Source organism: Ctenopharyngodon idella, chromosome 18, assembly GCF_019924925.1.
Source record: "Ctenopharyngodon idella isolate HZGC_01 chromosome 18, HZGC01, whole genome shotgun sequence".
Lineage (NCBI taxonomy): Eukaryota > Metazoa > Chordata > Actinopteri > Cypriniformes > Xenocyprididae > Ctenopharyngodon > Ctenopharyngodon idella.
This window is the reverse complement of record NC_067237.1, coordinates 19,720,070-19,783,394: the sequence shown is the minus strand read 5'-3', so window position 1 is coordinate 19,783,394 and position 63,325 is coordinate 19,720,070. Positions and strand designations below refer to the sequence as shown.

The 63,325-nt window shown below is 35.7% G+C and overlaps 2 protein-coding genes and 1 long non-coding RNA gene across 5 annotated transcripts; 2 read left to right on the top strand and 1 right to left on the bottom strand.

The window, feature by feature from the left end:
• The first annotated feature begins 2,889 nt into the window (after positions 1 to 2,889).
• On the top strand, positions 2,890 to 5,893 carry LOC127499339 (uncharacterized). The gene is made up of 3 exons (XR_007926099.1): positions 2,890 to 3,077; positions 3,163 to 3,253; positions 4,831 to 5,893. It is a non-coding gene; the product is annotated as an uncharacterized LOC127499339 (long non-coding RNA).
• A 6,737-nt stretch (positions 5,894 to 12,630) lies between these two features.
• si:dkeyp-59c12.1 (Ras-related and estrogen-regulated growth inhibitor-like protein) lies at positions 12,631 to 15,247 on the top strand. Of its 2 annotated transcripts, none has more exons than XM_051869528.1 (4): positions 12,631 to 12,776; positions 12,893 to 12,946; positions 13,028 to 13,104; positions 13,377 to 15,247. In XM_051869528.1, exons 1-4 carry the CDS (start codon positions 12,704 to 12,706, stop codon positions 13,800 to 13,802), a joined length of 630 nt encoding a protein of 209 aa, XP_051725488.1. In that variant the 5' UTR covers positions 12,631 to 12,703; the 3' UTR covers positions 13,803 to 15,247. The 2 variants fall into 2 exon arrangements, with proteins under 2 accessions (XP_051725488.1, XP_051725487.1); XM_051869527.1 differs by having other exon boundaries at positions 12,632 to 12,776; positions 13,374 to 15,247.
• plin1 (perilipin 1) lies at positions 14,678 to 35,971 on the bottom strand. Of its 2 annotated transcripts, none has more exons than XM_051869523.1 (8): positions 35,715 to 35,971; positions 35,221 to 35,416; positions 31,382 to 31,464; positions 30,696 to 30,960; positions 27,452 to 27,642; positions 25,942 to 26,052; positions 24,338 to 24,529; positions 14,678 to 16,291 (listed from the first exon to the last, which is right to left on the bottom strand). In XM_051869523.1, the coding sequence occupies exons 1-8, from the start codon at positions 35,757 to 35,759 to the stop codon at positions 15,926 to 15,928; spliced, it is 1,449 nt and encodes a 482-aa protein (XP_051725483.1). In that variant the 5' UTR covers positions 35,760 to 35,971; the 3' UTR covers positions 14,678 to 15,925. The 2 variants fall into 2 exon arrangements, with proteins under 2 accessions (XP_051725483.1, XP_051725482.1); XM_051869522.1 differs by having other exon boundaries at positions 25,912 to 26,052; positions 35,715 to 35,968.
• Positions 35,972 to 63,325: the final 27,354 nt, after the last annotated feature.

The window sequence follows — 63,325 nt, the reverse complement described above, 5'->3', positions numbered from 1 at the left end:
TATATATATAGGAGCACACTTGGCTCCTTTGCAGTCAAAAATGAATGAATGAGGAAATGAATGGGAAATACGAAAACTCTACAAAAAACTCAGCAATGAAGGGGTGACACTGTCAAGAGTGCAAAATAGACAAATCCACCCCACACATACATATATATATATATATATATATATGAACTAGCGCGACTACAACACTGAGCAAGTTTTTGAAAATGTGTGAAATAAAATGAATAATTTACCACAAAGCAGTAAAAAAAGGAACAGCAAGGAAGAGGTTACACAAGAGTACAAAACAGACACACCCTCACTTACACACACACAGACACACACACTCACAGAACACTATTATACACACAAATTAATTATAACTGTAACAAAATAGTAAAATTAAGTCGAAAGACACGACTTAAAGACTCGAAATAAGAGGTTGAAATCAGATCAGACCCAAATTTATTAAGCTGTGATAAAAACTTTCCTGTTCATTTTTATTACATTTTTATTGTATTTTGATGTTATGTGTAACAATATGTCCTCCTCTGTGTTCAGGTTTGACTGTAGTAAATAAAATGTAAAAACTGACACTTCAAATCAACATTTCAAACAACAACAACAACAACAACAAAATCTAAACCTTGACAAAAAGTAGTCTTTGAGAATGTCTAAGTATACACTTTATATAGAACTATATATGAATCTAGTGGTTACAACATGGCATTACACAAGTTTTTCTTTTTTTACTCCCACCAGATGGCACTAATCTACCTTCAAAAAACTGAATTTTAAATGCCTTGTCTCTATTTTAACATGGAATACTGCTTTAAAAAAATAATTTAAAAATATATTAGAAAAAAAGTGTTTTATTTTCAATGGGGAAAAATAGCTAATATATATATTTTAAATTGCCTAGTATGTGTGTGTTCTGTATTGTTGTATTTTCTAACTACACAGAAAAACATAGATTATAATAAATTTTATTATTCTTAAAGTTTCTTATATCTTTTTCAGTGTAGTTAAAAAATTCTGTAGTTTGTTTTTGAAAATTGCTAGTTTGTGTTTGGCATTTTGCACACACCCAATTGGCTCATATCCTGTGCAGCTCTAAAGAAGGAAAAGGCTCCTTGATTTCATTTGTCTTTTAAAACAATGCAAGCCAGGCATGTACTCGGCCTTTTGTCATGGCAACCGCCTCGGCTCTCATTCAACCAGTGACATTCTAGAGATATTTATAAATGTTAAATAGTTCTCTCTGTGGATACAGTCAGGGACGTTGCAATTTAAATAGGGTAAATGTGTCCTCTGAGAGAAATATAGAAAATACAAAAAGCATCAAGTCGTTCCACTCTACATGATAATGAATACCGCTAAATGCATTGGTGCATTCATCTGAGCTGAGAAAGATAAATCTGAAACTGTCTAGCCAATTCCTGTTTACACAGTCACAAGTTTTACTGGCAGGTCAAAAGGGGAAAAGTCTCTGAATGTCCAGTTAAAGATCTCGCTATTCCAACAGTCTGAACGAGATTTTCCTCCAGTATGAAAACTTTCTTAAAGCTTGTGTGTCTGTATTTATTTACAGTGTTTAATAATAAAATAACGGCATTATTGTAGTGAATCAATCAAGCATGCAAAGTACATACGAGCCAGTATAAAGTGAAGGAGCAGGGGAGTATTGTAGTAGCTTTGGTGAGCGTTTAGGGACCATTTGAAAGCACTTACCATATTTATGCCATGAATTATTCATTTGTTTTTTTTTCCCTCAAGCATGCACATATGCCAAATATCTATAGTCAAATTCAGCTCACATATAAAAGCAAAGCATGAAATCACACAAGCCACAGTTTATGTCTCCAGACAAACGATTGGCTGCATATTCATGCTATAATAGTTTTATCTGCAGCATTTTATTTATCTGATATCGTGACGTTGTGATGTTTTTGAAAACATTTATCTTAAGGTGTCTTTGTTACAGTTTAACTTTACATTTAAGTACTGAGTAATATTAATTAACAACATTTAGTTACTATATTGTTAGGGTTAGGATTATGCTTTGGTTTAGGGTTAGCTGCATGTACTGTAATTAAACATAATTTTCTTGTTACATATGTTACAGGTACTGTATTAAGTACATGTAACATATGTAACAAGGACACTGTAAAATTAAGTGTTTCCGAACCTTTTCTGCTCACCCAGGCTGCATTTATTACATAAAAAAAGAGTAAAAACAGTAATACTGTAAAAATATTATTACAATTTCAAATTTGATACATCTTTGCTGAATAAAAGTATTCATTTCTTTAAAAAAAAAAACTGACCCCAAACTTTTAAACTGTAATGTATATCAAGTTAACATTAAGTAATTATGAACGAACATGAATTTGCATATGAAAAATAGTTTAAATTAACACTAAGATATATTAATAAATACTATAAAATTTTAGTCCAGTTAGTTTTTTGATACCTAATATATTAACTTATGTTAACGGATTGTACCTTAAAGTGTTCCTGTTCCTTTTGTTATGATTCTGTCATGAGGGAAAAAGAAAGGTTCATCCCTTCCAAACAAGGGATGAAAAGTACAAATTACCCTTTCAGAAAATTCCTACTAACAGACATAAGCAGCAAGCAACAGGATGTCTCATTTAAATTCAGTGGCAGCTTCTCGTTGATATACACACAGCAATAAAGGGACGGGTAATGGAAAGTGAGACACACGCATTACCGCTAAACTGATAACATTTTCTGGCACATTGAGGGAGCAGCTTCCACCCCCTTCCCACCAAAACACATCTAGAGGCACTACAAGCAGCTGTTTGTGAAAGGCTGGGGAGTTTGAGTCTGCCTTCTCACTGCACAGCTTGTGGCTCTACAGCAAAGTAGCTCAAGCGTTTCCTTCCTGAGGGGGATATGAGAAAGCAATGGTCTCATCTTTCCCTTTTGTAACGGTTCCTCTGCAGATGTCTAATGAGGTCTAATGAAAGCTGCATCTCACAAAGGACAGTGGTAATACCAATTTGAAACAGATTGCTAAACGCACATTCAGGGTCCTGAGGTCAATGGGTTTTTTGACTTGAAATAAGGTCTGTGGTGGACAAAAGCTGAAAATATTTTATTCTACGATATAAAAAACATCTTTAAAACCCTCTTGTGATTTCTTTTTAAAAGCTTTTACTTGTCTTGTAAAAGGCGGTCGCTAATAAGTGGCTAAATGGACTACAGAAGCTGCCGGGGACATTAAACGTCATCAGCCGAACAGGTAAACAGGAAAACTTTGTTGCTTAGTTGTGTTTATAATCGTACTCTTGCAAATTATTATAACTCAAACTTTCTGGGAAAATGTTCTTAAAAAATGACAAAGAGCTGTCTGAAGCTTAGTGATGGCGACGCTGAAATCATGTGACCGTGTTCGTTAATAGCATACGTTTAGCATTTGACTTCTTCCAATTGTATCTATGCTTCAAAATTCGAATTGTTTTCATTGGTGAAGATTATTACGATGAACAAAACGTGTAAAAATCATAAGCTTTTGTTAGCCACAGACCTTATTTTCTGCAATAATCCAAAAGCCAATAGAAAAATCCCACTGGGTTTTTGTCGAGGGAACCAGGGTGAAGCTAACATTTGGCCTACAAATATACATCATACCTGCACCACTCTATAAATGAACAAAAAATGTTTACCTTTCCGGACAACTTTCTCCTGTATCTATCACTAAAAGGTGCATACAGGGGTAAACGTGGTACAAAGTTACTGCCTAATGTAAAACAAAAAAAATTGTTGCAATTAGCTATCACAACTTAAAATTTCATGTTAGAACAACTTCCCAGATTTAACTTGTTGAGATAACTCAAATATCAAAGTTTTTACTTAATACAACTCCACATTTTAAGTTTACTAAACTTAGATTTTTTTTTTTTTGCACTGCAGTGACAAGCTTTTGTACCCCTAAAGATTTGATTTTTGCACACATATTTTTCTGAGAGTGTAATTAATCAAACTTATAAAGTTATTGTACAAAATTCAGTATGCAAAAGCTATTATCATGGTTAAAAATATGTAAATTATTTTCAACTAGCCATATTCAACAAAAGTGGCTCAACCAATGGTGTGATTTTGGGGTGGGGCTATCCTACAGGTTTTAGCTACAAAAAAAAAAAAAATTAGAAGAAAATACTACTTCAGCCTTTCTACTTTAATATTTCATAGTTTGATTCAGTGATTTAAAATAATATTTTCGACTTAAATACTGCAAATCAATTTAGATTTAGCAAGTGTTTTTCAGTGTAACATTAAGCTTGACTAAGTGTTTATAAAGCACATTTGTTATGGCAAACATTTTTTGGGGAAGTCGTGGCCTGATGGTTAGAGAGTCAGACTATTAACCCAAAGGTTTCGGGTTCGATTCTCAATACCAGCAGGAAATGACTGTGTTGCCCTTGAGGAAGGCACCTAACCCCCAATCACTCCCTGGGCGCCATAGAAAATGGCTGCCCACTGCTCCATGTGTGTGTGTGTCCACGGTTTGCAGTGTGTGTATGTGTTCACTACTCCTAATGTGTGAGCACTAACTTGGATGGGTTAAATTCAGAGGACAAATTCCGAATATGGGTTACCATACTTGGCCTTCACTTGTCACTTTCACTATCAAAAGATATTAACTCATAATTTCCACATGATATGTCTGCATGACAACCATAAACCAACTGTAATAAAATAGCAGAATGGTTTGAAAAAAATAAGATTTAGTGGCTTTTGTGTAGAAAGAGCCAAGCGCATTCCTTTGAAGATTATCCTACTGGCTACTGAAATGGCAATAAATCTCATCACTCACAGTTCAAGGTGAGCAGCATTGGACGGTTCCTTAAGAAAATCCATCCAGCTGAATAATTGAAGTGTCTGAAAACCATCCATGAATATGCAAGAGGGGAATCAAAGTGTCTCAACCTCTCTCTTCCATTGGCCTCCTCTGGGATTCAACAGCACATCTGGGCTGCAGAGGAAGAAACACTCATTGTACAGCACTAAAGACCTCTGCCTCAGCATGATGGGTGTTACTGAAATTAAATTAAATAAAATTTAATCAAATCAAATGTGCTAATGGGCTGATAGCAAGATATGTGTGTGCCACTGCTTGTAATAAACATGTAATAGCCATGCAGGAGATTTAACCAGCATGTTGACCTATTTGGTTAATGTAATATGCAATCATATTTAAAAGCATGTGCATGAATTATAATCAATTATTTTATTTTTGTATAAATTTGTAAGCCACATTGTATAAATTCAAAATGTAAAATCATCAATTACTGATGGCTATTTTAGTATGTCTTGTGTGTTTCACTCACATTCAGATTTCTGTTTCACAGTTGCAAAACTGATTTTCTCCGATTGTGTAATTTTAAATAAATTGAACATAATAATGTTTAATGTATACAAGAAGCTGTAAGAAATTAAAGTCACTCTTTTGGACAGTTCATCTGTAGGAGGAATTGCAAATCCAATGTAAATTTCAGACAGGCCTTCCACAAGAATGGTCTAATCCCACACCTTTACTCACACAGTGTGCTATAAGCTTGAATCAGGAAAGAGTGGAATTATCAAACATGGAAGAGGGTTTAGATTAGTCCATAAGGAGGTTCATTTGCATAAGCATAAGCACACACACAGACTCGGCTGCTTTACTTTTCATGAATAAATGTCCGCAATAAGTGGAGGTTTAGGAGTATTGGGTTTGTTATATGAAAGTTTATGCAAAATCCACCAACTGTGAATCATTAGTCTGGTGTCTGTTATAAATGTAATGCCCGACATTTTCTCAAATGCACTCTTGCTTTTAATCAGCACTTATTATATCCAATGCTCTCAAATAAAATGACATGAATTATAAAATGAACAATATTCTTAGATAAAACTGATTAACAATTTAACCCTCTACTGCACACGTTGATGGCACATGAAAAAAAAATATTCCACATCATTTTTTGGTTCATTTGGGAACATTTTATTGCTAAAAAAAAATGTTTGGCCACCCACCCTCCCCCCACCCCAAAATATTTTTTTTATTTTGTGCAACAATGGTACAGAATCAGAGAGAAAATTATCATCAAAATCAAATTTTTTTTTAAAAAATGTCAAGAAATCATTAAGTGAAAAGGGAAAAAATACTTGAAAGACATTGATATATTGAATTTGACACAAACTTCATAAAACCTGGCAAAAGTCTTCTCTACACCTTCATACACACACATATATTTTTTATGTACAGTTCATTTCATTTTAATAAGATTACTAAAGCAAATAATCTTGCCTTCTTCTCACACCATGTGCTCCTGTGACCATGTGTCAAAACAGGATGTCCCACCTTTAAATGGTGCTTGATAGTGACTCCCACACCTTACTAGACTGTTCTTTGGTACTTTCTTGACCTTTCTAATTGGTTGTAATCATTTAAAGAAAATTTTTCTAAACATAGGGCTTAAGAAAACTTTCCGTTGCCTGAGGCAATGCTGTGCTGTAGGGGGTTAAGATTTAAAGTCCCCCTGGGGTGAAAATCAAGTTTTTAATGTTGTTTATATGTGTATGTGGTGTTTTTAATATGCTTTAAGACAAACCATGTGCAAATTCATAAGTCAACACCATTGCTGAGTATTTTGTCTTTAAAACTGCAGTGATCTAAAGACAGTTTCAAAAACACAGTTTTTGCTGGTGTTTCTTACGTCACAAACTACCTTGTAACCAATCACGTCAGTGTGCTGACAGGCTTTAGCATATCATTAAAGCGGGGGTATCACACACAGTTTCTGCCAATCTCATGTTAATCTTGAGTACATATAGAGTAACAATGCATCCTTCAAATCTCTGAAAAGTCTTTAGTTTTATCATATTTATAACCGGGTCTTTCCGAAAAAAGCCAAGCTCCTGGAGGCGTGCCTGCCGTCAGTGCTGTGGGCGGAGCTAAAGAGTCACGAGGGCGCGCAGCTTTTGTATAGCGATCGTCTGCAAGCTGCGACATCATTATAAATAAAAAGGGAACAAAAACGTTTGTGTTGTTTATATTATATGCATCAAATCCAGCGGCAAACTGGGACTTGTTTACAAAGTATTTGCCACCGAAATCCTGGGAACAAACAAACATAGGTGTGCAACTCCGTTGCTGCCCCAGAAAAACGAACTTCATCCACAGTTCCCTTGAAGCTGGGTTCTTTGGGAAGCTGAAAAAGGTAATCTTTCCCTCACAATCAAAAACACACTCCTTCGGTGACAGGAGCTGCGTCTCATTTCAGAGGCTGCGTCCTTCGGAGATCGCATTTGAAGGCTGAATACTTCATCGAGGATGTCATATGTAAGAAAAGTAACCGTAATAAAATTGACTGATATTCATTGTGAGGTGTAAAATACTGTAATTTCTTTCTTACGTTGCAATCTAATGGTTATTTTTCTTAAATGAGCCTTGATGATATATGCAGCCTTCAAAGGGTGCAGCCCCTGAATTGGGACACAGCCATTGTTGAAAAATCTCTCAGCTTCCGTATCCTGAATGAAGCGCGATGATGGGCGTGCTCTTGCTCTTGTTCTGGGTGATATGTGTTTGTGCACGCTTATCAGGGAGAAGTGCCTATACAAGGAATCCCGCTCTCTTTTGACGTCATACAGGCCATACTCTAAAAAAACTCTCTGAAACCGGAAGTAGTGTATTTGGCACAGAAATACTCCGTCATACGTCCAACTCGTGTTTTGAAACTTTGGCCTTGCTTAGCATGAGAATGCAACTCTTTAACAGTGTAAATAAATCTGAATGCATGAAATAGCATTACACCCCCCCCTTTAACTATGACTCTGAAGCAAGGGAGTCGTGTAACATTAGCAACACATTATTAGCTGTTTGATAACGTGTGTCCGATGTTGTAAAAAGCAATACCATTGTGCAGCGTTTACCTCAGTAAGTTGACCGAGTGGAGTGAGTCGAGGCGGAGCGAATTAGCATATTCATAGATCCGCATATACTAAATGAAGCAAGGGTGTAGAGTTACATTCAAGCTATTTTAAGGCTAAAGATTTTTTTTTTTTTTTTTTCGACAGGAAAAATATTTAAATATGTCATTTTGGTTATCAAAGATGAGTTTTAAGGAATAAAGTTATTGACTACAGGGGACTTTCAAATATTTAGACTATTTACAATATGACTACTTTCTAATCTTTATACCTGTCATTAGGTCTGACACTACAGAATTTATAAGTGTTTGAGTTTCAGCCAAGTATGCATGAGACTTTGTAAAAAAAAAAAAAAAAAAAAACCATAAAAATCACTGTGGAACGCAAAGACTGTAAAAAAAAAAAAAAAAAAAAAAAAGATGGACAGTGCCTCTCTGCTTCCTTCCACAGTAGAAAAATGAAGTGAAAATATCCCAGTAACGGTCGTTGTGATTATGTTGTTTGGAGCCCGAGTCTGCGCAGTAGTGCTATTTAAACCAATAGTTGGGTTTGTCTATATTTGACCCAAACATGGGTTGAAACAACCCAGCATTTTTTTTTTAGAGTGTAGGGACTCTTATTTTGATATTCTGTTTTGCTTCCTTTAGTTCCTGTTTCCCTGCTCTGTTTAGTTTCGAATTCCTTGGTTACGTATTAGTTTCACCTGTGCCTAATTTGGTTTCCTTTGTTCTAACCCTTTATTTATAGCCCTGTGTTTTAATTGATCTACGTCAGTTCTCATTTAAGCATGTTTGCGTTATTCTCCCAGTGATATCCTGCGTATTCTTTCTGAGTGCTTTTTAGATTATTAATAAAGATTTGTTACTCTGAATTTGTTTGTTACTCTGATGTCTCGTTCGTATATGGGGGCTGAATACAATATTTATAGTTAAATAATATATATTGTTAAAAAATGTCTTTACTTTTTTTTAAAATAAAATGCAGCTACATATCACATTAATATTAATAATGAAAAATATATAATAATAATAAAGCATTATATTATATTTAAGTGTTCAGCCTTCACCTAAAGTTGATGCATAGATACACACATATTGCATATTTAATAAAGCTAGTAAAGAAAAAAAAAAAGTAAAATGCTGAAGTAAATTACACCTGTGCAGGATATATGATGTCTCTAAGACACTCCCGCAGTATTTCACACATGTGTGTGGAAATGAGAGCAAATATAACCTCTGACAGCTCAGAAATTGAGGAACTGACCCTAGGGTACATACAATATTATCTACATTCCCTTTGGTGCCACCATGTACAATATCTATATTTCATTTCACAAGACATTAAAACATTTTCCTAAGAGAATCGTAACGACCTTCCACGCTGTGCACTTCTAACCCTGCAGCGAGAAGACAGAACAGAATACCACATTTCACTGTCTGTCAAGCATGTAATGAGCTTTATCACATTGTCTGTGTGTTCAAATGGCCCATTTTTTGTCATTGCTTTGACTTTTCCAGATTTTTTAAAAAATATAGATGACTAAAAATGGAAACATTCAACAATTCAGGTGAGACTAAGCTGTGCATGGATCGTTCATAAGTAGTTCATACATGTATGATTTCAGGAGAGCTGTTTGTAGGTCATTCATGTGATTTTTTTTTTCATTTCGCCAGCCTCGAATTAGGTTGATAGTGCTTTTTTGAGGTCAGTAGGAGATAATAACCATGGCTTTGGCAATAGGAATAGAGAAATTTGAGATAACATTCCTCTTTTATATTTAAAATTAAATAAATATTCTGCTCACCTGCAGTAGCCAAATCATTTATTGCAACTGCATTTTTAAAAATTGCTTGTATTAAAAAACTATTTTTCTTACAAATAAACAGTTTTAAATATCCAAGAATCGTAATTATGTAGCCTATAGAAAATAAAATGAACGGATGTTAGATTAATAATATATTGCTAATTAGCTATGATGAATAATTAACAAACCATACCATGTTTTGACTGATTCCATATGTTAGCCTTAATTACTCATAACTATAATCCATTTAAGTGTACCATGGTTTAAAAACATGAAACATGTGATGTGACGAACCTTTTAAAGCAGAGGCTAGAATGACAGGTTGCCATTTTGAACCAGTACAATGCTGAGTTATGAGTTGAGACTTTTTTAAATCTCAACTTAAAAGCTGTTTTCTCTTTTCTTTCTGCCCCGATTTACAGTCTGAAGGTGTTGATGCTAGATGCCAGAAAACCAGAGCCAGTCTGCAGATATTAGGCAGTTGGAGTTGACAGATTTTGCAGAAAATTGCACTGTATGATAGGCACAAACTCCTTTTTTAGCTTCAGACTATGAATCTGTCTATTTGGTGGATATTTTAAAGTACTACATTTTTGGAATCTGTTTACTTAATCCATATTACATGTAATCACTTACTACCCAGCACTGCCTATTTATTCCTAAGAGTACTAATTTATAGAAGGGTAAAAATTACTACTATAAGGTACTAATATGCACCGTTTAGGGATAGATTGGGTACAAAGTAGTCCATTTAAGGGGACTGTGACAATCTGTTGTACCCTTAATAGCACAATTTTTACAAATTAACACATTTTTTTCTGACAGTGTATATATGTGAGCAACTGCACACTTCAGTCACAGATGAAATGAATCACACATACCAGCTCAGTCAGGGTGTCTTCAGGATCAGGTGAAGTTTATGAGGACACCCTAGATACTGAAAGGGTTCTACACAGGCACTATTTAAAGCATCCCATCAGGTAGGATTACCGCCTGACATGGGAGCAGAAGAACTCAGAACGGCGGATACGTGCAGATGGTCAGCTAAGTGTATGTGTCAAAAGTTTGGAATACTTCTTTCTTTTTGAATGAATTTATTTGTGAGGGGACATTAAAATTGATCAAAAGTGACAGTAAAGACAATTATAATTTTACAAAAGATTTCTAGGTCAAATAAATGATTTCTGAAGGATCATGTGACACTGAAGACTGGAGTAATGATGCTGAAAATTCAGCTTTCCATCACAAGAATAAATGTCATTTTACAATCTTTTTTTATTATCTTACCAACCTTGAACTTTTGAACAATAGTGTATATCAGTCCTCCAGAATGATTTATATGCACTTTGCTTTATTATAGACAAGAAATGCAAAAACACCATTCAGAGACTTATGTATAACTACAGTATATGTACAGTAGTTCACTGACTGTTGAGTTTCATGTTGGTAAAGGTGTTGACGTACAGTGCCCCTCTGCCAGCGCTATTACTATTTCACAAATAAATGCAGCCTTGGTGAGCATAAGAAACAGCTGACCATCTGCACGTCTCTGTCGTTCTTCTGCTCCCATGCCAGGCCGTAATCCTACCTGATGGGATGCTTTAAATAGTGCCTGTGTTGAAACTTTTCAACAGTGAAATAAGAAACATAAGAAACATTATTATTTTTTGAACACCAATGATAATTGTTAATAATTGAGCACCAAATCAGGATCATGTGACACTGAAGACTGGATTAATGATGCTGAAAATTCAGCTTTGCATCACAGAAATTAATTACATTTAAAATATATATTCAAATAGAAAACAGTTATTTTTTTTTTTTTGTAATTGTAATAATATTTCACAATATTATTGTTTTTTTTCAATATTAACTGTGTTATTTTAGAATCGATATAACGTATAATTATTAGTAATTATTAATAATTATTAATTTTGGTTATATTATTTAGGGGTATATTTATTAAGGAATTTGATAGAGAGATTTTTTGTACACAGAAGATGAAAAATTACACAAAAGCACTCATTTTCTACAACACAACATAAAAGACAAACTCACACACATTCTGTAGACACTACCTTTTTTTTCGTCCTATGCCACTTCTGTCATGAACAGTCACATTATTTTGATTATACTGAACCCTAGTGGCTAGATATGGACAATACATTTTATTTTGCATTTTATTTTTACCTTTCCATACCAAAGTTAAACATGTCAGTGGTGATCCACAGATCATTTAATACCATGAAACAACAAAAATATATTTTAGTTAAAACTATAGTGGGGACCGGGGCTAGTGTGACACTATTTATCATGGTAAAATAAATCAAATCATTTTACAAACATTAGGCTATTATAATTTAAGAGTGAACAAGATTTTTGAAACCAAAATACAACAAAACCACTAGCTAGAGAAAACATTTGTGCGACTTTTGACTCAGAACTCTATAATATAATTTATATAAAAAAACCTACCAGGTGTTTTTCACATAAAAGTAAACTAAGCCTCAATAGCCTACTCACACCACCTTGTGGCCTTATGCTGCCTTTACGTGCTATCGGAAATTTGATAACTCTCACCTCTGAAGTCGTGATTACCTCGAAATGGGAGGGCGTTCATGTGCAATTTTTACCTAGGAAACTTGTATTTACGCTAATTCCAAGAGCTCGTGAAGGCAACATAAAACAGGTTAAATTTCTGAATAATCCATGTAAACAATGACTACAAAAAATTCCGTTTAAGCAAAGTATATAATTTTGGTTATTTACCTCTTTTATATCATTCAAGCCAACGGTAATGCAATAGGCTATTTGATGTTGTGATTGTTTTGAGACTTTTCAGTTCATGAAACTCACCGGGCGGTCACATCAGCGTCACGGGAGCGAGCACGTCTAAGCTCCGCCTTCTTCTTAACTTTGTTGACTGCTGCGGACGCGCGCCAGTTCACTCGCAGCATCTTTCTAAAGGATATGACTAGACTAAACGGACAGAGAATGGATGCAAACGTCGTGGTACTCGGCACAGACAATGTTGGAAAATCTGGTAAGTTTTTTTTCTTCTTAGAGAATATACTATACATCCATAAAATGCATTTTTTTTTTGTCACTTTTTAATATCTTTGCCTTATAAGCAAATGCTCATACAACTTTGTTTTGCAGCACTTACTGTCCGATTCCTGACTCGTAGATTCATCGGGGAATATGGGGATATTGGTATGTTGCCCCATTCATTGACTGATTTGTACGTTACCTTTAATATTTCACATTTTAATATAACTTCTGCTTTTTCTCCAGAGTCGCTTTACACTCACAATGTCGTTGTGGATGGACGAGAGCAAACTCTGAATATATGGGATGCTCCATATTCACAGGTGAGTCAGTGTAGACACTTTTTTGTCAACTAAACCAGCAAAGATGATGTGTTGGTCTCAGCTGGTCTCTTAGCCTGGTCTGTTGGCTAGATTTAAAAGAGTTTTGGACACTTTGTCTAACTTCTCAGGCTGGGTAAACCATCCTAAACTAGCTAAAACCATCAATTCAGCTTAGGCTGGTTTCTATTGTATGTTGTTTTTTCTGTAGTGAATAACAAATATTAAATCTGAATAAATGTTGAATAAATATGCAATGGTTGTCTTCTCAGCAGGACCTGTCCTTCGAGTCCTTGATGTGTGAGAAAAGAGTCCAGTGGGCAGATGGCTTTGTGCTGGTCTACAGCATCTGTGACCGAGCCAGTTTCAACGCGGTCTCCAGACTCATCCAAACAATCAAAACCACTAAGGACTTTCTGGGCTTGGAGAAGATGCCCATAGTTATTGTGGGAAACAAGAGAGACCTGCACCATCGCCGTACTGTCCTCAGCGAGGAGGGCAGGCTGCTGGCGCTTTCTGCGGACTGTCAGTTTTATGAGGTCTCAGCTGCTGAGAACTACCACAGCGTCCTCATGGTTTTTCATGGGCTGGTGGATCGCATCAGGGAGTCCAGGGTGTCTGTGAAAAAGTTAGCAGGCATCAAGGGCATTGTGAAGAGCATGTCGGCAGTGTTTGCCCGCAGGCGAACAGATTCGTTGTGAAGCTGATGAGAGCTCTGGAAATAAAGCTTACAGTATGTGGTCTGATATGACCTATTTTAGACCCATTGAAGGGGTCGAACTGTTGCTGTGGCTCCTAAGAGAGTCCATGATCTCTCACGTGACTACAGCTGGACCTTCCTCGTGAGCAACTAAGGAATTGCTCTAGTATGTCGTCTGCTAAGTTGATGGCTTTCATTGAGAATGTGTTGAAAGTGGAGAGTTCTTAATAAAATGCTATGTGGCAGCAGATTATATCAATCAAAAGTGGAGTTAATATTCCATAGTGTGAGGAGAAATAGGTCATTTAATCTCATTGGCTTACTTTAAGCAAGAAAGATTTCAGTGCTTCTGCAAATAATCATGATGAGTGTTGGCAACAGGTAAACACTGGTGATGACGGCCATGAGAATCATTCATGATTCAATGCTGTGGTCTAAAAATATAAGCAGACGCAAGACAACATTGTCTTCTGCTACATTTATCAAATACAAAAGTCTCCCACAGCATCATACCAAGGAGTTGTCGCCAGCTCAAGGCCGTCTTGCAGTTTAATCTCAATGGACTGTTTGACGATTGCGTCAATGTGCATTCAGATAACGGCACAGTGTTTTTTCCCCCAGCTTCTTTTCTGAGGCTGTTCAAGTGCTTTATGAAGAACAGACAACTGTGTAATTGTGCTACAAAATCTAATAAATCACATAAAGACTTCCCCTGAATGCCAATGCACAGTGCAATGTTACAATCATCAGCATATGAATATGTGTTTTTTGTATTGAATGCACTGTTACAGCAAAATCACGTATTCAAAGTGTTAACTTTAGTTGATGAAAGATTGCAAATGGAAATCTGAAGTGAAACAAATGCAGTGAAACAGCTGACAGTTAAATGTGTATTTATTTGTCATATATTTATAGACCACATTGACATTACAAGTATGCATTGTAAACATTTTGATACGCTCTTTCATTCTGGTATAACGACTAAAGTGGAGTAGCTCTGCAAATGTTGTAATTATTCCTGTTATTTGTATGAAAATATTGAAAAATTCAAGCTCAAAACACTGTCACAGGTTGTTTTCTTCAATAATTATGCTGTATGTGTTGCATAAATCATCTAAAATAACCGAATAACCTTTGCTGTGATTATTTGCTGCAACTATCATTCTGGTATTTTTGAAGAGACAAAAATCTGAGGACGTTTCCATCTAGCACATTGTCTATTCAAATACTAATAAAGGCAGTGACATGGCAAAAAAAATATGATTATGAAGTAAATAATTTATTCTTGTATGGGTCACAACTGTGCTGTTTTTGTGTAATGAACCTGTTGTGTAATGATCAAATCTTACTCCTTACATCTTGGTTTTGCAAGGGACGTCTTTTGGAAAAAGTGTATGATCACCAATTGCTGTGACTGTTGATAAAATAAAATATAATTGAAAAGTAGTCAGGCTTTCCCGTGTTATTAATGACATTTGCACAATCTCTGCAATTACAGTTAGTGTATATAATTAGTCACAAATAATGCAAGATATTTGTATAATTTTATGCCTTGAATTCAAATTTCATTTCATTCATTATTATTAATAAAGATATTCAAGTTACACCACAATTTTTATATGTTTTTTTCTTTCTTTTGCAGCTAAAAGTTTGGGGTCAGGAAGATTTTTTTGTTGTTGAAAGAAATATTTTTATTTAGCAATGATGCATTAAAATGATCAAAGTTCAAGTAAAGTAAATTTCTATTTTAAATAAATGCTGTTTATTTGAACGTCATTTAAAGACTCCAAAACAAAAAAATTCAAGTTTCCAAAAAACATTGAGCAGCACAACTGAGTTTCTTGAGCACCAGATCAGCATATTATAATGATTTCTGAAGGATCATGTGACACTGAAGTCTGGACTGCTGAAAATTCTGCTTTACGTTCTTCTTTCAAAAACATAATCTTACTGACCCCAAACTTTTTAAAAATAGTGTATATCAGTTCTCCAGAATGATTTACATGCACAACAAAATAACTTTGCTTTATTATAGACAAGAAATGCCAAAACAGTTCAGAGCCTCCATATGTATAACTATATGTAGGTCACTGACTTGAGACGTTAGAAATCAACGCTCCTTTCTCACTCAGCGTTCCTGCTGTTTTGCACTGTGCAAGTGTTAGAAGAGGAGGAGGAAATCTGGGTGCAATCTGTCAGACTCTTCCTAGAAGACATGTGGTTGGATAATTTCTTGTTGCTACCTCCAAGAACTACTTTCTGCTGCACGGGAATCTGCTTCATGACCTTCTTCTTCAGCTGACGGGTCTCCTCCGATATCTCTTTGGGCTCTGTAGTCTTAAGAGGCTGCTTTTCAGAGTTGTCACTGGGACGGTGCATGTGGTCTCCTACATTGGACTCCAGCACCAGGGAGCCACTCAGACATTCTTCTGCTCCATCTTTTCCAACCAGTTGGGAACGTCCTTCTGGCTTGGAAGATCGTCTAGGAATCTGTTATGAAAGAAAACAAAGCCATTCTTTAGTTTTCCACATGTGAAGGATCTCAAAGGTAGCAGAGATTATGGAATTTGGCAGTCAAGTACTGTTCATTCATTAAAAACCAGCAAATGTCCTAGAGCTGTATAGCTGAAATGGAAAACATCAAGTATTCTTTGTCAGACATTAATAATAAAGAGAGCCAAAGTATATACTATTGCAGAAAAATTTCTTTGTTTTCAATGGCTAGGCCTAAATGTGGTTGGCCTTTCTCTTTCACTTTTTTCAAACACCATTTTTGACTATAACATTGTAAACCTATTGTTTGGGGAATAATGATTCTCTAAAATTCCCTGAAAATACCATCAGGAAGGAACAAGTCATACAACATCTCCCCACATGTGGACTGACAGCCAGCTGCTAGGGGCAGAGTAACTTTGGTGCCAGACCTATTGGAGTCTCCTCCTTTTGTCTAGCTATTTTATGGGATCTCAAACAGTCCCAGGCCAGGGGTTAATAAGGGAGGGATGTGTCTGTCTGTGGCCAATTACAACTCTTTGTCACATTCCCTGACCTCTACTGCCTCCAAAGTCTAAGTGACTGAGCAACAGTGAAGGCTTAACATCAACCTCATTAAATGGATAGTTCACCCAAAAATGAAAATTCTGTCATTATTTATTCACCCTCAAATTGTTCCAAACCCGTAGGACTTTCTTTCATCTTTAAACACAGATACTTTTGATATTTTGAAAATTGTCTTGGCTTTCTGGTTTTGTCCAATGATTTGGACCACATTCCCTTTTATTTAGTGGACAAACAAGTTTCTTCAAAATATCATCTTTTATGTTGCACAGAAGAAATTAAATGACAGAATTTTCATTTTTGTGTAACCTATCCCATTAAGACTTCAAAAGCACCTGTCTTGTGTAAAGAGAAATTGGAAAACATAACGACAAAACAAAACACAACCAAATATTAACCAAAATAAAATTCAAAAACAAAACAAAATCGTAGACAAGGCAAAGGATTATGGCACAGGGCCTAACTGGCAAGGTTCTGGCACAAAACTCAGAAAAGAAAGGCCAAAGAAAGTTTTTGTGTAATTTTCCGTAGCCAGGCAGGGAAGAGCACCTTATCTACTGCTAAGAACGTGAAGAAACGAGTTTCCTCGGCTCTTCACTGTTAACACTGTGGTGCTATCAGGGATCTTCCACACCAGATTTTCCACTCAGTTAAACTCACCCAGATCCTTAAGAAACATGCAGACACAAGCATCAACATATCTTACCCTCTCACTTCTACAGGTAACCTCATGAACAAAAACAAAGAAACTCTCAGACAAAACAACCCAGATATCTATAGAGGATAAGATCATCTGCGAGACGTGACTCAGTTCTCAGTCTATCACAATCTACACAAATTTTTAAAACAACATTACATGTAACAGAGATACCAAGGAAATAACATGCTCCCAAAACTCTCTAAATGTGTTTTAATACAACTCTAAAGCAAAAACAATGGATTTTGCAAGTGAACTACGGAGGTAAAGATTAATAAACCTGGATTTATTTATCAGGTTTTAGGTAAGGGATATAGCGAGGACTTTATTAATTAGAAAAAAACAAAACAACAAACAAAAACTGCCCCAAAGACGAAAACTAACAGTCACCATGTCAGGGTACTACACTAGAACACAGTAAATTTTAGACAACAATCTGTCACAGGACAAAGAACAAAGGGAGAATAAATGAGGAAAGGAGAGGAAATAAAGAGGTAAATAAGGGAGAGCAGGAGGGACAAATAAACCAATAATCAGGTAACAAGATGGGCGGGGTTAAGACAATAGACAGCAGAGCACATGTCACATAGAAACAAACAAAACAAAGCCATGTGAACTAACACTCAACTTGTGCTTCACAACAAGAGACAAAACATGGAGCATGAATGTCTGATTCCCGGCACTGAACCGAAACCGAACTACATAGAAGTGTCAGAACCGAACACCACGCTCTGTACATACAACGTATCACGTGGATGAAAGAGGGCACGGTCCAAGCGAAATCGGAAACATAGACGTAGGCCGCAGAGCTGTGCATATAAACCTCACTCCCATGCCAGCGGAACCGGGTTCGAGTCCCGCTTAGAGCAGGCGGTTTGAACAGGAGGGTTTATATTGGTGCCATGACCCGAATGGGAGTGAGGTTTAGGGTGGTGAGTGTAACGGACGTAGACCGGTAAGAGCCGTGCGCATAAACCTCACTGCCCTGATCTCAAGAGGCACTCCAGCGACTGATGCTAGAGACTGCGGCCTTTAGCCTCCTTGTTAGAGCGCCCGACTCCCATGCCAGCGGACCTGGGTTTGAGTCCCGCTTAGAGTGGGCGGTTTGAACAGGAGAGGTTATATTGGTGCCGTGACCCGGATTGGAGTGATGTTTAGGGGAGTGAGTGTAACGGACGTAAACCGGTAATAGCCGTGTGTGTAAACCTCACTCCCCTGATCTCAAGAGGCACTCTAGTGACTGACGCTAGAGACTGCGGCCTTTAGCCTCCTTGTTAGAGCACCCGACTCCCATGCCGGCGGACCTGGATTCGAGTCCCGCTTAGAGTGGGTGGTTCGAATAGGAGGGGTTATATTGGTGCCATGACCCGGATGGGAGTGAGGTTTAGGGGGGTGAGTGTAACGGACGTAGGCCGGTAAGAGCTGTGTGTGTAAAACTCACTCCCCTGATCTCGAGAGGCACTCTAGTGACTGATGCTAGAGACTGCGGCCTTTAGAGTTGTTGACTGTAGGCCTGTTAGAGTGCCCGACTTCCATGCCGGCAGACTCGGGTTTGAGTTCCGTTTAGAGTGGGCGGTTCGAACAGGAGGGGTTACAAATGAACACTCACAATGCCTAATTTACAGAGACAAGGATGGGAGAACTGCCCATGAAGTCTCTGGAAGGTCCGGAGCCCAGGCAGATGACCAGGGAGGGATAGGAGGGTTGAGCTGGGGAGGATCCAACAGGTCTGGAGTCCTGGCAGAGTGCCAGGGCGAAGCTGGAGGGATGGACCGGCGAGGCTGTGGCATGTCTGGAGTCCTGGCAGAGGGCCAGGGCGTAGCCGGTAAAGCAGGCAGCAAGGATGGAGCCAACAGGACAGACAGAGTAGGCCGGTCAGACTCGGGCAAGACAGGGACCGGGTGAGGATGGGAATATCATGGTGACAGTTTTGCCGGTTTAGTGGGCATGGGGCTGGCCAGCCTTCAGGATGAGGACAAGAGTCTTGGTGGAGTAGTCCCAGGGCTTAACAGAAGACTCTGGAAGCTTCAGAGCTGGAGTGGACTCTGGAGCGGACTCTGGCTGGCAAGCAGGACTAGAGGAAGCAAGCCGAGAGATGTGTGCTGCCCAGACATGCAGGACAACCACAAGACAAGAGAGCATGGCGAGTGAATGACCACTCAACCAGAGCGCTCACAACAAGAGACAAAACATGGAGAATGAATGTCCGAACCCCAACACTCAACCGAGACCGAACTAGACAGAAAATGTAGGGATCCGAACACCACACTCTGCACATACAATATATCACATGGACAAAAGAGCGCACAATCCGAGCAACAAGACAGCCAAATTAAGAATAAACCAGAACGAAGAGACAGAACCCTGACATTTTGCAACTGCATTCATTAGCATTTGGTCAAATTGCTTATGCAATTCGTTGTATCACAGACGTCATCTTCCAGCTGCTTTCTGGGTATTGTGATGTAATCATCAACACCTCTGTGCCCAGTCCTTTCACTTCACATGTGTGATGTTTGTGCTAATGGTCTGTGGCTAATTACAATATCAGACCATGTTTCCTAGAAGCAACCAGTGGGGTTTGTCCTAATGGTGGACATCTTCCAACAAGACTCGCCTGCTGTTATTCAAGGAACCCAAGATGGCAAGAAGAAAAATGGGGAACCTTGAATGATTCATTACGTTTCTCTCTGATCTCATCTGCTATACACATTGCAATATAATTAATCAAGGACAGGGATCAAAAACATCTTTTATTACTCGATGACTATTAGGTCAAAGAATTCACTGCATCTAGGAAAAGGTATTTAGCATGTCATGAGAAAATAAAGCTCTGCAGGCTGGAATTGGTTCAGGTCTTTATGAACCTGTAAATTTGAATGAGTATTACTAAATGTCACATGCACATTTAAAGTCTTTATATCCTATATTTTGCAGTGACATATGGCCAAGTGTTAAACTGTGCAATTATTCACATGAATGATAAAGAATGAGAGTTCATTGCAATGATTGTTTTATGGCTGAATTAATTTTAACATTGTGCTCAGTTCCAGTTTGAATTGTATAAGAACAAGTTACATAAACCAATCCTTCAGTACCACCAAAATAAAATAAAAAATAAAATAAATTCTGCTTAACCTCAGAGAAGCTTGACACTACAATCAGATGAATTTGATTAATTCTATATTCTCGTTCTGGCTTGGGTTTATTTTCTGAGGATTATGCTCACCAAGGCTGCATTTATTTGATTAAAAATACAGTAAAACAGTAATTTTATGAAATATAACCTGTTAGCTATTTTAATATATTTTATGTAATGTAATTTATTCCTTTGATGGCAAAGCTGAATTTTCAGCAGCCATAACCCCAGTATTCAGTGTCATATATCCTTCAGAAATCTTCTAAAAACATGTTAAAAACAGTTGTGCTACTTTTAATATTCTAATGAAAGCATAAGCATAAACTAGACTAGAGGACAGTTAGACAGTGCCAGGATGTCACTCATACACCCTGATTCCCTGAATAACATCAGTCCACGTATGACAAGTCACCAAAAGAACATCCAAGAACGCACTGTTTCGTCATGATATAAACTATTTGTCTCCATGTCAGCTGACTTCTCGGATATGCGTGGCTGTCTGGCATTGTCATTACCTACATGTTTGCCACTGACTCTCTTTGTGAATAGAAAAAAAAAAGAGAAATAACTCTGACACATCTGATGAATGGTTAACATTTGATAACTGACAACAAAAGAGATGAGCTTGAAAACATTTTGATTATTAACCAGACCAAATACCACAGAGAATCTGATTTTAAAGTCAATAAGTAAATATGAAAAGTCAGTATAAGATTGTCACAGTGTGCCCTCAATGGTATTTAAAATATTAAATACCATTGAGGGCACACTATGGAAATCTTATATTGACTTTCACATGAAGACTTTGTCAGGCTCTGTGGGGGTCTGGAATGTGTAAACTATAAAATGCTCTATGCTTAAGTGGACCATCTTGCTAAAAAAATTGCATAAAGAATTAAGTTAACTGTTAAAAAATTCCAGTAATCCAATATCCCTGTGCCATCCCTGAGATCTCCAGTGGAGCCTAAAAAGGCCACTGGTCGATCTGATTTCCAAATATATTTCTAAACATGGCCCTCATACTTGTTATGCAATGCATCACCTTTTTTAACAACATAATGTGTTGTTATTGTTTTTTGCACTTTTTGTTTTATTCAGTATCTCATAGTAACTGCAAATGCTCTTAATCAACAAATAATCCACTCCTTTTTAAACACTACTGTTTTAATATAAATAATTATTAATAAAAATAAAATTAAATAATAAAGTTAATTAATAATAAGAAGAAGAATAAATAGACACTACAGTTCAAAAGATTGGGGTTGGTAAGTCTCTTCTGCTCACCAAGGCTGCATTTATTTGATAAAAAATCTGTAAAAACAGTAATATCACAATTTAAAATAACTGTTTTCTATTTTAATATATTTTAAAATATAATTTATTCCTGTGATGGCAAAGCTGAATTTTCAGCATCATTACTCAAGTCTTCAGCGTCACATGATCCTTCAGAAATCATTCTGATTTGGTGCTCAAGAAACATTACCATTCTGACTATCAATGCTGAAAACAGCAGTGCTGCATAATATTTTTGAAGAAACTGTGAAACTTTTGATCAGTTGAATACATCCTTGCCAAATAAAAGTATGCATTTGTTTAAAAAAAAACCTATTTTGAATAGTAGTATAAAAAAAACTTAAAAATAAATCAACTGATTCCATTCAATTACTGTATTTCAGTTTAAAGCATTATTAAAAGATGTTAAATCCAGACAGGAACAGTAGCCCCTCATCTGCCTGCAAAAACAGTCACATCTATAATACAGACGAGCTCCACCTCATCTGTTTTTGATTAAATCCTCATGTGGGCATCTCATCTTCACACAATTCTTCATAAACGCGTAGAAAACATGTCTGCACACGTGCTTGTGCAGCGACATGGGTGCCCCGTCTTCCCAAACAAAGTGAAACTTGACCCACTTGACAATAAAATACAAGCAGGATTAAAATGTATTTCAATTAAATGCATCCATTTGTTTATATTAGAATGAATGGGTGTAATTGTTAAGAAATTCTCAGGACTCCAGTGACATGAATCTTTGCCAGTCGTTCAGCTTCTAAAAAAAAAGCAAAGAAAAAAACAGCAAAGAGTGTTCACTGTTCAATGTTCGATTGGACTAAAAGTCACTGTTTGGATTTAAATAGGCAAATACTTAACAGTCTATGACTGGATCATTGCAGTGATTATTATATTTCTAGCATGTTTGGCAACATTTCTTCTAACCCTAATTGATGGCATGTATAGCATTTAATTTCTTAAAGGGTTAGTTCACCCAAAAAAGAATTTTTTTGTCATTAATTACTCACCTTCATGTCGTTCCACACCCGTAAGACCTTCGTTCATCTTCGGAACACAAATTAAGATATTTTTGATTAAATCCGATGGCTCAATGAGGCCTCCATTGACAGCAAGATAATTAACACTTTCAAATGCCCAGAAAGCTACTAAAGACATTTAAAACAGTTCATGTGACTACAGTGGTTCAACCTTAATGTTATGAAGCGATGGGAATACTTTTTGTGCGCCAAAAAAAAAAAAAAAAAAAATGACTTTATTCAACAATATCTAATGACGGGCGATTTCAAAACACTGCTTCATGAAGCTTCAAAGCTTTACAAATCTTTTGTTTCGAATTTTGGTTCGGAGCATGTATCAAACTGCCAAAGTTTGTTACATCATAAGTGTTTCGAAACATTTTGAAATTTCAATGGTTCACGTGACTTTGGCAGTTTGATATACATGCTCCGAACCACTGATTCGAAACAACAGATTTGTAAAGCTTAGAAAAAACGAAGGTCTTACAGGTGTGAAACGACACGAGGGTAAGTAATTAATGACAAAATTTTTGGGTGAACTAACCCTTTAAACAACCACGTAGGAAGACACATCATGGACATATTCCAGGATGACAATGTCAAGATTCATCAGGCTCAAATTGTGAAAGAATGGTTGGGAGGGAACATGAAGAATCATTTTCGCACATAAATTTTCACCTCTGAGTACAGACCTTAAAATTCATTGAAAGTCTTTGGGATGTGCTGGAGGAAACTTTACAGAGTGCTTGACTCTTGCATTGACAATACAAGGTCTTGACCAAAATTTGATGCACCTCTTGATGGAAATAAATGTTATAAATACCACAGTTATATCAATAGCATGACTTAAACACAGACACAGACAAGCATAGTGATATAAAAAGTGAAAGGTTCTGTTGAACTGTATTTCAGCTACTTAACTAATCAGATTTAAGAACTGGAAGTATGCTTGAAAATTTCAGCTCTGTGAAGTAAAATGACAAACTTTTTAAATGATGAACCTCTTAAATTAGCCTTTTTCTTAAATTGATGTATCCAATATTAAAGTGATCTTAAACATTTGTGAAAGAAAGGTCACCATTTATTAAAATAATTCAATGTCGCTCTCAGTCTAGACAGAACCCATTAAGGAAATATTCCCCTGCTATGCAGATCTGGGTGTGTGATCACAGCAGGCGTGGGTGATGGGGTTGAGGTGTGTGTGTTTGTTTGTTTATGTACTGAAGGAGGTCTATTCACATGTGAAGAGTCCACGTGATCTAGATTCCAGATGCATCAAAGCACGTGAGAGGCCAAATCAAATCAAACCTGAGGATGACTGACTCACTCACCAGCCCATAATAAGAAAGGTTGTGCAGTGCTCTCTCCCTGACTGTGCCAAGGTAACCCAGGACAATGTTGACTCCATCCTTAGCCAGGTTGAAATTGGTTTGAGGGGTTTTCTCTACATTAGCCACCACAGATTCATAGACCTTAAGCAACTGCTGCCCTAATCCACTGACTAGACTTGGCAGCCCATTACTCTGCAAGAAAAAAAATAGCATCTTAATATGAGTGTGCTAGGATGATTAAAGGGTTAGTTCACCCAAAAATGAAAATTCTGTCATTAATTACTCACCCTCATGTCGTTCCACACCTGTAAGACCTTCGTTCATCTTTGGAACACAAATTAAGATATTTTTCATAAAATCCAATGCAATGAGGCCTCCATTGACAGCAAGATAATTAACACTTCCAATGCCCAGAAAGCTACTAAAGACACTGCATCAATAACAGTTCATGTGACTACAGTGGTTCAACCTTAATATTATGAAGCGACGAGAAAACTTTTTGTGCGCCAAAAACAACAAAATAATGACTTTATTCAACAATATCTAGTGACGGGCGATTTCAAAACACTGCTTCATGAAGCTTCGAAGCTTTACAAATCTTTTTTTTTGAATCAGTGGTTTCAGTAAACGAGGCTTCGTTACGTCATAAGTATTTTGAAACGTTTCGAAATTTCAATGGTTCATGTGACTTTGGCAGTTTGATACACGCTCTGAAACACTGATTTGAAACAAAAGATTTGTAAAGCTTCGAAGCTTCATGAAGCAGTGTTTTGAAATCGCCTATCACTAGATATTGTTGTTATTTCGTTATTTCGTTTTTTTGGCACAGTTAATTCAGTAATTAATGACAGAATTTTCATTTTTGGGTGAACTAACCCTTTAAGCAAACAAACAATCCAACATTTTTCTTATGCTTTTATGGAGATCTGTTTACTACTCTCCTCATGTATAGTAATAATACTATAATATCCTACATAATAGCTTCTTGCCAGGACTGCAAATGAAAGTGTTGTGTAATATTGCTTAAATCTCCTTGCCCATTCATTAAAAATTACCATCCAGTGGGAGTTTCTGGTGCATTTCTTAAGGTGTTGTCACGTTAGCGAAATATCGGTTAATTTTTTTCAGGCAAAAAAGGTCCATAGTCTATTGTCAATAGTGTAGTGGTGTATGAAGCACTGCTCTCACAGAAGTCATTTTCAAACCAAGCAGCTTTCTGTTAGTCAATGCAGCAAATTCGAGTGAGCAACTTGAACTGTGTTGAGAACTTTTCTTGTCCTTACACGAAACTCTTGATTATGTGGATTCCTATTATTATTATTATTTCCTTCCTAAATGACTAGGCTTTGCCCCAAAATTTTGCAGAACAATAGTAAATGTGACTGCACCTCCAGTCTATATACAGACTCAAACAAACAAACTTCTAGGTCAGACTGGGAAATCGCTTTAGGCACTTCAGTTTTTTTTGTTATATTTTTAAGAGCTAAAGTGAAGCTAAAAAGGCCAATAGTTTAAGTTTAGGTTAGTGGTAAATATTTGCAATGAAGCTACAGATGCTGAAAAGCCCCACTAACCTCGAGCTGCTCATGTTCATTATTGGTCACCTCATTCTGAGGACTGTGCTGTTGTCCATCTTTCAGAAATGCTGCCACAGAGCTCGGGAGTCCCAGTATTACACCTCCTAAAGTCTTCATTGTCTTCATGGTATATTCAACCTTAAAAAACACAAAATCAATGTTTACACCACAGACATCAATTTTTTTTTATGTTTATTGCTTTTAAATTATATAGGCCCGGTTTCACAGACAGGGCTTAGCCTAAGCCAGGATTAGGCCTTAGTTCAATTAGGGTATTTAGGTAGGCATCTTGAGACAAAACAATGGCACTGACATATTTTAAGTCAGTTAAGACAGCTCAAACATGCATTTTAGTCTAGGACTAGCTTAAGCCTTGTCTGTGAAACCAGGGGTTAGTTTTTGTACAGGCGATAGTTGTGCATATAAAATGTATACACTATCTATCAAAGGTCTGGAGGGTTTTTAAGGAAATTAATACATTAATACATTTATTTATACAATTAAATAAATACAGTTAATACATTTATTCAACAAGGATGCATTAAATTCTTCAAAAGTAACAGTAATATAACACTTATAATGTCAAAAGATTATTTCAAAAATATATTAAGAAGTACAACCATTTTCAAAGTTGATAATAATAAATGTTTAAATCAGTATATTAGAATGATTTCTGAAGGATCATGTGACACTGAAGACTGGAGTAATGATGCTGAAAATTCAGCTTTGCCATTACAGGAATAAACTACATTTTAAAATATATTGAAATAGAAAACATTTATTTTAAATTGTAATATTATTTCACAATATTTCTGTTGTATTTTAGATAAAATAAATGCAGGCTTAGTGAGCAAAAATAGTATGACACAGTTGCTATTTGACTTCTTTACAGACAATTTTCTTTACAATTTTTTTTTGTTTTTTTTTTGAGTTCATACTGAACTGTTGGTAATGTTTCATTAGAATAATGTTCTAGCCTCCCCATATAAAATGATATGATTGATAATGTATGTTTTTTCATTACTTTTACTCATCAAAATAATTTCAATTTACATGACACAGCCAATTTATTATTATTTTTAATTTATTATGCTAAACTGAGCTTAAGTTTTTAAGTTGAATTAGGGGGAATTTATTTACAGTTTGAAAATCCCTGGCTTGATCAGTCCTTACAGCTGTGTTTATAACTGGCCATTTGACAACATTGCCATGGCGAAATAGGGAGTGAATGCATGTGCTGGGTCATGTGCCGAGTTACTAGGTTCTCTGTTTGAGTCCACTGGCTTGGCAGGGTGTGGATACATAGTAATGTGGTGTACTAAGTGTACTAATTGAGCGAGCAGTATGCACAACTGCGGCTTCCAAAACGAGGGAGACGTACAACACAGATGGCCCTTAATTTGCTGTGAGCTCTGTGAAGAGTTGTACAGAATTACATAACCAAACACTTCAAAAAGAAACATGTGCTCAGCACTGAAGCCACATTTTGTACTAGTTGGAAGGACAAACTAACACTTGAATACTGTTTGCTGCTTACCAGGGGACTCACGCCAGGGATCTGTGTGACCAGTTCCTGACCTTGACGTTTGGAGCGCTGAAGCTGTGCAGCTGTCTTCTCAAAGGCACGTCTGCAGATGGTGCCGGCCAGCTCTCTCAGCCTACTGAAGCTGGGCTTTGGGCCAGAGGCTCCAACATCAGGCGCCTGCTCTCCCATACTCCCATCATCCTCTGGGAAAAAAAAAAAAAAGTGCTCTTACATCTTATGTGAGGACATAATAAGGGGAAGGGAGGTACTTTCATGTTCTCTTATCGAGATTCAAACACACACATCTTATTTGTTCACTCTCTGACAACAGATGACTGCGAAAAGGTTAAATTACTTTATGAAATAGAAATAAAAAAATAACAATGGAATAAGTTATTGAAAAAGTTTGGGGTCAGCAAGATTTTAAATGTTTTTGAAAGAAGTCTCTTGTGCTTACTAAGGATGTATTTTTATTTTTGATAATAAAAAAATACAGTAAAAACCATAATATAGTAAAATATTATTACAATTTAAAATAACTGTTTTCTATCTGAATATATTTTAAAATGTAATTAATTTTAGTGATGTCAAAGCTGAATATGCTGATTTCCTTAAAAAACATTTATTATTATCATCAATGTTGAAAAAGGACGTGCTGCTTAATATTTCTGCTTAATATAAAGGAAATTAATACTTCTATTCAGTAAGAATGCATTAAGTTGATCAAACGTGTCAGTAAAGACATTTATAATGTTATAATGAAATACATAATAATATTATATATTATTATTATTATATATGATAATATAATAATTGTAATAATTGAGCATATGATATTTGAATGATTTCTAAAAGATCATGTGACACTGAAGACTGGAGTAATGATGCTGAAAATTAGGCTTTGACATCACAGGAATAAATTACATTTTAAAATATATTAAAATATATATATATTTATAATAAACTGTTATTTTAAATTGTAATAATATTTCACAATGTTACTGTTTTACTGTATTTCTGACCAAATAAATATAAAAATATATACAATTAATAATTACTTAAGTTTTGTTGACTACAATAATGCTATTATTTTTTTTGTTTTTCATATTTTTTCCCATATTTTCTTTTACACTGTTGCTTTTCCATGAATTGTTTTGTGCAGGCTTCACTGTGACAATATACCCTAATCCTCCAGGCTACTAAAATGACAAAGACAAAAAGATGACGGAAGTGAAGAAAGAGCGTTTTAGCACTAAATCTTCAGATGATCTAAGGGTTAAAAAGAGAAATTCCTCAGGAAGCACTTCCTCCATGTGTATAAACAGAACAAACATCACCCAATTTAATAATGACACACATAACCACTAAGCTCAGGGCTACAGAAGCATTCAGGCCTTCTCGCTCAATATCCAACATTAAATGCAATCCAATTCAATTTTCAAAGGCAGACAAAACACACACTAAACAGATTCCCTCTGCTGAATGTACCATTAAACATGGCCACAGAAAGACACAAGCATGAATAAAACGTTCTAACTGTATTGGGATAGAAATAACCGGCAGCGTGCTGCTTCTTTACGGCCACGTGAAGAAGAAATTACCACAATCGACACACTTTCACACTCATGGATAAACAAAGTATAAACCAAAGAGAGCTGTCCACAGGAAACTTCACATTTCCGTTTCTAAGGAATTAAAGGAATCATTGTCTCTGAGCAGAAAGGTGTTGTCGGGTTCACACTGTATGACTTCGGCCACAATTTGGAGACCAGGCCATCCTAAAAGATTCCTCTGTGCCAAAGTCTTCGATTGCTAGTTTGACATGTTCGCCGACAGCCGATTAATGACCATTGTGATCAAATTTTACCTCAGACGAAATTCTGCCAGTGTCAGAAGTTTTGAGGCACAGTCCTGGAGTGTGGCTTCTCCTATGACAACCGTCAAAAAAATAAATAAATAATTAAAGAGCGCAGCCACCTTATTTTGTTTGCTAGCCACCATTTCTAGTGAAAGTGTTTTTTTTGTTTGTTTTTCAGAATTCATGATGAATTGATCCCTCTCTAACCATTAGGCCACAACTGCCCCACATTTATTTTTACAGTATAGTAACCTAATTTAGACTTTTTGTCATAATTATGACTTCTTATGTCACGATTATGATTCACCAAAGCATGATTATTTTTCTTATGTGGTGAAAATGGGCCTCCATACTAGTTAGACCATCCACTTGTTTTAGTTTTAGTTAAAGACAATAACCCTCTCTCTTCTTAGAGTGAAGCACTAGGGTCCAATTCAAAAAGAGCCAAAGTTCAAAGCCTGAATATTTCAGTTCTGTCAGATATTGGGAACTATATAAAAATAACAATTTAAGTACAACAGGAAGAGATATTAAATAATGATGTGATGAAACACCCTATTTAAAACATCCTATTAACAGATGCCATAAATTCGAAGCCATGAATGCGAATACGTGCCACCGGATACATCTCCATAGAGGAACAGACACACAGTGGACACTTAAAGATGAAATATTACAATAAACAGACAGCAAAGAGGAAACAAGGCTACTATAGTTCTTCCAGGCAATGAGTCACTAGACTAGATCAACACTTATTCAATCCAGAGCTCTATATTAACTTTATCTTTGGCTCTAATACTTGAACCACAACAATACAGTCTACAGCACAGTAAAACTGTGGTTGACAGAAAAAAATAGAATTGCAAAGACAATGTTTACATTTAACACAATAGAATTGCTAAATGGATGGTTTAACTAGTATGGAAGCATATTTCTGCCACATAATAAAAAATGCTTTGAGGAATCATGACATAAATGTTGTGATTATGGTAAAAAATCAATTATGACATAAAAATTTTAGCTTTTTATGTCATAATCATTACTTTTTGTCATCTCATAATTATGACATCTCGTAATTTTGACATTTCATAATTATGATTTATCAAAACATTTATTTATTTTTTCTTATGTGGGAGAAATGACCTTCCATAAACTAGACATGGTTCAACAATAGAGAGAAAAATACCTAACAAATCATGTTTCGGGACTTTACCCAAAACATTTTGGCGACATCTACTGTCTAGCTTTAAAAGCACATGCACTTGGCTGCATTGACATTATTTGATATGATTTTCTTCCGAGCACAAAAGGAGAAATTGAGGAACGTTCACACAAATGTACGCCCATATTCTGCAGGAATAAAAGGGCTATAATAAGCATAAAATATTATTCAAGTACCTGTTTCAGCTGAAGATACAGGAAGGACATATTCGAACAGGTTCTCTGTCACACTTAGAGCCCTGTTGGCTCTCTGCTCGGCCAGGTATACAAGTTTGCTGTTAAGGACATACTGTATGCCGTTACTTATAGCATTCTTGCTCTGCTGGTACCCAGTAGATACCTTGCCCAACACAACGTTAGAGGTGTGTTTGATTGGACCGGTGATACCGTCCTTGGCAGTTTCCAAAGTTGAAGACATCAGCTCCTTGATATTTGCTGTCAGCTGTTGTAGAGGAAGCAAACAAAGTACCTGCATTTTAAATGTCTGCCCACAGTTAAAAGCAATCCAGTTAAAGGGTTAGTTCACCCAAAAATTAAAATTCTATCATTAATTACTCATTGCATGAATTCTCGTCGCTTCATAACATTAAGGTTGAACCACTGTAGTCATGTGGACTATTTTAACAATGTCTTTTCTACCTTTCTGGGCCTTGAAAATGGTCATTTTGTTGCAGTCTATCGGAGGCCAGAAAGCTCACGGATTTCATCAAAAATATCTTAATTTGTGTTCCGAAAATGAACGAAGGTCTTACGGGTGTGGAGCAACATGACTTTGAGTAATTAATGACAGAATTTTCATTTTTGGGTGAACTAACCCTTTAACAACTGTAAAGCAGTATTAAGACAACAGTTTTGGACATTACCTCTGCAGGTGGAGACTGCAAGGCTGGTACCTTCTCCTCCAGGCGGTCCAGTCCTCTGCAGGCCATTGAGTTGGCTGCTATAACTATGAATAAAACATGCAGAGAATTAACATTTTATTGCTTAAATGGTTAGTTCACCCAAAAATGAAAATTCTGTCATTAATTACTCACCCTCATGTCGTTCCACACCCGTAAGACCTTCGTTCATCTTCGGAACACAAATTAAAATATTGTTCATAAAATCTGATGGCTCAGTGAGGCCTGCATTGCCAGCAAGATAATTAACACTTTCAGTGCCCAGAAAGCTACTAAAGATGTATATAAAACAGTTCATGTGACTACAGTGATTCAACCTTAATGTCATGAAGCGACGATAATACTTTTGGTGCACCAAAAAAACAAATAACAATATCTAGTGATGGGTGATTTCAAAACACTGCTTCATGAAGCTTCGAAGCTTTACAAATCTTTTGTTTCGATTCAGTGGTTCGGAGCGTGTATCAAACTGCCAAAGTCACGCCCCCCAGTGGTGAACCATTGAAATTTCGAAACACGTATAACATAACGAAGCCTCGTTTACTGAAATCACGTGACTTTGGCGCTCCGAATCCCTGATTCGAAGCTTTATGAAGCAGTGTTTTGAAATTGCCCATCACTAGATATTGTCATAAAGTCGTTATTTTGTTTTTTTTGGCGCACACAAAGTATTCTCATCGCTTCGTAACATTAAGGTTGAACCACTGTAGTCACATAAACTGTTTTAAATATGTCTTTAGTAGCTTTCTGGGCACTGAACGAAGGTCTTACGGGTGTGGAACGACATGAGGGTGAGTAATTAATGACCGAATTTTCATTTTTGGGTGAACTAACCCTTTAAGGGTGAAACATTCAAATATAGGCTATTAACACATCTTTCAATAATGCAAATATGAACAGTCTCTTTCAAAATGTTTCCCAGCTAATGCTAAGCCTTATTAACTGCAGAATTCATGAGGCTGACCTTTAATTTCTGAAATAACTGCTGAACTGATTTGGAACTTGATAAACTCTTATGCTCACCAAGGCTTGATCAAAAATACAGTAAATATTGTGAAATATTTGTACAATTTCCAGTAACTGTTTTCTGTTTTAATATATTTAAAAATGTAATCAATTCCTGTGATGACAAAGCTGAATTTTCAGCATCATCACTCCAGTCTTCAGTGTCACATGATCCTTCAGAAATCATTCTAATGTGCTGATTTGCTGCTTAAGAATTTTTTTTTTTCAGTATTCTTGATGAATTCATTATTGATCAATTTAATGCATCCTTGCTGAATAAAATTATTTCTGACTCCAAACTTTTGATCAGTAGTTATTTCATTCATGAATATAAAAAAGTCAAATAAATCTGATACATAAAAAAAAGAATGTAATTCAGTTAAAATACTGTATATATAACACAAGTTTTCACAATGCTGCTGTAACATATACTGAATGTGGGTTATGCAGCACCAGACTATGAAATATTTAACCATTAGCTCATTACAGAAAGGAAATCAGTGGTGAGTCAGAGTGCTAGTAACATGTAATTACATCTCTCAGCAGATTAGTCTTGTGTAATGCTCAAGTGGGTCCTTGAAGGGTTCAAATATTTAACATTATTGCCCAATTATTGATCTAATCACAAACCAGAGTTCAGTTTTGCAACGCCAGACTATAACCCTGGCTGCATCGCATTTCTCAACTTGTATTTGAATTCAAGTTACAAATATATTCGTACAAAATTCACAGGAGGACAAAAACAGACAAAGACATTTCCAGGGTTATTAATATTTGGAAACCAAACTTGGCCTATATTTATTAGCAACCTACTGTTCAAATCTGTTACTGTTATCTTTTAATATCAATTAAGATTACTATTAAATGAAGATGAATTTGTCAAGTAAGAGACATCCAGTGCAATAAACAGGTCACTAAACTTATAGACATTGACCTGAAAGCACAGTATCCACTAGTGGACATGACAGAAGTAATTGATGAGTCATACTGCGTCTAGACAGTCTCCCTCACAGGAGCATCAATATCCACTTTTGAAGACAAAAACAGCTCAGTATAGGCTCACCAGATTACTTATTTTGCAGGGTCTCACTGAAACAGACTTTATTGCAATACAAAAATAAAATATTAGGCTACTCATTTTTTTTTCTTCCAATATTCTACTGACTGATTTATTGCCAAACTAGAAACTGAACTGCAGTCTCCATTCCTTCGCTTACTGATTGCCCAGAAAACACAAATACATTCTGTAAAAACTGATAATTTTACTTATTTGGTGTTAGACACATTGCACTGGCCTGAGACAACAAAATTATATATTATAATATATTGCATTTGGGTCCGTCTTGACCAGGAAGAGGTACATACTTTTTTTTTTTTAAAACATTCATAGTTTTTAGTACGAAGATGAAATTTTGTAGGCCTAAGTGTGTTAAGATGGTCAAAATGCACACATATATATTTTTTATTAAACTAAATTGTTACACCTTTTGCATTCAGGTCTGTTTTGACCTGAAAGTGAACTGTGGCTTTACATGAAATGTGTTTGAAATGAGTTCCTTTTTTTTTTCTTTTATCTATTGGTTAGATTTGTCTCAACTTCTGTAAAATACATTTAGCCTCTTTCCTACACTCTCACACACATTTTTCTGAAATTTAAATAAAATGACAACATTGTCTTAATGTGTTTGTGGAGCAAAAGTTCATATACCAAATCAAAGTCCCTTTCAAGGAAAGTCTGTTCACTCGGCGGCCATGTTTGCAATGCCTCCGGGCAGCTATTTCAGGCATCCAAGACCAAGTCCTATCTATTTAAATGGGGGAATCCTGAAATCTCAAAAACTGCTTGGCAAACTCACAATTAAATAACATATTTCAAATCAGCAACAAAATCTGACATGAACATGATGAACTGTCCCATAAATGTTTATTCTTATGCTCAAATAGCGTTAAAAAAGCTTATTTTTCAGGCTAGACGAGCCAATGCGCATGTGCAGTCCTCAACGAGTCTCAGGTTTCTATGAGAACCGGAGCTTATAAAGGCAGCTGCAGTGACGCAATGACTTTCTAAATCAGCGATTGGTTCTTTTACTTAGAAGGCGGGACGTATTTCGCCATTTTGCACGTTGCAGTTTCTCCCATTCATAACTAATAGGAGTGAACCGTCTTTCTAAATCTATAGTCATAGTCTTTGAACAAATATTCTAAATTTGAAAAAGGAAAGAGGGTTTGGAAAAGAAAAGCTCAACATTTCACTTTGCTGCCACCTATTGATGAACCATTGCAGCATGAAAAGGAGATTCAAGCTGTTTATCATCATCATTTTTTCATATGAAAACAAAAGCTTATAAAAGTAAAATGAATATATTTTGTTTGAAAACATTTCAGAGTAATATTGATGTTGTTTTGTTAGAAATATGTAGGTTTCATAAATTAAGACTGTTTTGAGCAGTCATGAGACAGTTTTAAATAAATTTAATGGAATCCACTGAAGTCAATGGAGTTCATAGTGGCAATTCTCATATTATATGTAACAATATTCAAATACAATTTCTCATAATATCGATAAAAATATATATTTTCTTGCATCACACTGGTTTTAATGACAAGTTACTGATTAGATACACTTTGTTTTTAGTTGAAAAATATTAAGTTATGGCCGTTTTATAAGCTTCCACTGAGTTCAAACACACCCTGGAATGCAAATACGTTTTTTTTTTTTTTTTAATGCATTAAGAGGGTTAACCCAGTGTAATAGCATAATGACTTTTATTAATAGTACAAAAGATTTGAAGACTTACGTTGGGGCTCCAGTACATGGAGGGCAGGTTGCATGCTCCATAAAGCCAAGCTGCCAGCCCTACTCACACCTTTCTCATACAGCCCACACACAGACCTTATGATGGGATGAGACTGTTTCGTACTGATGTACATCTTCTCAATGGATTCGAGAGCAGCATTGACAGATCGAAGATTGAGGATTCGAAGAAATACATTCTGTAAGGAAAAACAGTCATGCTTCTTGTTCACTTTTACAGCTCTCACATGAAAAAGTGCATTACAACAGTACAGTCATGAATATGAACAATAATGCTTCTTATTTAGCTTTCTGCCACAGTTTTATCCATTCATACTTTTGTGAATTGTATACCTTTTAATACAACTGCTGATAAACAGCACTGACCTTCAAAAAGAACACATGCATTCATATAAAAAAGTGAAAGACAATAACCTTAAAAAAGAAAAACTGAGCTATCAGCAGGAGGACACCACCTGTCACACTTTGAAGCATTACCTGATCCTTTAAAACTTCACCGGTGTCCTTTTTTTCAGATGCCATCTCCAATAGCCTTCAATGAGCTGGTGAAATACATGGAGAGAAACTTCAGCTGGTCTAATCCCACATGTACACAAACATCTCGTGACAGAATTATTAGACCATGAGTAGGCGACTGCTGCATTCTAAAGCATGTGCGAGTCTAGTAATCTCACAGTGAAGCTCAGTATATAAGACTGTCATCAACAAATCACAGTGATACTCTGAGTCTGAAATGAACTACACCCCACTGAATCCTGGCAACCCTGTCATGATTTCAAAATCTCTCCCTAAATTATGTAAATGTGTTTTTATTGGTAAATTCCAAAGTCTGTATTTGCCATGACAAATTGCACTCAGTTTACATTTGCAACGGACTATGCAAAAAAAAAAAAAAAAAACGTTTCTTATCAGCAGAAAATATAACTTTTACCTGGCTGATGGATCCAGGCATCACCCTGATGAAAAAGCTAATCTCTCAGCCTGGCCAAGCTGGTTTCCAAGCCTTACCTGTGGAAAACAGAAGAGTTAACAAACCAGCTTTGCAAGGCTAAGACCAGCAAACCATCTTAAACTGGTTTAGGATGTTTTGTTGTTGTTGTTTTTAAATGCAGTGGTCTACTATTTAAAAGAGGCTTACAAAGATGGCTGAAATGTGACCACCACAGAGCTACATTTGACGGAAATATGAAGCATGTTAAGCCTAAATTTTAAGTTAGCATGTTAACACTAACTATTCATCAGCGTTGTTTTTGCACGTTTCCCGCTTTAGTGTATTCTGTGATGTAATAACATCTACAACCACTAGATGTCAGTGTTCCACAAGCACCTGTTACTGTGACTATATAATTATCGCCACTAGATGTCAGAATTTCTCCAGCTCACGTTCAGCCTGAAAATGAGCCACTGATACTTATTGAGTACTTGTTGATTCTTATTAAACTATAAAATGTTGGTTGAATGTATTTGCACATGTAAGGAATGTTTTCTATAGCCTACTAGCTTTCTAGCATTTGAGATTTATTCAGTTTACAAAGAGAAATGTCTATAAATTGTCTAAAAGAATATCTGTAAATTGTCTGGACAGAACAAAAATTTGTTATAAAAGTTTTGCAAACAGATTCACATAAGCATGAGTGATTGATGTCTCAGTGTATTCATAGCAGTGTTATTTTAGTATTATTGATATAGTTTTTGTTAATATTTTGAATTAGATTTTATTGTTTTAGTAATTTTTTTGTCATTTTTATTAGTTCTTCTAATATTTCTATATAGATTTTATTATTTTTTAAAGCTTATTTATTTGTAGTTATTTCAGTATTTAAACAAAAATTAGAAAAGTTGCCTTGCAACTAGATGAAATAAAATTTTATCGTCCACGCTGCTGAGAGCGACGTTTAGATGAATATGCAAATATGTGCTGCGCACTTCCCTCTCAGTAACAAAATAAAAACAAAACATGACAGATAGGGTGACCAGACGTCCCATTTTTCCCAGGACAGTCCCGTATTTCAGCTCTATTTTTAGTGTACATACCTATTAAGAAAAAATCGAATGTTTTGTCCCGTATTTCATCTTTCCTAAAATTTCGTTACAACTGGGTGATCATAGAACGAGTAGTAGTAACGTTAGTGTTCAGAGCCGTTGAAAAACTGCCCTGGTAGTGTTCTGTCAGGCCAGAACAGCCCAATCAATTAGTCGTAGAACAAAATTACCATCCAATCATAATTCGTTATCGATTAGTGTAGGCGGGAAAGGCACTAAATGACACAGACCAGAAGCGCTCTCGCGCGCGCTTCTCTCTTTCCTTGTGCGCGATCCCAGTTCTCTCAGACAGCGCGCGATCAGTTTTCCTTGCGCCTGAATGGAACACATAGTTGTCAAAATCTCCATCGTGTGGAGTATCTTACGTAAATACAGTCGGTTATGGCTTAAGTGGACGTCAACAGGTGGGTGAAAACAGAATATGTGTCAGTATATTACATTCATAGATTCGGTCTTAAAGGGACAGTAGCCTAATTAAATATTTGTCATTAATGTTAATAAAACAACAAAATATGTTAAATAAATGTATACATGGTAAATAAACAAGTTTATTTAATTTGTATCTCTATCGTAATTGTTGTATTGTTTCTAATTTGTTTGAATTTTTTTTTTTAGGCTATATAACAACAACAACATCAATTTGCACGAGCTCTGCTATTCACCGGCATCATGTCGACAGATGAGGTAATTAAAATTACACTGTTATGATAGTTTGATTCTAAAGTAGCCTAGATTTTCAGACTATAGTCTATATAGATCTGGTTATGTGAGACTATAGTTTGAATTAATCTCTTTGCATGACACATTAACATTCATGTACAGCATGGCTCTTTCAGAATTATACTGAATAGCAAGCTGACTATCTAGATGGCATGGTGAATGTTTATATGGTTGTCAAAGAATGAGATGCTATATATCATTTTGGCTTTAATAAGATTTTCCCAATAAATAGGGAAGAATAAACCTGGTGTGTCCTCCATGATTCCTGTTCTTTCCGACAACAAAGCACTTGAATGTGACAAGCTTGTATGCACAACTTAGGAAGTAGGAATTTTGAATCCACTAGTAAATGAAAGCAGCAATAGAACAGAAGGCTCTCGGGAGCGTGCGTAAACGTCACATCCTTTTGATTTTCCAGACAAAAACATCCCGAATCCTTGACTTAAAAATCAACCTCAAGCTTTCATAAGGCAAACCAAGAAATGGGGGAAGGTCTTGTTTTTTAATTTCCATTACAAGCTGTTCACACATTGGCAATAAAAAAGCAATTAATACATGAAAATTCTTATAGCCCCTTTAAGTTTTTTATAATTCATTTTTATTTCAGTTGACTTACTAGTTACAACTGTTTTTATGGTTTTAGTTTAATAATATTTTTTATTAAAAAACATGATAAATGTGTTTTTAATTAAAAAGAAAAGAGCTAATTGTGTCTGAATCAGCCATGCTGATATCCAGTACAACAACTCTTATCTGTTATCTCCAAGCTGCGTTATATTGAGGTGCTTTATTAGTATTGTGAAAACCTTCATTTATGGAACTAGCACTTGCACCATAACAACACCATTCATCATTTAATAGACCCTTTTCACAGACTGTGATGACGCGTTTTAATGGTCATCAGCATTGTAAATCTTGCAACTTTTTTATATTTTCATTTTTTTTTTTTTTTTGAAATTATGTATATTTATAACACCATTGTGAGGGTGTTTCTAATACAGCGGCTATGGGAGTGACGGTAAAGTTGACATCTTTCTCTCTTCTGACTGCCGTTATCAATCTCTCTCTATTTTTTTTCATCTTTTTGAAAGTTGTGAAAACACTGAGTTTTTATTTTGCTATCTGAGCAAATGGGAACACAAAAAATATATTTAATGTATTCTCTCATTCACCGCTATGGAATTTTACCCAACTATGATGACTTCCGCTTCTGAGAAACCCAGAAACTTTCTTTCTTCACCAAAGTTCACGTTAAATAAATGTGGTACATACAAAAATGTTTCTGAAAGCATTTGGCCGTTTCTTCAACTATGGGCACTTTTGGTCCTGTAGACTTTTAGAAAATAAACTTTCTTAAATGTGTGAAAATACATTCAGAGAATATTTCATTTTGATTGTGTTTTGAATATTCATGCCACTTGTACACAGCTGGATGATATGCTTCAAGGTTACTCTTAATGCCATTCTTAAAACACACAAAATGCAAAACAAGTTTGTGAATTTGCAAAAAGAAATTTTTTTATCCTTTTAAAAGGAGCACAAATCTGTCGTACTGTTCTCGTCTTCTGGAAAGTGTTTTTTTTTTTTTTTTAGCTATTTGTCTTTGAAGCTCTAAACTGACTAATAAAAAGATGAAGTGCTGCTTTTGAATGGATGCATTAGATAAAATAATTTGAATCAGACTTTTCAGGATATTTCAGGAAAACATAATTTTCAGGTTCCAGAACAAACTGTTTAAATAATTTATTATATCAGGCACAGACAATACAGTAAGTCTTTATATATTTTCACAGAATGTTTTTTTTCTTTCTTTCTTAAAGCACAAATTCTTCTCTATTGGATTAATTTATTCTTAGAATAGCATTTTCTTTTTTTTACATTTCCCCAGGTTAACAGGCATTGTAATTCAAGTGACAGAATCACATGAGAAAATTTTTTGTATGCAGCAGTGCTTTTCAGATAACTCACTGAGGATTTCTTTAGCTTCTTTAGAAATTGTATAGGCTAAGCTGCCGGCTTGTCGTTTGACATTTTTTAGTGAGTGAACTGTGTATTGTACACAGAAATTTCAAAACTGTTTATTGCCTACTACCTCAACAGAGATGTCTGAATCAAAGACCACATTTGTGAATCACTATTTGCATTCACGTATATATGTGCGCATGCTACATTAATGGCAGGGGCCTCATCTATACAACTTTTATGTAGGTTTTATCCTACCTTTTATACCTAAACATGTTGAACTGGTATACTTTTACAAAGATGCAAACTAAGGTCATGGACAGGTTTTCATTGCGTATGGGTTTGTGGTTAGGTAGAATAAACAACTCATTTTACTTACACAGAGCTACTGTACAGGGGGTTACAGTGTCATCCATCCAGAAAAGGGAAATTTCCATAGAGAAATGTCTGGTAATGTCAGTCATTATGCTGTCTTGCCGCACCATCGCATGTTAGACTGATCTTAATTTGACTGGAAATGTCAATTTTTGCAATTTACAACACAATTGCAGAAGATGGCCAATGGGAATTGAATTGATTTTAAGCCAAGAGTTCCTCTCTGTCAATAAAACAGGTTCCCTTCATGGATCATTATGAAAAAGTCTTCCAAAAGCAGCACAACCATTACCAATGTTTCTGTTTTGTAGCTTATAGTTTTAGTGGATCATTTTTAGGTTATTACTTGTCAGTGAAGTCACACAATAAAAGCTTTTAGGCTTTAGACCTAGAATGCATGTGATCAGCTACATTTTCATGCAGAATCAACCCAAGATTGAGCTTTAACGCACACCACATTTTTTACTCGTAGATATGATTTATTGTCGGGTCACTTAGTTATACAGTTTCTAATAATGCTACACATTAAAATCACATTTTTATGTTTTTGAAAGCAACTAATACAGTAGGATTATAGCAATTTTTTGCAAAGCAACCTTTTAAATCAATCCCAACCATTTGTGCTCCACTCAGTTAAGGTGCAGTCACATTAGTGAAATTTTGTGTCTAAAAAGGTTCATTGTCTGTTGTCAATAGTGTAGCGTTGTATGAAGCACAGTTCACACAGAAGTCACTTTCAAACCAAGAAGCTTTCTGTTGGTCAATGAGGCGAAGCTCTGTGACCAGCTTGAACCTGTTGTGAAATCTGTGTGTGGAGGTTTTTCACTGTCGCATGGAATTCCAGATTGATTAAATTCTTGGATTACAGCCACAAAAATTCACAGAACAATTGTAAATGTGTCCGCTCCACACCTTTAGGCCTATCCTAATCCTTTAGGGGCTGTTCGCACGATGCGCTTTTACATTCCACTGTACTGCTTCCATTGTTTTTCCAAGTAAATATGCATAAGATGGACCATTGTATTTAATTGCGTATCTTGCAGCATCTCACACATGACATGGTGTTCTAAAAAAAACAGGATAGTTAAAAGACTACATTGTTTAAAATAAAAAAATAAAATAATAATAATTTTTAAAAAAACGTAGAAAAACAGAAACAGTACTGGTAATTTTTTGCCAGAGCATTATTCACTAAGTTTACAGACATTTCCTTTAACTCTAAAACACAATGCAACCATTGGCCTCGCCCACCAGTGTTGCTAAAATTGGGCTACTTTAACACTGTTGCCTCAGGTTGTTTTTCATGTTGCAGGTTGAAGCGACCCCAAATAACGTGATATTTAACTGCTGGAATGCGAATTTTACCAGGGGGAACCCCGCAAAAAAACAGATTTTACCTCCCGGAACGCGTTTTGTACTGGGGGACCCCCCTTGAAACACAATTGGGCTAGTTTTGGGCTAGTTTTGAGTAGCAATTGGGTGGGTTTTGTTCTGAAAACTTGGCAACCCTTCCGCCCACTAGCATTCAGTCGCTTGATGGCTGACATTACTACATTACTACATTACACCAGACGTGAGGGTCGCATGAAAAGCAAATGGAATCCATTATAATCACTGACGCTGTCCACACTGGATACAGAATACAGATGTGTGTTCAGTTTCTGTCATACTCCACGCACTTAAGTCTGTCGACAACAGGACAAATGGAAGAGTGAAAGAACATTCACATCCAGTTTAAATCTCGTTTGTGTTTCTGTACAGGATCACAGTTTTAGAAACAAGTGGATGGTTTATTTTAATGGCGTCCCGGATCGGATTTTTTTTTTAAGCATTTTGTTTCAGGAGTTCGCCTGCCCATTCAGCCTTAAAGGTTAATAGTAAAACGAACTTGGCTTGCTGTCCGCGGAGGAGGCTCGAACCCGAAGCTAGGAGGAAAGAGAGAATTAGAGGAGGAGACGGGGAGGAGGAGGGTTGCCGGAAATATTTGACGCGGTGTTTGCTGCTTATATAGTATGCCCGTAATGATAATTGACGGGACTGAATGTTTAGGCTCCTCCCGAACATACGTTTGGAACTTCATTTTGTCAGTGGCACAGGCAAAGAAAGCGAGGCAAAGAAACTTTTGTTGAAAGATGAAGCAGCCAATATTAAATACTGAATCTGACAGCAGCTCCATCAGAAACCATAAGAAAATTATTTCATAATGCTTTGTCTGTAAATTACGGTTTTATATGAATAATGTTTTCAAAACACTTACTCACGTACAATAGCGAGTGGGCATTGATACTGTTTCTTGCAATGATGTTAGCCAATCATAATCAGGAATTATTCAAGGAAATAGTCTTTAATTCAAAAATACACAAGAACACTCAGGTAAACAAACTTCACAACTCTATAACATTGACGACACCGAACAATGAACACAGGAAAACACAGGGCTTAAATAACAAGGAGAACTAACAAGATTAACAGAACAGGTGAACAGAATAACTAATCAAGAACATACTGAAAACTAGGTCACAGGGAAACAACCAAACATACATGTCACACTTTAAAGGAGCCGCCCCTTAAAAACGGATCATTTCAGACGGAGGGTCAGAATGAAGGTTGAAAATAATTGTTTTTAGCATATGTATTTGTTTTTTGAGCAATAAACTTTATTAACATTATAAGTGAACATTAAAATAATAAAAAGACATTTTAAGAAAATCATTGAAATGTAGAGCTTTCTTATTATCTCAGCACAGTTAAAAATGATTGTGCTACTTCGCTGTTTCATTTGCTGATGTACATTGTCTACACTTGCATTTCTAAAGTTGCATACCAGTTTTGGTATCAGAAATGGTCAAAAAGAAAAATCTTTCACTATAAACCCATCTGTCTGTTCCTTTGAGAGATGAAAGCTGTTTCATGCAGTAGTGTGCATTACTGTCTTGAAAGAGGAAAGCAAACCAGGACAGAGAGTGAAGTAAATGGCCCAGATGCACACTAAAAAGGGAACACAATACTGTACATTAGAATCTCTTCAAACCCCTCAATGTTGCTCAGCCGACAGCTTCATTGAACATTACACATCAAACAACAGTTTCATATGCAATAGTAAAGAGAAGACTCTGAGATGCTGCTGGCCTTTAGGGAGAGTTTCAACGAAAAAGTCACATCTGTAACTTACAAATGATAAGAAATGTGTAATGACAACAGAACATAAATATCTGAATATTTAAATAAACTGATTTTTTAATATGCATAAAGTCTGAGCAGCTGGTCATTTTTTTTTTTTTTGGCATTTATTCACAAATTAAAATAAAATTAATGCAAACTGAAATATAAAAATATGATATATAATGATATAATTCCCCATGTTTACCAGGTTTTATGCACAAATGAAATGGTTAGTGAATGAGACGGTGTTTTTGGAAATTAGTGTACGCATCCCAGTTGGAAAGTTACTAAGATCTCTATCCTGCTCTGTCACCTTTTAGCCCTCGAGCAATGCACTAAACCTCCGGTTGCTTGAAGGCAACTGGTGCTGTTTTACTTTAAGTATTTTTGGATGAAAGCATTTGTTAAATGGTGCCTAAAGAACCTAAGCGTATCCCATCAAGCATCATGTTTGGGAACTCACATCCCCCGGAATTACAAGATCGAAATCGCAAGATACAGTGGAAAACATTTCACTGTATGTTAAATTAATTAGATATTACATATAATTTGTTAGTAAAATACATTTTGTTGCACATTTTATTGGTGAAATTAAGGTTTTTGAGGAAAACATTCCAGGATTTTTCTCCATATAGTGGACTTCAACAGTTACCAATGGATTTAAGGTCCAAATTGCAGTTTAAATGGAGCTTCAAAGGGCTCTACACGATCCCAGATGAGGAATAAATGTCTTATCTAGCAAAACGATCTGTCATTTTCTAAAAAAAAATATATATATTAGTGTTGTCAATCGATTAAAAAAAAATTTACTCGATTAATCACACATTTTTTCTGTGATTAATTGCATTTAAAAACACTTAAGTTTTTATACGTTTTTAATATATTTTATAACGTAATAATTTCACAGTTAATCTCCAAATTAAAACAACATAAAGAAACATGAAGACAGTATATTTTAAATACTTGTTTAATGGCATCTTTTTATGAACGAAGGCCAGTATCACTGATACTAATACAGCTGCTGATGTCTCGATGATATTGATTTTTTCCCCTAATTTTAAACATGAATTATAGCCATTCAACATTCAAAAGCTTCAAAAATATAACAACTTTTCATATAAGTGAACTTAGAACAATCCTCACATAAACCCATAATAAATGTCATATTTACCTGTGCCCTTCCTACCTGTCTAACAGATAGGAAAAATACAGAAATTGAATAAAGTTTGCGCTGCATAATTTATAGCCTAAATTAAATATAGATTAATCATTATTAAAGCTACAAAAGTTCTTTATTCAAGAGCAGTGAGTAATTTTCTCGCGTCCCACTTTCTCACATCTCTTTACTTTGGTTTAAGACTTTAACTTATTCAAGGCTGCTCTTATGAGGATACTCGAAAAAACGGGCATTTCTGGCATTATTGTGCATGTTATTGTTCGTTCAAGCGGGACTCGATTCAGGCGTGCCGTCCACGCGCACGATACTTACGCGCGTCTTTCTGTGTGTCATGTGTGTGGCAGGACATTCACAGACAGCGCGTTCTCTTTTTCTGTTTTGGCGCACTTAAATGTTTTAAAAGCATTTGCATGAATAAGAGCGTGATCATATATTGTAATGCTAGCCAAAGGATGACAGAAAAAAACAGATGCCGCGTTAATTGTGTTAATATATTTAACGCGTTAAACTGGAAAAAATTAATCGCATGCGTTAACGCGTTAACGTTGACAGCACTAATATATATATATATATATATATATATATACTTTTTAACCACAAATACTCATCTTGCACTGCTCTGCGATGTGCCACGCATTACGTAATCACGTTGGAAAGGTCACGTGTGACGTAGGTGGAAGTACCAAGCAAATGTTTACAAAGAACATGCAAAGACTATCAAACAGCCTTTATGAAAAAAAAGGTAAAACAAAGATGTTGGACGATTTTGAAGTTGGAGGAGAAAATGAGATGGAGTTTTTCACCCTACCACAGTACTTCCACCTATGTTACGTAATGCGTGGAGCATCGCAGACCAGTGCAAGACGAGCATTTGTGGTTAAAAAGTATACGCATTTTTATTTTTATTTTTAAAATGACTGATTGTTTAGCTAGATAAGACCCTTATTCCTCATCTGTGATCATGTAGAGCCCTTTGAAGCTGCATTGAACTACAATTTGGACCTTCAACCCGCTGGTAGCCGTTGAAGTCCACTGTATGGAGAAAAATCCTGGAATGTTTTCCTCAAAAACCTTAATTTCTTTTCGATTGAAGAAAGAAAGACATAAACATCTTGGATGACATGGGGGTGAGTAAATTATCAGGAAATTTTAATTCTGAAGTGAACTAATCCTTTAGTTAGAAGCACCACAATTTTTAAATTGTGTCTTCTATTACATAGGGACTACTGAACAAACATTTAGAAGTTTATTTTAAAATGCAAAGTATTTAAAATCAAAATAAAGCTCTGTAAACACTTGCATTTTTACAACACTATAGTAAGTGTGTCCCATCGGGTAATCAAATGTTCTACACACACTTGCAGTCTTCACGCCTACTTAAACACTTGGACCAAATACAGGAAATACGTCATGTAGACAAGTGGTCCAGTGCAAAAACCACAAGTGTGGGTATTTGGACAGGCCCATAGTCATAAAAGTCCTTTCAGTTCTTTAATCTATTATTATTATTATTAATATCTATTATTAATCTATTATACATTGGTGCCGTGACCCGGATGGGAGTGAGGTTTAGGGGGGTGAGTGTAACGGAGGCCAGCTAGTAGTCGCTGTGAGAGTAAACCTCACTCCTCTGATCTCAAGAGATGCGACTGACACTAGGGGTTGCAGCCTTTAGCCTCCTTGTTAGAGCATCCGATTCCTGCGCCGGAGGCCCAGGTTCGAGGTCCGCGCAGAGCGTAGTTTTTTTTCTAAATATACTATATAAAGATATACTACAAGTGCACATTCAATACAATTAAGCGCACTTCTTTTTCACAAGAGTATCCACCCATTTCTTTTGTTGTTTTGATGTTTTTCTGGTAACACAGAGAACGAGTAAACCTTGTTCATTTACATATGCTACCGACACTGTAACAATACAAATCGGGTTGAGAATCTGCAAAGTTACACTTTAGTCAAAGTATTATAATTACGTGAAGCTCTTCTTATAAAAAGAAAAGAAAAAAGAAGGAGAGAGGTTTTGCTTTTATCATTTGCTCTGTAACACTGATCAGTCTACAAATGTAGACAGATAGCAGCAGGACTCTCCAGCAGCTTTCAAGACTCATTATTATTGACTGCACCTTTCAGATCCATTTCAGTCTCAACCACCCACAGTCAGATGCATGCTAAACAGACATTTCTATTACTGAACATTATTTCACAAGTTATTTTAGGGTCTTTTGAGGACCCATATGTGCAAATAAATTAGCAGTCAGATTTTGATGGTTATTTATAGCAGTTAGCCAGGCTACTAATACGTAGATGTTGTGGGGGACATTTTTCACTATTGATGGCCATTCAAAAATTGCTCTTCTTATAGATTTGGAAACATTTCTTTACATTTCAGTATTTATCTCAAAAACATCCGCTGTCTTTGACGGTACAGTTAAGCTAATCAATGTCTTCATAATTGCTAGAAAGCTACAGGCAGGTGAGTTTGATCAGGGTTGGAGTTTGTCCATGATTTCTGTTGTTGGAGGGGAGGGGTAGAAAAAAAAAAAGGTGTATTACATAATAAATCAAAATTCTATCTAAAGTCTTTTAAATAATTTTTCTATGTTGGTATAGTTTCTTTGTTGAAAGTTAGAGAGTGTGCTTGTGGCTTGACAAGAAACATTTTTGATCATGTGACCAAGTAGCATGATCTGGCATGGTAGCTAAAAAAATCAGTGGTGTGCAGTGGTGTTCTGAAATGAGGAGGCACATTTTTTATTTATTTATGAATCAATGTAAATTCATGCATTACTCTTAATGTTGACACATCTTCCTTGTTAAATGAACATTACTTTACATCAAAAAAGAAACCAAAGATGATTCTATTTTGTAATTTTACATTAACAATGTATTGTAATAAATGTTCTATTTATCAAAACCAATTCAGTCTCATCAAGTTAGTGTTTTAAGCATTTCTACATTCATTCTAAAATAATAACTAAAGGCAATAATAATTTAAACAATATATTTTATTTGTGTATTGATGTTTTTCTTTTTAATTGTCAACTTAGGCTATTTTGGATCATCAGTCATGCTCCGTAAACACCGTCTGTCACAGACACGAAGATGTATTTGCACCAAGCTGATTGCACTAAAAAACCCCGCAGTCATCATGCTATCAGTCCATTTCAAATTTGATTTTGACGTGACATAAAGCAGTGATATCTAACTGGGTGATCTGTTTTCTTACTTTTCAATTAGTCTTCCCACTGACGCCATCATTTGTTCAGTCAAACTGACGCGCAGAACGCGCACCTCAACAAGAGGCGGGATTTATCGCACAAACCAATCATATCCAATCATAGCACGATGGAGACATTGCCTCCTCTCACGTTACTTTTCCCCATTCATTCTCGATTACCCCCACAAAACCCACCGCACGCCGGGGGTCTGATGATTTTCTATTGTTTCCTATGAAAGCAAAGGGAGGCATGTCTCCTGTGTAACTTTACCCGCGGGTGTCGCTGTTGGGCAGTGTTCCTTAAGAAATACGAGTGACTTTCGCTCATTTTAATGTCATAATTTGTAATATTTGTGTTGTTTTATATGTAATATGGATTATTTTCTCATCCTATTTTTTTTGAGGAGGCACTGCCTCTCTTGCCTCCTCGAAGGAAACGCCCACGAACAAAATAACATCTGTGAAAAGTGTGAAATCAATGCAAATAAAAAGCTTTTGACTAGCTAGATGACCAAGTATTGACATTCAGTCCAAACTTAATATTAATTAAAAATGGATTTGTATTGCAAGACCTCTAGAACAAACAAAAAGTGTCCAGTGTCATTTGCTTCGCTTCATTGGCATTCACAAATCCTCTTCCATGGCCTCATGGGAGACTGGATGCACTCAGAGTCTCTCTCTCAAGGGTACTTTTTGCCTATTGTTCTAAGAATACTTTGAATTTGGACACACTTCTCTTTTCACATTTTTCGCCTACTATATAGTAGGGAAGTACTGTAGGCATATTCGGATGCAGCCAAGGAGAAAGAGACGTACACCACAAACCAACAACAAACACTAATGCAATTTTGAGCCACATCCTATCACTCCCAAGGTTTAGGACATGAACGTGCAATCGATTTGACATGCGCAAAAGACAAACAAATCTGTCCCCAAGGATACATTAAAAGGAGGCTTAACCAGAGTGAATAGACGGCTCAGCATACGTTGATAAAGAACGAACAGCATTTAATTTATTCTTCTTCTTGGCTGTATCAATATGAAATGGAAAGAGGAAAGGTCAGCTGTGAGAATATTGATTCCACTGCGCTCTGCATACAGATAGTTTACGTTTACCAATGACCTTGAAAGAAAGGCCCAGACCATTGTAAAACTTCTCTCTATTTTTTCCCACTCTGTCATGCTGCAGATACATATCCGATTAGACAGTTGCTCCTGCTGTGTAATTTGCTTTCAGTTGTGTTTGTTATGCAGGACTGACTCCCAACTAATAACGCAGCTTTCCAGAGAAACATTACAGTAAAATATGAGTGTTCTGGTATTTTTTAATAAGTGGCAAGGCGAGCAGTGCTCAGTTTAGTTCATATTTTTATTTTACTATACTAGGGCAGATTTTTGGATGATTTAGCCTCAAAATTTTTCATATACACATTCAAAAGTTTGAGTGAGCTTATTTATTTATTTCTGAAAGACATTAAAGGGGTGGTTGATTATGATTTCAGTTTTTTAACTTTAGTTAGTGTGTAATGTTGCTGTTTGAGCATAAAAAACATCTGCAAAGTTACGACACTCAAAGTTCAATGCAAAGGGAGACATTTTCTTTTACAGAAAGACTACAACAAACGGCTGGTAGGGACTACAACAAGCTTCTTCTCGGGTTAGTGCCATCACTAACCCTAAAATTTACATAAACCCTGCACCTGAGAACACGCAACAAAGGGAGTGAGGCCATGTTGGGCTGCTTTAATGGCACATGCTAGTCAATGAGTTGAATCAACTCCACAACAACTACATAAATTTATCCACTAACCATTCAGAAACATCCAGTTGTGTTCTAAAAGTTGTAACTTCTTCCTAAATCTCTCCACCAGTGTCCGACTCCGTTGTTGTTGAGCAGCAGAAGCACGAGCTGTTGAAGCTTCGCCCTCTTCTGGAAAGAGGGCCGGAAGCAGCAGCTCATTTGCATTTAAAGGAACACACACAAAAACTGCGTGTTTTTGCTCACACTCAAATGGGGCAAATCTGACAAGCTATAATAAATGATATGTGGGATATTTTGAGCTGAAACTTCACAGACACATTCTGGGGACACCAGAGACTTATATTACATTTTGTAAAAGGGGCATTATAGGTCCCCTTTAATGCTTTTATTCAGCAAGGATGCATGAAATAATCAAAAGTTACAGTAAAGACATTTATGTTGCAACTTTCTATCATCAAAGAGTCATAAAAAATGTATCATAATTTCCACAAAAATATGTTTTCAAATGGTTTTCAATGCTTTTCATTGATAATAATAAGAAATGTTTCTCAAGCAATGAATCAGCAAATTAGAATGATTTCTGAAGGATCACGTGACACTGAAAATTCAGCTTTGCCATCACAGAAATAAAGTACTTTTTAAAATATATAAAAATAGTTATTTTAAATTGTAATAATATTTCGCAATATTGCTGTATTTTTGATCAAATTAATGTAGTCTTGATGAGCATAAGAGACTTCATTCAGAGACTACACTGTGAACGATAGCATATCAACATTTTTAAATTAAAATAGTCTTTTAGATAACAGACAATATTAAATGGCCACAGCAGGTGATATTTTCCCTCTGCAAGGACCTTGAGCACATAAAAAAAGAAAAACAAAAACTTCCTGGAGGTCACAGTGAGTGTTCAGCCTTTGAGCAATTGCTTTTCATCTGTGTTTGGGTCTAAAATTGTCTCTCCAGTGTCTGATTACAATCCTCAGCATGTACTTGAATCATCGGTAGCTTGTGATTAATCCTTATAGAGATGTGAACTTCCTTAATGGGCCGATTTACTGTTAATTAAAAGCAATTTAAAAAACCTTTGAATGCAAGAATATGAAAGTCGAAGGCTGAATGTAAAATGAATTTTTCGATCCTGGACGCATGATAATATGTTCTGGAGATAACCCTGAGGCTTTGCTGCTGTCGGCTCTTTCAATTCTGCTAGATGGCTTTAGGCTGTATAAAAGTCGAGAGAGAGCAAGTGTAGCAGAAGAACTGATTGTGTTGTAAGCGATAACTGTCTAGCCTCAATCGTTGGTGTCAATATGAATTCACTTCTGCAAGGAAAAAGGTTAATCTGATTATTCAATTTAATTTGCTCTATCTCTTCACTCTGTGGGCAGATTTCCATGACAGTGAAGCTGAAAGCACCTTTTGGATTTGATTAGTGGTTTTCTTGGGCACGTTAGACACATTACAAACTGTAAATTTGATTTTATCCATTGGGAGTTGTAGTATTCTGTGGTTGCTGTGGAAATCTACAAAGTCTGTATGTCTTTAATACTGTCCCATGTTCATCTTCTAAGAATTTGTAAGGTCTGGGTTATTATTAAATGTTGCTTTTAAGGAAATTCAGAAGCACGTGGAACGTCTGTTACTGTGTCAAAATAAAGAAAAAAAGATCATGGATTGTCTATTTACACTCATGGTGCGTTCAAGCCCTACTGGGAAGTTTATATGTACGATTTGGGAAGTTGTGTTTATGTCGTCAGGTGCATTCAAGTCATTTTTTTTGGAGGAAGATGGCAATGTACCTTCTCTTATTTAATTACACAAAAATATAGCAAGGTTTTTAAACTCCACTTCTAGAAAATGAAGAACAAAAAATTTACATTGTTATGTTTTGCTTTTTATGTTTTGAATTTATTTAGGAAGCCACTGTAAACTTTAGCGTTATATTATATTACAATGCTATCACACTGTAAACCCAAACAGTTTAACTTATAATGGAAAGTACGTTTTACTCAAAATGTGCCAAAAAGTTTAACTATCTACTATTTTTGAGTTCATTCAACATCAATCAGAGATTTAAGTTAACACTAAAAAATTTTCGAGTTTTTACAACAGTTTAGAGTTCAGGGAACTTGAAAAAATAGATTCAACCATAATCAAATATTTTAATGTCAAACATATGCCCTCTAGTGGCGGTTTATTACCAAAATGGACGTCATCACTGAACGTGCACTCAGACACTTTCTCTCCACACAGATACCCAGATGTTCCCAGGGCAGTTGGATTCGACAGAAGGTCAATTCAAGTCCAAATACATGCATTTTTATTTCGATAGCTAAAATATGCAAGTATTCAGCTGTTTATAATAATGTTGCAGACTGGTCTAATTGGTATCAGCTACACTCACATCATCCACACACAGGTTAGGTTATCCACACTGTAAACCCAACGCTCAAAATAATTAATTGGTTTGAGTAGGACAAACTTAAATTAAAAAAATTAGTTCAGTCAAATTAACTTTTAGGAGTATTTAGAACTTACTTTTTCTTTCAAGTTCATAGAACTGATATATTTTAAGTAAACTGAACTGTTTAATTGTTTTGAGTTTTATGAACTTATTTCTTTTAATTTAGACAAACTTAAGTTTAGCTGAAACTGGGCTGGAATTTCTATTTCACAGCATGCTTTGCCAATGACACTCGAAAGGGAGAGTAAATGCTAAAATTAAGTGTTATATAATGTTTTTTGTTCAAGATTAATGTTAAGTGGGAGATTTAGCAGTGATTAATGTTTTGTTATGCTAATTCAGAAGGGTTTCTGTTAATGTGGGTTTTTGAAGAGTTACCATCATGGTGACAAGTGGTGCATGCGGCTTGGTTTGAGAGCAAGCATGTTAAATGCTTTATATTGCTGTATTTATTCAGCAAGTGCTATACCATGTTATTGTTAACATGTTATCAAATTAGCAAGTAAGCATTTTTTGAATTAGCTTGTTATAACTAGCTAATTTTACACTAATAAAAATGTTTACAGTGGGGTTGGATGATAATTTTAAGTTAAATGTATGAGTGTACTCAAACATTTCAAGTTAAGAACAAATAAAATGTATGAGTCGTACAAAATAAAAATCTGCCAGTTCTGCTTACTTAAACTTTGAATTTTGCCAACTTATTCGGGTTTACAGTGTACTTAAAACTTTGAGTTGCATTAAATTAAGATGAACAAAACACTAAATATACATTTTGATTTTATTTATTTGTAATTTAAAGTTACTCAAAAAAACTAGCTATGCTTACTTGTGATATTTAAGTTTGCAAACTTACAAAAATAGAGGCAATCAGTTGCCTCAAATTTTTTGAGTAAAAACTTGAGTTAGGCAGAAACAGCTTCCACAGAATCAAGTTCACTGAACAGCTTGAAACATTCAAAATCATAGGCAATAAAACTCACATAATGTGTTGAAATAAGCTAAAACAACACACCATGGATATATATGAACATTTTCTAGAGACAGGTGCAGTGGTAATGACACTACATCCTTTTGTCATATATTATATGTATAATGTTTAATCTTTTTTTTCCCCCCCAGACCTGATAGAATAACTTTGTAGACAGTAATTCAGTAGTCCTCAGCTGAAATAATAGTCTCATAGTGTCCTGGCGGGTGATTAATGAGTATGCAAGACATGACATGAAAAGATTACAACTGTCAAGCACTTAAAAGGATCATCTTGTTCCGGGCATTGTTTTCTTTAAGTGTCCCTTTTATACTATTTTAAAGGTTCACCATTGTGTTTTGGAGGTCTCCTATAATAGGTTTACATGCATTCAAGGTCAAACAACACATTAATTTTTTCATAATATTCATTGTGGCATCACCTCTTTTCTCACAGTGTTTGAAACGGTTCAATAAAGGATTCAGTCTCTCTAAACCCCTCCTTCCGAGAGCCTTCTCTGCTCTGATTGGTCAGATGGCCCAGTCTGTTGTGAATGGTCTACCGCTTACAGCGCGTGTCAGAAACAAAACACCCATTACCATATTACCATATATGCGATCCTGTCTTTTAGGAAACAATAGATTGCACTTCGGATTTTGAAACTTTGCAGACCTTTTACATTCACAAACAGCTGTATTACACACTACATGAAAGCTAATATCTGAAAAAGCATAATAAGGCCACTTTAAGAAATTCAGATATGGGTCATTGAGGAATAAGGTTTTTAAAAGTGTAAAAAAACATAATGGAGATATAATTAATTTAGAAGTTTTATGAGATTATGTGGTTTTTATAATCAGTTAGCACTGCTTTCTTCATTTTTTACAAGATGGACAAAATTTGTCACCAAAAAAGTGATTCGGTTTAACCAAAATTTCGGTTTTACCGAATGACACTTTTGGTTATACCGACAATATTTTCAAACAATGCTAACAGGCTGATATCTAGCTAGCTAGTTAGCAAAAGGACAATCAAACATTTTATATTTAGTACAAGTTTTTAAAATATTACAACATTTTCCATGTTTTCTAGCGGTTGTCCCGAATGACCTGATGTTTCGGGACATGTTTATGATCAAGTGAAAACATGAATTTTTTCAAATAGTTAAAAGAGAGTTATGTTACTTTGTTTCACGACCATGTGGTCCTTTGCAAGTGTCTGAATAATGTCACATCCTGTCACATGATATTGACCGCGTGACTTGATCCAAAATGGACCCTTTAGATTGGTTACTCCGAATGACATCAATAAAATTAATTTTTCCGGGCATTCTTTCTCATAACAAAGCAACGACTTCTACAAATAATTTTAATACTGTGTTGCACTGTTGATATATGATGTTATAAAATCATGCCAGAATAAAAAATATGTACATTTATTACATTTTAAGATATTTTAATCACAAATGAAATGGCTGTATGGACGGTTAAACCGAAAGACCTTTTGACACTTCAGAAACTTTAAAATACCTTTATCTGTAGCAAAATATAATTAAAACCTTTTGGATTCAATAAAAGAGATCTAGTTGTACTACCTTACATACTTTGGATGTAATATCTTTATATTTTTATTATTATTAAGGCCTTTGGACAAAAAAATGACCCGTCATGTCATTGACCCCTATGTAGCAAATTAGCTCAAAAGGGAAATATGAATAATTAATCATAACTTTTTATAATTATAAATATTTGTATCAGTTAATAGAATTTGATGTAGCTGAATTAATGTTACATTCAATTAATCTGTTCATCCAGCAAATACTCATCAGTGATAGTCTATCAACTCTCAGAAAGGATATTTTCCATGGCCACAGAAAAATAACCCTTTCTTAGCATGTAGCTGTGATCGCATCATTAAAGTGACATTGATTTACAAGCAGTGACCAGATCCAAAATTCACATGAATGTGCACAAAAGTTTTAATTAACTAAATCACAAACACATAACTAATCTAAACAAACACATACACACAGTCACACATACATGGTTGAAATGGAAAGTAAAAGTGAATGAATCCGAAATAGAAACAGGGGAATGAAGCTGTGGAAAAGAGTCATTTAACCATCTGAACAGAACCGTCAGTTTCTTATTTCAAGGGGGGTTCTGCCTGGGTGTTAGGTACGGTTCGGGGAAAGTTCACAGAACTCTAACACATATTATGCTTGTTGGGAGAGGGGGGTTTGCTGGATTATTCATTAAATATAATGAATAATTGTGTGTCTGATTTGGTCCAGTCGCTACAGATAATTATGAAGAAGTCACTGACATCAAATCACTGGACCATCACTGCTGAATTGAAAGAAACAATAAAGATGTGGTGGCCTGCTTTTCAGAAATAGATCAAAGTCGAGCGCTGAGAGTATGGATGTCACCACAGTTCAGCAGAAGTGTCAGAGCCGCTGCTGTCACCTTTAGCATTTCATGCAGAGCACAGGTAGACACTGTGTGTTCCAGATCTCACTTTCATGTAAAGAGCAGCACTAGTTGTCATATCCCATCATGTACCCAAAGTGCTTAGAGGACAAAGAGTTCCCACAGTTTCTTCTTGAAATTATCCAAAGAGAAAACTTGACAATAACTTCCAAAAAAAGGTAAGGTCATGTTCAGTTAGGTGATCTTTGATTGGTGCATCTGTTCATGAGGAGTTTTTAAGGGGGAGAGGTCGGCTGTTTTCTGCTGAAGCGTTCGTTTCTGGGTCAAAAATTACTGACTTAGGTTGACCTCGCTCTTTTATTCGAACTGGAATTAAAGTTTCAAAGTGTTTTGTGACTCGTCAGTTCAGAGGTCGTCAGTTTGTCTTAAATTAAAGGAATATTTTCCTTTATATTCATGCCAAAAACTACTTCATCATATGAACTCTGTGACATTCATTAGCCCTCTTACAAAGCTTTTGTGATTTATGGAGAATATTGTGGAATTTTAATCTGATAGAGATCAAAGATGTCAAAATAATGGAATTGGGATGAATGTCACCAGTGTTTTGCAAAGAATTTAATGACTTAATCTTTGGTGATTAGTCGTTCTGGATCTTTTGTGTGAGATTTTGCATGCATAAATAAAAAAAGTCCAATCGAAAATGTTCACTTTAATGTCTTTAAGCTTTTTTTCCTCATCAGCAACACTAAAATGTTCATGCATAATTGCATAAATGCATATTTAAATGCATTTTATCTGAGAAATAGGAGCTGTGAGAGACTATGGGCATAAAGTATTATAATTAAACTGTAATACAAAAACATGATGATTTTGGTTTTTAGTTTGGAAGACAGATATTACAATGTAGCTACAATTTAAGAGATCATTTTAAACTGTTGTTATTGTTAAATCTATCAAAAATCATTTCTGTTTCTTGAAATTGTCACGTCTAAGTTAAGTTTCAGTAAAATTTTTAAGGACTTTTACTTTGTTAGCTCCTGCTTCCTGTTTTTCCGATGTCTAGTCAGAGATTGGCTGCGTCCGAAAACTGAAAAATGCTGCTTTTGGAGGCTGAATTCCAAGGTAGAAAGGCATCAAGGCACATCCGAATCTAAAGTTAGCTTCACTTCCTTTCTCCTGAGATACCTTCATCTGATCGATTTTTGAAGGCAGCATAGATCCTTTGCTGCCTTTGATATCCCACAATCCTGTGCTTTTCATTCTTTGACAGCTGAGCTAAAAAATAAAGATGGCATCTGAAAGCTGCAGTTGGTGCTCAGTTTGTGTGTAAATGTATGTTTTTGACCAACGTTTTCCACTTTTGATGTCATTTTTAGTGGGAAATTACTACACTGTCAGAAAAAGGGGTACGGTTTGGGTACATTGTGAGCATTGTAGTAATTAAATATTTGCTTAGTTATCACCAAAGCTCTCTCTATTTTGCTGTAGATCATTAAACGTTACGCTGCCTCAGAAGTCTGTCCAAAATCAGTTTCATGAGGTGCCTTTCTTGTGCAAACGCTGCCAGGAAAGTCATTGCAACAAGTCAGCTACAGTTTTTGAATACAGCCATTGTCTTATTTTTGGGAGATGAGAGGGTCTGTAGGTCGTACCATTGGAGAAAGTGTAACTGCTAACATGGATTAAGTGTGCCACATTACAGCCGTGACGTCACTGAATTTCATTCGTATTTGTGCGACAGTCAGACACTATTTGTGGATACTATAGAAATGAATGAGAAGTGTGGACACTGAATCATACCTGTCGCTCAATTGGCTGTGACTTCTGCTATAAAACAGCATTTTTGCTGTTTTATAGCAGCAAAAATGCAAAAACAGCATTTTTGCTCTTTACACACAGTGTTGACAAGCCGTTGGCCTGTCAATTCATTAATTAAGCCTTTTTCCTGACATCCATTCAAGAAAACGGACCCTGGACTCCTTCCAGGTGTACCGCTGCATTATCTAATGTTATGCTTTTTTTGGCTGAGGTTGCAGGATTGCCTTCAAGTGGCTTTGATCTAGTTTGTTCCCTTGGTTACCAGTTGTGTTCACCTGTGTCTTGTTTAGTTTCTGTGTATCCTGTGTGCCTTTAAGCCCTCTGTTTGGTTCTGTTTGGTTCACATTTGTAAAGCTGTTACGTTCTCTCCTGCAACTTAGTTTGAATTATTAAGTGATTTACATGCACATTATTAAAACTGATTATACTTAATAAGCTGACAACATGTATGGTCATGTAAACATGCTAAAACATTTCCTTTATTGCTGTAAGATCATAATAAACCGATTGACACATCTAGATTTTTGCCCATTACCCCGATTTCACCAGGCATGTAAACACCTTAACCCGCATTCTGTCATCTAATTGAAGTGCACGTGTGTGATATGTGACAGGAAAATGTCCTTATATGGCAGACTCAAGAGCATCCAGCTACAGTGAGTGTTTCGCGGAAGGGGATGAAAAATATAGAAGAAATATTAAAAAATGTGTTCTTATCTTGTGCAGCCGAAGGACAGTGGTACAGTTGTAGAAACTTCAAATATGAGAGGAGAATAAATCTACAAGTTTCCCGCTGACATTTTGAAATACTTTGGGGTTTTTAATGCTTTATTTAACATCACAATTCACATTATAAATATAATACTCTGAGTAAAAATACATAGATGCTTGCGTTATGACTTGTGTAATAACCTGTTTTTTTTTTTTAATACAGTCTTGTAAACGCAGTTGACTTGCATTGCCAAGTTATTGATTTGCATGTAAACCAGTAAATTGGGTTATTTCAATAAACTGCTTTTTGGTAGTTATCAGTGTGCATGTAAATGTGCTCATTGTTAGATTTCCTTCTTTGTTGTTGTTTATAAATAAAGTTAAATGACTGCTATTGAGATCCTCCTCTCTCTCAAGATATATTAAATACTAAATTACACTGAAAAACACAGCTTTGCGCATCTAGACTCTAAATGTTTTAGTCAATGAGTCTGTCCTACTTTTAAAATTACACAATTAACAATGAACTACATGACTGTTTAATTAAAATGTCTTGTTATCTAAATAATTCATGCACAAATGACAAACCACGTCTAGACAGCAACGGTGTTTGCAGATCTTTGTTTAATGAGACATTGATATGTGACAGCGTTTCCATCTTGATGGATTGTTTACAGACACCAGAGGTAGAGAAATGAAATAGAGCTCCAGAATTACACATGAGATTTTGATTGAGAGTAATAGTTGCCCTCAAGTAAGCAGGCAGATTCTTTCCCACTCATCATATTTTCATGTATATGACTTTTCAGAACAATTTTAACATTTTGACAAACATTACTGAGCGTCGTTCACTAATATACTATATAAACTTCAAAAATATATTAAATTTAATTCAGGTAAAGCTAGAGTAAGCAATTTGGAGAGGCTAGCAATAGCAAACTAGCTTTGAAATCATAAGACCCCACCCTCCCTTCAGACAAGTATGACATCCTATCATTGCATTCGGACTGAATGCAATGATTGAACGAACATTTTTTGGTGCTAAAACATCCACAGAAGATATATGTACAGTTTTTAATATTTAGACCACTTCTATTATTGATTGCTGTTAAGATGTGAGTTTCAACCAGTATAACAAAAAGTGTTTATGAAAAACATTGCCTATCCTAACTCTAATCTGTGTATAGTTTTTCCCAAAGACTTTAAAGAGAATGTAGAGAGTTAAGCCCCTAGAAGATCTTAAATAGACCTTTAATTGCTTCTTTTTTATTCACTGCCATCATTTAATTCAGCTACTTCTTGATGAATTTAATTGGACTCACTCATTTGACTCACTCTCTTACAAACTAACATAATGACCTTTACGACATCAAAGCAAAGGTTAGGAAATGGAAAGTCTAAAGTGCAAACAATAAGCAGTTAGACATCTTTTGCTGCTAAGTATAAGAAAAACCCTTTATTTTGTCACTGTTAATTGCTTTATTTTTCTCACAGCCTTGTTTTAATTTGCAGCTGCCTCTGGAGGGATAGAATCTGAATCACTTCCTTTACAAACCCTTTACAAATCACTCCCCTTGACCTTTCTGACATTTAATCTTAAAAGTACAGATAATTAAGTAATATGACTAATGTAAAATATAGAACGGCAGTTTGATATAATTTTGAATGAGACATGGTCTATCATGTTTAGGCTGAATCTTGTTTATCTTGATTTTGATTTAGAGGGTGACCTTACATGAACAGATGTATTTATGTGTTGTGCTCTAGAGGGAAACTCTACACTCTAGTATCTAGTATTACATTATTAAGCTGATGTATTCCAGTTTGAATACAGATTAGTATTAAGACAGAACTCCATGTTGTGCCTGTATGGGGAAAACAACCGCCAAGGGCTTAGGACGCTCCAATTCAGCCCATTGCAAAGGTTCCACCAGTAGTGGGCACTCATGCAACGTAAGCAATGACGTACATCTGGGAAGTTAGCGAGGGAAGGGCATAAAAAACGAACTGGAACACAGCCCTAGTACTGCATATCTATAGCACGAGTTTATGTTTGTTTTTGGTGTGCTATTTATACGCTGAAATTACTTTCTGCGTGCACCGATAATACTCTCAGTAGTCCTGACTGTCCATTGTAGTCTTCTGATGTCTTTAGTCTTTTGACTAAAGTCTCTATAATCTTTTGATGTCACTTTCCTGAGTGTACTAAAGTGTTTTCAGGTCAACTAACAAAGACAGGAAACAAAGGAAAAAAGGAACAGACCAAAACCAAACCAAAATTCAAATTAACTAACAAAACTAGCAATGTAAGCCTTATAACTATATAATGCCTGTACATATATGGATGCTCCAGTACACTCTTAAAGTGCCCCTATTATGCCTTTTTTAAGGTTCCTAATATGGTTTTGGGAGTCTCCTACAACAGGTTTAAATGCATGCAAGGTTAAAAAACACTTTCGTTTTCTTATAATATACATTTCATTTCAGTTTTCAATCTTTTGTAAACACCTCGTTTGAAGCAGTTCAGAGTATCAGTCTCTCTAAACCCCTCCTTTCCGCGAGCCTTCATTGCTTTGATTGGTCAGATGGCCTAATCCTTTGTGATTGGTCTACTGCGCACACCGCGCACCCATTGCTATAACTGAATGACAGCTATCAATTCGCAAGACATTTTGTATACAATGTATGGACTGAAAAGATAGCATCGATTTTACCTTAACAATTCGAGCCCGAGTCCGACGATGAAACGTCTGAAGTAGTCGATCAACCAGGAACTGATTCCTATTACAATACAGATAGAGCTCCACTGTAATAATAATAACCCAGAGGAAAAAAAAGTTCATACATGAAACATGAATAGCTGATAATGCATTACACTTTGTAAAAAAAAAAGTTGTGCTCCATCCTTGATCATTACTCCAAGTAATAAGACAGACAAGCTGTATTAAATGACACATTTTTAGACAATATTGGACCCATATCTGAATAGCAGAACTACAGAAACATGAGTTAGCCGGTTAGCAGGAGACACACAGACCAGGGTGTACGTTACACAACAACATAAAAAACTATGAATTTTGAACGATCGCTAGAAAATATAAACATCAATTATTAATCATACTTACAGGTTGAGATTCAGAGGAGCAAGCTGGTCCAAATAAACTGGGCATTTTTAAGATCAAGCGTTTTGTGAATCCTGCGTTAAACTCGCCGAGGTTTGTACACGCAATAAGCGGGCGGGCGGGCAATATGCTAATGTTTCGTTGTGACGTCACAACGAAACAGCTTGGGATTCGTTTTACAAACGACTCGTTTAATTGACTCTGAGTCGACTCTTACTTTTGAGAGACAACAACTTTATATACGGTGCACTTTCAGATTTAAACCTTCGCAGGATGTTTTCATTCACTTAGAGCTATGTGAAAGATAATTTTCAAAAGTCCATAATAGGGGCACTTTAAAATAAAGAGTTTTTTTAGCGATAACATGGAATAGCCACTGTCTATGAGTGAATCATTGAATCATTCATAGAACTGATTTGTTCAAAAATGCTGATTCATTTAGGAATGAAACAATAACTTTGTGTAGCTTCATTTGTAACTGTTTTTGTTGATGGAGCAAAAACAGACAAAGTAACTAACAATGTCTTGTCTAAAAGCTATGTTTTCTAGTTTGTCTGATGTACAGCATAGTCTAAACAGATTACATTTGATTAAAATAGCTACATTTGAAAACACGCTGTTTTGTTTTTTGAATGCACTATAGTCTACATTTACTCAAATGCAGGATAGAGAAGTCACATGTTTGTGTCATTGGTGAGTCAACTTTCATTTCTTTTCCTCTAACTCTCTCCTCTTTATAGATATATTCTCAGCTGTGTTATGTATATCATGGGATCTGTCACTTTGACCAACACATTTCTCTTTATATAGCTTGGTCTCAGATGCACTTGTTTCACCCTCCCCAAGTGATCTAGTGTTTTGATTCCTCAACCCATGCTGTAACATATTATAACTTTCAAAACTCAAAATGCAAGTTAAACTAAACTGCAAAAACTACAATTTTGTTCCAAAATCTGTGACTGTCTGAAATGACAGGGATGAATATGAATATATAAAATGGAAGTTTAATTTTATGGGTTAGAAAATATTAATGTAAAATAAATTAACTATTATGTGACTCTTTAATTTTGTTTTTACCTAAAATATAAAATAATATGCTATGATATAACCTCTTTAAATGTTAATCTTTTTGTCTCTCAAATCTGCATCACTCACACAAGCACATAAGCATTGCATGAATTTGCAGGATTTTTTTATCATCATAATTCCATGTGATTAAAAAGACTTGTAAAGGTCATTTCAAACACCAAGTGGTCTGACATGAGTGTCAGACAGAAACTTGACTGCGTCTGTGCTTTAGAAATCTCACACATTTCTTGTTCTACTGTTTCAGTGAATTAGCTGTGGCCTCATTTACTCATCCCTGGTTATATTTGGTCATACATCCATGATATTACTGACCTTTATTTGTTCAAACACATGCAAATTAACTAAAGATTACACCCATCATTGTGACGTTTTATCTTTCATTGTTGGTATTATTTATTCTCGTTATTTATATGATAATTCACTAAATAAAAGTATTGCAGCGATTGGAATGGGAGGTTACAGTCAATATTCAACCCAAAGACAATACTTGACATTGTAAAGCAATAAAGTGACACCTCCACCATTGAGTTAGTAATTTAAAGATAATAGAATCAAAGCTTCATGAAGTGTCTTTGCTGAGAACATTTCTGAGAACCTAAGCACTATAGCAATAACCTTGATTTAAAAAATGCAAAACACACACTGTAATAAACAGTTTGACATTTGGCTGTTTGTAATTAGATCTGTTTATTAGTTCTTTGTACGAATGAATGTGTTGTGCTTTGACCAGCTCACTACTGTGAATACCATGGAATATACATTGGACCTTGTTTATTATGATCAAAGTCTTTCATGTTGGTTGTAATTATTCAGTCTGACTCTATCGGCCTTGCCTTGAAGTGGAGAACAGAAACTGTTATTTCTCAGATGCAGTGGACAGATGTTTAAAATCTGACTACTAATCCCTCTGACTATGACAGACCTTTTTAATCATTGGTGTGACATGCAAATCATCCACCATAGGTGATTACCAAATTACATGTCCATTTTTATGAATTGAACATGGTGCACGAAAAACCTCTCTGTACCCAAGTAATATCATGCCTCTATCTTTTATT

Excerpts from the sequence above, each read along its gene's own strand:
- si:dkeyp-59c12.1 (XM_051869527.1), top strand. The coding sequence starts at position 12,704 with ATGACTAGACTAAACGGACAGAGAATGGATGCAAACGTCGTGGTACTC. Across the intron at positions 12,777-12,892 it reads AGACAATGTTGGAAAATCTG|CACTTACTGTCCGATTCCTG; the intron begins GTAAGTTTTTTT and ends TTTGTTTTGCAG. Across the intron at positions 12,947-13,027 it reads CGGGGAATATGGGGATATTG|AGTCGCTTTACACTCACAAT; the intron begins GTATGTTGCCCC and ends CTTTTTCTCCAG.
- plin1 (XM_051869522.1), bottom strand. The coding sequence starts at position 35,759 with ATGGCATCTGAAAAAAAGGACACCGGTGAAGTTTTAAAGGATCAG. Across the intron at positions 30,961-31,381 it reads TGCAGTCTCCACCTGCAGAG|CTGACAGCAAATATCAAGGA; the intron begins GTAATGTCCAAA and ends CCTCTACAACAG. Across the intron at positions 24,530-25,911 it reads ATGAACATGAGCAGCTCGAG|AGTAATGGGCTGCCAAGTCT; the intron begins GTTAGTGGGGCT and ends TTTTTCTTGCAG.